Source organism: Channa argus, chromosome 19, assembly GCF_033026475.1.
Source record: "Channa argus isolate prfri chromosome 19, Channa argus male v1.0, whole genome shotgun sequence".
Taxonomy (NCBI): domain Eukaryota; kingdom Metazoa; phylum Chordata; class Actinopteri; order Anabantiformes; family Channidae; genus Channa; species Channa argus.
This window is the reverse complement of record NC_090215.1, coordinates 15820646-15889098: the sequence shown is the minus strand read 5'-3', so window position 1 is coordinate 15889098 and position 68453 is coordinate 15820646. Positions and strand designations below refer to the sequence as shown.

Below are 68453 nucleotides of genomic sequence, written 5' to 3'. Positions count from 1 at the left end.
ATGTGACAGACACCAGTTGATGCGGTCAGTGAGATTGCTAGTCACTGGTGCAACTGTTTTACCCACTGCAGGATCCGTGTGTTTTTGTACCCAAAGGCAATATCACATGATAATCACCTACTGTAAGATTTACATAATTAAGTAAGTTATTGTTAATTTTGTGTCGATTTATTTCATTATAACAAGTCTTATTTGGACCATAAGCTGTGAGCCAGGGGCAGCGGCACATGCACAGTGGTGGATAGGAGGCACATAAAAACAGAATATAGAACTGTAACTTACGGCTTCAAAGAACGGTCTTTGAATAATGGAATACTGCTCAAAACGTTTTGTCTGGGATTTTGGTATCGATAAGAATAAGCGAATAACTGAGCCTGTTAACATGTGGAGCAGGTCCCCACTGGCCCATAGCTATGATGCTGATAACAACTGATAATGGCCATTGAATGGTGTGATTGCTACGGGAATGTATTTATGTGTAGCAAAAATATTTACCTCCATAATCTCAACCAATAGATTATCAATAAAATGATCATTTATTAGTTAAATATTCTGAGCAGGGGCTGATTTCAGCTTCTCAGTGGGAGGATTTGTTGCTCTCCTTTTGTTTGTAGTTGACTAATTGAGCAATTTAGTTTCGGGCTGTTGGTCAGACAAAACAATCAATTAGAAAGGGAGAATTAGGCCTCTGGGAAATTGTGATTAGTACCTTTGACTATTTTAAAACTTAACCAGTAATCAGTTAATCTATTTGCCATCTTTCTCAGTGTGTAAGATCTCACAGATCCCACTGCTGCATAAGTCCAAATAAAAATGGTAATCGCTAAATAAAAAAATAAAAAAAGGATTGTTATTCCTTCTCCATGATCCTGACCACAGCATAAGGGTTATTTTACAATGTAGGGACTTTGAGATACGCAATATTATATTATGACATTGATTTATATTGTTTTAAAGTGAATTTGGGAAAGTGACTATGGTTAAATTAGAACAGCATAGAAATGTTTATTGCTAATTAAGTAAATAAAACTCCAAATAAATGGAATGCTTCATCAAATGGGTGTTACTTCCTTAAAGAAGTCCTGTTCATCAATTTGGGACGTTGCCCACAATACACAAGCACAACACAGGGCTTTTAGAGTAATAGCATAGACACTTTGGCACATCTGTGTTAACTCACAGGTTTAGATGTTTCATATATCATCATATCACCCACACCTAGAAAACATAAGTGCCACATTAATCAGTGGTATTAGGTGAATGCAAGCCCAGTATTATTGATATTGCTCAGCATTACAGTTATTTCCATGAACCAAAAAACCAACACAATGAGATAAAAAGCCAGAGCTGCCCAGGGCTTTTTGTATCAGTCAAATAAAGAAAACCCCCCTGAAGGTTGTCTCAAAGCTGGCAGCTAAATAAAGCTATCTGGCCAGGGGACGGGGTTTGGGCTCCCGATGGGCACATCAACGCATGCGAAACAGTGAATAAAGATTTCCTGTGGATGAGCATTAGAACTGCACTGTACGCTGGTGGTGTGTGATTCAAATTCAGCAGACAGAGGGAAGCTGATCCAAATTCCTTCATCCTGCAGGACACAGATCTGCATTTCCTCTGCACTTTGATGAAACAGCAGCCAAGCTGTCCACCTCCATTATCAGCCCCTCTGATTTTACACTGTGCTCTGACAACTGTGTGTGTGTGCGCTTGTATGTGTGTCTGGTAGGTGCATGTAATAAATATATTTGAGTGTGTTTTCCTGCACATGTTTATACATTACAGCAGAGAGCATGAAGTAAAACCTCCTGACTGGGACAGTGTGCGTATTTTTAGAAGGTATGGGCAGAGTGGTGATAGCCAAACTTCCATTCATCCGTTATCTCAACTGCTTATACTATTCAGGGTGGTAGTGGGCTGAAGCCTATCCCGGCCGTCACTGGGCGGGGGTACACCTTGGACAGGACTGTCTGGTCTGTCTCAGGGCTGCTATGCAAACTGGAAAATGTTTACAGCAAGTCGCTAACATGTTGACACTGAAGGTATCAGGCTCAGGCTCATTGGCTCAGTCAGCTCTGCGTTTCCACGTGATCTGGGTTGGACGGTTCTGGTTGCTACTGCATTTCACCACTGCTCCTTACGCTGCTTCATGTCCCTGCTCTTCGCTTTGGCTCAGCTCCGGCAGGGCCAAAACCAGTTTTCAGCTTTTCCATAGAGGGTGATCCAAGGTTCTTCAGCCAAGTTCACAGTCACCAAATCAATGCACAGTAACGTCTTTGGACCTTCCATCCAAGTTCCCCAGGAAACAAACACCAAACACTATCACACCAGTGACAAACACTGATGTGATAGAAGACGCAAGGTCACGTGTTGGTGTTTAGTATGCCACAAGGTACCTAAAGTGTTTTGATGCAATTTGCGTCGGGAGGGCTCCAAAGGTTACAGTATCTGCCATCATCACTCTATTCTGCTCTCATATTTACATTTTTGCAATTAAGCACCGTTACGACCCTCAATTAAATTATATTAATTGAGTTTGTCAATTTTCGTGCTTTTAGATTGAGTAAATATTTATGTCCAATCACAGCAGATCTTTATTTTATTGCTTCCACTTGGTTGAGAGCATTTTGCTTCAATAATTCTCAATCAAATCTGCGGTTAAACAACAAACCCAGACAAAACCCAAAAGGCACTGGTCTGACAAAACAGTTGTTTGACATACTGCAGGTGTAAGTGGAGTTTCGACCTTTTCAGTTTGCTTTCCTTCATCCATGTACCTTGGCAGTAGATAAAGTGTCAGAGCTCTCTTCTTAACAAACACTAACTTCACAGGGTGACAGCAGTGTTTCAACCTGGAGAAAGACTGAAGTTTAGCCACATGCTGCACTGTGGTGGCAGCAGACAGGGTATATTAAAATGTTTCTTTTGGACGCCGTCATCTGCTAATTCACATATTAATAGACAGACATGGACACCAGTTTTCTTTCTCCTGTTTTCTAGGTCACAGCTCTCCAGCGCTGTGATAGTACGATCGTGGTCGGCGGCTCGAATACTCGGGCGCAGGAGTTTTCTAAATGCAACGCTGCCTTGTCACAGTTATGCAGAACAATGATCCACACGGCTTGAAGGGCAGGACCCCCCCCCCAAAAAAATGGCATATTTTTGTTCCACCTCCATTATGATGTGCATACACAGGATGGTTAACTACGATAAATTGGCCCAAAATTGGCCAATGACTTCAGACGCGCTTGTAATGCGGCTTAAATTGCATGCCCTTTCAGGCAGGGGAACAAACCTCCTCAATGTCAACGCTCTCTCCCACATGTTGAGTGCTTAGTTTGCCATGCAGTACAAGATCTCTAGGCCTGTTTAGTATTCACCCACTTGAGTTTCCTAAAGGTTACCAAACCTAATTAGACATTTATGCAGGATCTTCAAAGGTCCCTCCGTTATTAATGATGTGCTACTTCTGAGGACTGCATCGATGGCTTTTTTTCTGACTCGATGAGCACACTCCTCACAATATGCGCATACACAATGGAGACACGCAGACATCCAAAATGTAAGGAGACACTGGTGGCTGGCTGGTGGTGATTATTAAAATTGCTTGCAAAGAAAATTACACTAAAAGGCACACACACACACACACACACACACACACACACACACACACACACACACACACATTGTGCACATTATTTTACTGTGCTGCGGGTTAACATGGGGTCAAATACTCATAGAAAGACAGTCCCACAGCCAACTTTATAACACACTGTAACAAAACGACCCCTTTCATAATAAAAGCTCATAATTTAGCTCATCACACAGAATAATTTATTCTTCAGAGGAAAACTCTAAAAATGTAAGGAAAGCAAGTAAAATTGCTACAGTTTCCCAGAGTCCAATGTGACATGTCTTAACTTTACCACACTTTACATTACAATTACAACTCCTGTCATAATTCCCTTACTGGACTCTGTTTAATCTCATCCTTGACCATCTTTATCCGGTTCCGCTCACTCTTAAAGCCAGTTTCCCGTCAGCTCCCATACCTGCACTGCCCTTCTCTGTCTCTCCCTCTCAGTTTTGCTCTTTCTCCCTCTCCAGTCCTACTTCCCGTTTCTGGCTTTTATTTTGGTAGTCCCTCTCTCTCTGTTCCTGTTTCCCTAGTTCTCATTCCACAAACAGTCTAGCACGACGTCGATGTGTTATTTCTTGTCTGGTTATCTAGTTCACCTGCCCTACTTGTGTTTAGTCACTACTTCTAGTTTTGTCAATGTGTAGATTTCGACCTCCTTTGGAGTTATGCTTAGTTATTCTGGCCCTGTGTTCTATTACTTGTTTTTTAAACTAATTAAACCCACTTTCTGTCACTCTCTTGCTTGGATCCATCATTATACACATACCGTCCCGACCCCAAAGCAAGGAGGTAGCATAAAACATATATAGGTATAGGATTTGCCATACCTCTAAAGATTTACTACAATCTCTGTCATATTTTACAGGCTGAAGCTACAGCACTGCTACTACTACAGTACTATAGGTAACATCATCATTATCTTTGCTCAAAAATGGCTTAAACAATGAACCTGTCTCTCTGTCAAACAGCACACTGTTGTGAAGGAAAAAGACGGCAGACGGAGTAAATCATCAGTTTCCGCTGATTGATAGATAAATTACTGAGTTCTTTCATTTAATTTTCCCACCAAAACGGCACAATTGTGATTCTGTTTCATATTGTATAAAGAAAGTGAAAGAAATGAAAAAAATACCCCTAGTATAATGATTTTCTTTTTTCTTGTATTTTTTATTTTTTATTTTTAAAGAAAGAGAAGTACAAAAAGTGAGGGCAAACTCAATGTCAGATATTAAATGCTGCCTTCAGAGCAAAAACCAAGACCCTGGTCCATTATTTCACCGTGCACAAAATTTGGAAGTCGGAAAGAAAATGTGTAAAGACTGAAATAAAATCTTCTCTAAAGCCATGTGACACCTTTAGCCACTTTTCAACCCTTTTAACATGATTAAGTAAATTACACTTTCATGTTTACATCCAGTCACAGCAAAACCCTGAGTAAGTGCAGATGACAAGACAGCCTAAATAAAATTCCGCTTCCATTTATTATTTACATTTGGGCTTTAATCACTTATGAATGACAGCTAATTAGTGGTGTGCAGGGGCCATCGCTCTGTGCAGTGTCAGTCTGCTAAATGTACTGTATGTCATGAAGTGTGGACATTGACAAAAAACCTCTCAGCACTTTACAGATTTGGGTGTCTTTTTGCTGAGGAGACTTCACTAATCATCTGGGAAAGTGCGTGCACTGTGTGCACACATGCGCACATGTGTGTATGTGTGGACGCGGGCGTGCATGTGTTTGATAATAATAAGGCAAGTGAACATGAAGAGGAGCTAAACTGTGTAAGTCATTTCTCATTTCCTTGCTTCAGTGCCTGTCAGAAGAAAGCCCTGCATTTTGAATGATGGCTCAGAACAACAAACCCCGTGGCTCTGCGAGAGAGAAATGGAGAAAGAAAGACGGAAATGCAAAAAAGCAGCAACAAAGAATGGAAGTATGCAAACATGCTTTTTTAAAATGACCAAACCAATAAACAAACAAAGCAAAATCCCAATATTAATGCGTCCATAATAATTCCGAACATGCCCTGAAAGTGAAACATAATAGAGAAAAAAAAAATTACCTTTACAGCTGGCACTCATACAGTTTTGGAAGGACCTTTCAAGGGGCTGATTTAATGTGAGAGTATCAATCCTTGAGCAGCACACGGCCTTGACAGCGAGTGAAAGTAATCTCTTCTTTATTAATGGGACTTTTCACTTTGGACCTGAGGCCTTTGGTATTCCATAATAGTAGTTTCATACTACAGGACAAAGGAAAGAACAATATGAAATCAGATCAAGTGGATGTGTTATGAATGATAAGTGGGAAGTATTTCCTTCCAAATTCAGCAGCGCCCTTCGAGAAGAAAAAAAAATAAAATAAGGAGCTGTGAGCAGCTAAACTCTACAAGCTTATAGGACACCGTGTTTTAAGGCAGTGATAAAGTCTCACGACATGTGTGCTGGGGAAAAACAAAGGAAACCTATTATTTAGTTACGTCAAAATAAAAATCACCAGTTAACTAAAATGCGTTTTTGTGTCAGCAGGACTATTTCATTCTGGCTAAAAATGTGTTCAGGGGGCCACGTTCTCGGAAACTCATAGTTCAGCAGTAGATCCAGTGGCAAACTATAAGAAAGCATGAAAACATGGTTAGATTTAGAGAGCGATAACTCAGCACGTACTTTGTTTAGGCTGTTGAAAGCTGCAGTTTGCTTACATGTAGAGTTTTACACACACGAGTGTGAAATGACCAAACAACCAAAGAGAAGAAGCTCACCAGAAATTTTTAAAAAACAGAAACATGTTGCATTAATATTGGTGCAGCTTTCCAACGGTTTAAACACCTTCGGAGTTAAAAGGCATGAAGACAGACATGCTGTGTGTTTTTTTGCCACAGACAGCTAACTTGCTAATTCTGTGCTCAAATACATGCGAGAGCTCACAACTCGATCGATCAAAACTAACCTTCGTCACTGAGTGTTGGTCTCACCTTCCTTCTTTATACACTGCAGGATAAGGTTATGGTTGTCTGCTGGATCAGCTCTTACCCCAGCAGCTACAACATGCATATAGTCTGTGAGGTGTAATAACTAACGGTGGCCTGGAAAGAGGCTCTCGCTGCGGTCTGTTGCAGAATGTGGACAAAATAAAGGCAGGTTTAATGGTTATCGCTGACAGTGTGGGTGTCACGATCTGAAAGTCGATGATGAGTCAAAACCAACACCACCAAGCACAGAATATGTGCTTTTCTCCTAACTGAGCCCCGCTCATCTCAAACCAGCAAAAGAGCAATAAAAAAAAAAAAAAAAAAACATGTTTTGCATTTAAATGAACAAACCTGTTCTGCTGTGGCACAAAATAGTGAGCAATAATCGTCCCCGTGTATTGTAAACATTTGAAATATGTTTTCATGTCTTTAATTAATCAAAGTCAGCGGCATATTTGAGGAAATCAGGCACATTAATAGCATCGGCACGTTTCATCCGAGTGCAAGGTTATTTATTGAAAAACATGAATTCCAACAAATAAAGAACAACCAAGACACCGCAGACATGAAGTAAATGGCGTCGATGACTTAAAGAAGACTCTTTTGCTAAACGCTGACCTCTCCACCATTCATAACGCCACTGTGCTGCCGCTTGTGTTCCTTGCCGTTCAGTTTTCATGAGCTGTCACGAATTGCAAACTGATTTGTCAAAGGCAATGGCAGGGCATGATTTTATGTTCATTAGAGTCATAATGATGATTGGTGATTAGCAACAGGCTCACTAACTCTACAATCACAGGCCAGCCTGCTCTGCTTCCCTCTAGTTTTAGGAAGGAATCTGTAATGTTGCTACCGCTTCGAAATGCCTGCATCATCGCTAGTATTACGGTGCAAAGATGCAAATAAGTGTATGAGGCATCGAGGAATAAGGGCCTTGATGTCAGGTTGTCTTGTGTTATTTTACAGGACAAATGTGGACGCCGCCCCTTAACCCAAACCAGAGGTCAACTTGAGCCACTAAACGTCTTGAAAACAATCCACTCGCCTTCTATCGCGGCCACCAGCTCACACGGCAAAAAGCTGCCAATTAGACTCTGACTTCAAATTGTGACAATGCCTAAAGTCTCATTGCAATAAGGGGAAGCTCTTTAATGGAGCAGAATAGCGAAAGCTCACACCAAATAACTTTTGCAGGAAATGTATTCAGTAAATCCGAAAAGTTTGCATAATCTTTTAACACATTTGCTGTCAGATTTGAGTCCAGCACACATGCTGGGGTGATAGCAGCCTGATTATGTGTGAGTTCACACTGGGAAGCCATTTCTCCTTGTGTTAGCTGGTTTAAATATCATAAAGTGGTGAGTTCATTTTCATATTGACAAGACTAGGATCCCCGTTTAATCGATAAAGGATTTCAGTGTATAAGCACATTTCCACTCCTCAGCCCCCTGATATGCCAGCAGAGATACATCACAATACATCATATGAGGCTTTATGACATAAATGGGTAAAATAACATCAATGTGGTAACATATTTATAGAGGCTTTAACTGCTGTTGTGTATGACATTTAATATAAATCTCAACCTTTTTCAATTAAGTACTGTGCATTAGCTTGCATATCACATACTCGCAAGAGGCTGAAATTGTAATAAACTGTACATAACAAGAGGATGAATATCTTGTGCATGTCACATGTGGATCTGATCCAACAAAGAAACGTTTACAAATAATATGTACTATACACAAATACTATTCAAATTCTGAATTCTACGTAGAACTTCGAACTCCTCCGATGAGTTTGTTCAGCATCTTGCTCCTGAAGCGAGGTGCACAGAAACCCGTTCTCCCCAGCACAGTACCCAGAGCGAAGGCCTTTTAAACGTAACCTTTGTTCAGTTCACATAACAATTACATAAAGAAGGCCTCTAAAGCGTTTTCCCCCCTGCTTAGTCCCACTATATGGCACTTTTCAGCTTCATTCAACCTCTAGTCTGAGTCCCGTGGGAAGAACATGTGGCAGTTATTAACATGACATCGCGAGTGTCCTTGTCATAACTAATGCCGGTGTCAGTCATATTCATAAGAAACCTCATATACCTGTACGGCTCTAACATTATCAAGGTTTCCGATTGTGAGTGCGGGAGTGTTTCTGACAGTCTGTTATTTCTCTACTTTGCAATCCAGTGTCTGACTTTTGGGGTTTATGATCAAAATAGACAAATGGAGTTTTATATATATATATATATATATATATATATATATATATATATATATATATATATATATATATATATATATATATTATAATTCAGTTATCATTAAAATTTGTCAAGCAACTGCAGCTTGTCTTCAGCTCTGCATGAGAAGACTTGAAGGCTTCTTTGCAGGGGTTTGTATAATAATACACTGTGTTTTTTGGTTCGTGGTTTGCAAAATGAGACTGAAACCCAAAAGCAGCTCTGCTCAGATTAGCACTATTGTTATCATACAGTATAAAACAGTAGGTTACAGTAAAACAGCACTATTCCCTTTTTAGCTAAGCATGTGTATATAAACTCTACAAATGGCAATGTTCAAACTTTTTCTCCACCGACTATTATTAGTGAGCATGTTGTTTGGATATTTGTTGTCATCATCACTTTCCTTTGGTCACTTGTCCAGTTGTAGTGATTCTAACACCTCACAGTCAGCATGTAATATACAGTAGATTCAGAATGTGTACACCTCACGTAATGTCCATTAAAGCCTTATGTTGAATGACAACTATTGTCACGTTGACACTTTTGTGTCAAAATCACATCCCAATCTTAAACTTCACTCCATAATTATGTTCACATTACCAAATTATACATGAAGGATTTTTATCTCTCTTCAGTCCAACCTTAAGGCATGTTACTAAAGCCTCTCAAAATCCTTTCATGCATCTATTCAATCAACTCGCTGTCTGCCAAATGAGAGCCCCTCTCAAAGACCCTCTAGTGAGCATTGTGGCACTTTGTGATGAGTTTGCCACTGGGTGTGAAAAGAAGAGCTGAATGTGTAACCTGTGCGGGAGAGCAGAGGACAGAGAGAGTTGACGGAGTGAAATCCTTCACATTGCTATAATGGGTATAATTACACAAAGAAAAAGGCTGTTAGGTTAAATTACCCGTGATATTCACCATGGTTAATGACAGAAATTCAGAAGGTTAAACGACACCAGGAGCTGAATGACTTTTGACATTAAGGTACTATTGAAAAGGGAATTATAAGAGAGCCTTTATAGGCAAATCCAATACCCTACGTGTTGGATTGTGGAGATTGGCTTGAAAAGATTTGAAAAGGCCCTTTTTTGTGAGCACCTGTGTCTTTAGAAGCCATTGTGAGACAATGATTTAGTCTAACAAGCACTGGCCGGATAGATTGTTTCCCACAGTGGAAGCTATTTGAAGCGCAGTTGCAGTGATGTCTGAAAATTGTCCTGCTGAGTGGCGCACGTACTCATAGAAGTAACTCTGACAGCAAGGTAAAGCTGAATAGATTCAAGCAATTAGTTGTTTTCCTGGTATTGTCTCATACTTGGAAGAATCCCAAGTGCAGTATGTTCCAAACGGGTTCGCGCTGTATAAGATTCTTCAGCTTGTACCTCAGTGGAGAACTATATCCTCTCTGGTCTAAACACTGACCTTCACATAAAGCAAACAGCCCAATTAGTGGATGAGAAGGTGAAGGGGGCTGGACTTGATCACCATGCAATTACCTCAAGTCACCCTGCGAGCAGCCGCCCACACAGCTAACAGCAAGCATGTAGTGTTTGCCAATAATAGTGTAAATGACTGTGAAAAAAAAAAAAAACGAGAGCCAGACGCTGAATATTATTCCCTTTTTTTTTTTTTTTTTCACGGCGCTCCAGCTGTTCTGCTTCTCCAGACTTTCATTTCCTTTTTCAAACTTTTTCTCCTCTGTCAACTTTGCCTTGCTGGAGTTTTGCTGTCTTCGCTGCTGATTGAGTAATGGGTGACTCTCCGGTGACTCTACAGTCATGTCTTACAGCATAGTACATGGTAAATACTTGATATTTTACAGATATTCTTGTGTACAGTATATGAAGTTTCTTTTTTATACAAATAGGGCTTTTCAGAAAACGTCCTCATTAACAAAAAATGGCACTATACAAATACATATGAAAGTATATATTAAGGTCAATTATTTCATAATGTTAAATACAAATACACATATTGTCCGAACTCATGAGCCAAACTGCAAAATATGAAACATGACTATGTATTTAAACATGATACCTACTATACCTACCTACAGCATAAATCAAATTTTTCACATTCCCTTAAATTAGATGCACACTGGTTGAGTCTATGCTGTTCATCATGTGAGTGACAGTTACGCAAAACATTTATTGGGAGTTTACTTTAACTTTCTGGTTTACACTGACCTGTTTACCCATGCGCTGACTAATTCAGAGCATGGCTGAAATAAGGTATGAATGTAGTAGCTTACTGTAAATGACTGTAAATGAAAAGAAAATATTTTCCATATATTAATCTGTTCAGTGGCTTTGTTACATTATTGTATATGGATGATGATACACATCGAACAAGCACTTGCATGTTCATTCATGCAACAAATCATATATTATACAAGTGCCAAATGTTAGTATGTGAAAACATAATTTTATAGTAAATGGTGGAGAACAAAATAAAGCTACAAGTAGTGTCATTACACAACAAATGATTTCTATTGCTGCTTTTCATCGACATCATAATAGCAACTGGATAATGTTGGGTTGTTGTACTTTCAGTTTGTTAGGTTGATCCTAAGCGGCAGAAAAGACTTTACATTTAAATGCAATAATTTTAAAGTTAAAAAAAACCACTCGTCTGATCTGGGATGCGATGTGGGCCGTAGGTCTGTCCGGAGATTAGGTGCTGTTTATCCAGTAGACTGTATATCACACAGTTTAAACTCACGCTATATTTAAAGAGCACAGTCATTATTTGCAGGACCACAAAAGGTCACTTGTCGATAAATTGATGTTGTTTAAAGCATTTGTGCATATGTGCAGTGTTTTTATGCAGACAACTTGATGACAACTTGATGACAAATCACCACCTTTTGATTGCACAACAGTAACACAAAAATCCCTTATATAAATATGGATAATAGACAAAAGTAGCTGTACATGGCCTCAAAATCCTCTTATGTCGTCATAGTGTTTATGTTGGAAGAGTCAAAAATTACAGGAAATAAAAATCAAGCAGGTTTGACGATATTTTCAAAGTAACGTTTGATATTTTAGGAAATGCATTTATTTGTTTTCTCAATCTGTAGTGACCCTGTTCTTCTGATGCCAGACTGAAGGCAGAGCCATGCTAGCTCATCATACATGTCAGACGTTTCCTCAGAGCAAATCCCCTGACAAAGGAACTTTCAATGCCATATTTCTGTCATATTGACATTAATTGTCGATTAAAATTAAGTGAATAACCATTGTACATCAAAGGAGTCCCTCAGAAAACAGTGTCCTCCTCTGCAGCACCGTACCATGGGGTAAGTCTTACTAAGTGAGGTCTGGGATTAGAGGCAGGTTGCTCGGGTACAGTCTCGAGAGTAGAAGACTCCAGTGAGCTCAGAGACCCCGTAGACGACCCCGACCCCTCATATGCGTAGGTCCTGAGGCAGTCAAATGGGGGGACGTAGGGATCCTGATCAGCCTCTGCGAGCCTGTCCAGAATAAACTGCCTGAAGACCTCATCCTCCGGCCCGATGAGGTGTGACTCTCGGAGGGACATCCGTATGCTGGCCCTGACGTCCTCCTTCCTCAGCCTCCTCTCTCTCCTCCTGGGGTGGGGGCGTAGAGGGACAACAGGCTGGCAGACGTCCAGGTCTGCTCCTCCACCCCCTGCGTCTCTGTATAACTGCAACTTCTGCGACACAGTGTCAGGCAGCTCCAGCTCCGTCGCCACCTCCAGCCCTTCCTGCTGTTTCCGCCTGTGTCTCCTCACCATCACCATTAGAATAGACAGCACTGCAGACACAACGCAGTAGGAGATCATTACAGATAAACACCAGGGCATGAGCTTAGTGCGAAAAAGGCATACTGGGGTGCCTGATGGAGCATGCATGTCGAATGTACAAGAGTACTCAAAGTAATAGCAGCCAGATTTGCCTTCTTTAACTTGTTGTGGATGCAAGAATTAAAAATGAAGACTGTATTTTGAATTATATATATATACACATCAGTTTACACACATAAGAATTCTTTCATTTGCTCCATGTGGCTCAGAATGCAAAAAGAGTGTTTGTTTGTTATGCCGTGTTTCCATCCGACACAATGTTAGCATAGCAGGTATTGCCATTAATCTTTCATGTGATGGGCACAGGGAGGACACAAAGCAGCTGAGGTCATAATAAAACTCTTCACTATGCAAACCCATCAATGTCCCAGGATGGCATTGCTACTGATGTATTGCAACCAATATGCTCATTACCTGACATCATTGCTCTGCAAGCTCTCAGCATTTTAAACGTACGTGTTAAAGGCACGCTGGTGAGTTTCAAACGGGCAACTCAAACAAAAGTGCAAATTTGTTAATCCAAAGTCCTGCTTGTTACCACACTTACCCTATTTGCCAAAAACGTTGCGAGGCGGAACTGCTCTAGCTCAAAAGATCTGCTGAAAAAGAATAACTGTTTTACAACAAAATACCAGTGAAACTGTCATTTGTTCAGCTTTGGAATTACCCATAGTCATATTGGGAGTCTGATACACTTGAGTGTGAGCCGCTGCTCACCTTGTTTTCAGAATGACGTTCAGAATATTTCGAATTTGCCAGTGTTTATATCCTCTTAAAAAAAAATCTCACTCTACATCATTAGTGGAACTACTTGTAACCCACAGCAAAAAAACAACAACAAACAAACAAAAAAACAATCTTCTGCAATAGCCGTTTTTATTGACAATCTAAAAATCTGAAAATGCCAGAGTTCAGAAACGGCACCCCTGGATGATTTTCTGTAAACACTCTGTAATTCTTATTCCAAGTGCAATTTTCTCTTCTTAACGAGAAGTACATCAGCAGCCTTTTCTATTGTTGGTCACACTTGAACTGTTCTCAACCTTATGGAGAATTGAGATCTGGTTATACAGAATTTCTGAAACGCACATTGTTTGGCATTGAGGGTACATTGTTAGCGTTGTATTACAAGATTTCTGTATCTTTTAACACCCTGTCAGGCTTTTATGTACATCTGCCACACTGGTAAAATGTAGTAAAAGGTTATCAGAAAACTGAATGGACAGAAAAAAGTATATAATATATCATAGTAGTAAATATACCATTAAAGTAATAAATCAGATAACTAAAAAACCAGCATAAACTCTTGGAACAGTAAGGCAGTTTTAAGGCAATGAATTGTAATTGTAAGGTAATTGTATTTATATATATATATATATATATATATATATATATATATATATATATATATATATATATATATATATATATATATATATATATACATATACATACATATACATACATGCCACACCACACCAGATAGCACAGAGCCCCGAGACACCAAATGCATTTCTTCATGTACTGCAAATCATTATTATAGCATATCCCGCTTGTTGATTCTGGACTAAGATAGGATGTGAATACAAGAGAAGACTCCGCCCGTTTACCTGTGAGTGTGACCAGGCAGACCAGGAGCCCTAACAGTGTTTGCAGACTGACCCCCATAGACAGAGCAAGCGCCTCCACCCCTCCTGTGGGACAGTGGCCGGCGGGCTGGCAGCTGCACACGCTGATGGTCAAAGTGCTGGTGCTGGTGAGAGCTGGGGAGCCGCTGTCTGTCACCACCACAGGCAGGAGGTACTTGGTTCGATCCTTGCGAGTGAAAGTACTCCTGCGCGCCACGATGCTGGCTGTGTTATCTAAGGAAGAGGAACATGTTTCATGCCGCCTGTGTGAATTTAAACACGAGCTAAATAACAACGGACGTGACACAAAACAAACAAGCAATCAGTCAAAGCCTGCACTTCGTCTAATGTAACGTGGTCAGTGTGCACGTGTCACACTTCATCACAGCATTCAACGATAACTTCTTTGGAGGGGGGGGGGGGGGGGTCCAATCTGCCTTGTGGCATAACGCGTTTAATTAACAGTGCTCCCCTTTGATTCGCTGAGTGGACTGCTGTGATTGCCTGGATAAACCACCCAAACGGTGCAGCAGCATACTGTACATTTCCCTCTGACTTATCTGACACGATTATCTCACTTATCTGAAACATCCCTCTGCTTCACGCATAAACAGCCGTGTTTGATTGATTTTCATTCATTCCACACTATTAAGAAAGGGGTTGACTGCCCACTGACCACAAAGGTAAATACTCTTTCAATTTTACTTACGTCAGTAGTCTGCCAGACATAAAAACTACAGCCTAGTGCTCCACAACACCTTTAGAGTACATACTGTATATTCCATTCATTCTGTATGACTGCTCTTCCAGGTCGTGGCAAAGCTACAGCCCACATCCACTAAATGCGACTCTAAATACTGTTTCATCTACTTTCATATTAGTCATTTTCAGGTATGAATTTGTTTGAAAGTATATTGATACACTCTGTATTTAGTTCATGCTGAATATCTCGCCGTGGTACCGTGTCACCTTTCCTTTACGAGGGAAAGCTAAAGGGAAGAAAACTAGTTTCCTCTCTGCTTTTTAATTATATTTGGACTGTAAATAAGGGTAAAACAACTGTCTGTTTATTGCAGCACAGTAAATCTGTGACTCATCAATGTGGCGGTAAATTTGGTGTTATTTGACAGCTGTTCTATCCTTCATTTTCCATGGACTATTTCCAAGCTTTGCTGTTATCGTTGGTAGTATATTTTCCCCGCTGCTTTGCTGTTATAATGCAGAACTAGGCTCTGCAGCATTTGAGCCATAAGATATGTGAGCGACTGAATATTGTGGGGTGCACTGTCCCGTTAAAGCAGTAGTTTGAAAAATACCTTTATTTACTTTCCTGCCAAGAGCTAGATGAGAAGATCAACTGCACTATTATGGCTGGATGCCAAAAATGAACCTAAAGTTTAGCTTAGCATAAAGACTGGATCCAAGGGGAAACAATCTGGCTTTGTTACAAGGTATAAAAACAGCCTTTATCACCTTCTAAAATGCGTGAATGTTGTAGGAATAAAACAATTTTGATGTAACTTGATAAATTGTGAGCTGCTAGGAGACACATTTGGAAACCTTAACCTTATCCCTAAGCTACCTGTTCCCCCCTCGTTTACTGTCCTTATACTAAGCTAAGCTTAGCTGCAGTCCGTAGATTCATATTTTCATTCTACCAACTCTTTCCGTAAGCACAATGAAACTTAGAGCAGTTACCATCACCTCCAGGCCCCAGGAGCTATGCTCAACCCACTGCTCAACCCACTTAGAATTGATTGAACACACCTGATCCAGGTAACCAGCAAACAAGCAGGACAGGGGCTCTCAATGCCTGGAGTTGGCTTGGAGTATGTAGAGCAAGCTAATTCTGCTTTCACCTGACATAATTTACAGGTATGAATGGGATCAGAGAGCTACGTTGCATCAGGAAAGGATTCGCAGGCACTTGACATTTTCCACATTTTGCTATGTAACAGCCTTATTCCAAAATGGATCAAATTATAATTTTTTATCAAAATTCTACAACAATGCCCCATAATGACAACGAGAAAGAAGTTTGCTTGACAGCTTTGCACACTTTAAAAACAAAAAAATTCACATGTACATACGTATTCACTGGGATGAATACTTAGTATTGGCCAGGTGGTGAGTGGGGCCTGGTTTCCTCCAGACTTGAACCTTGGCATTCAGGCCAAAGAATTCAGTCTTTGTTTCATCAGACAAGAGAACTTTGTCTGTCGTGGTCTGAGGGTCCTTCAGGCCGGCTGTCACTTGCCTTTTACTGAGGAATGGTTTCCGTCCGGCCACCCTATCATACAGGCCTGATTGGTGGAGTGCTGCAGAGGTGGTTGTTCTTCTGGAAGGTTCTCCAGAGCTCTTTGGAGCTCTTTCAGAGTGACCATCGGGCGTTCTCTCTGGATCGCTCAGTCTGGCTGGCCGGGCCACTATAGGTACAGTCCTGGTGGTTCATGGCTTGGTTTGTGCTCAGACATGCACTTTACCAAATCATGTCCAGTCAACTGAATTTCCCCTCAGGTGGACTCCAGTCAACTTGGGAAACACATCAAGGATGATCAGTTGAAACAGGATGCGCCAGCTCAAGTGTTGTGGCAAAAGCTGTGAATATTTATGTACATGTGATTTTTTTTTTCATTTTTTTTTTTAAATTCATTTACAAAGAACTTCTTTCATGTTGTGGGTAGTTTGTAGATGTAATGAACATAATGAATTTGATACACTTGGGAATAAGGCTGTAACATCAAAAACCAAAATGTGCTGTGAACACTTGCACTGTATGTGAGTTACTGTCTAATCGAATGTAACCTTGATTATCTCTGATAGTGAAGTTTGGATTGATGTGCTTGTCAGGGACCATAGAGAAGTAGAAGTGGTGTCCCTCCACCGGGTCGTCTGGATCAACGGCGCTGAGCAGCTGGATGAGCTGAGAGAAACGAAGACACGTTAGTGAGGAAACTTCAGCATTCAATTTATTCCCAAGTATGCAATCTCTGGCCACTTTATTAGGTGCACTTTGCTAGTACTCTGTTGGACCCCCGTTTGTGTTCCGAACCTCCTTAATTCTTCAAGGTGCGACAGCATTCCTTAGAGATTTTCATTCATACTGATGCTGCCAACATCCCACAGTTGCAGGAGATTTCTGCATAATGAATCCATGCTTTTATGTTGTATGCACTAAATTCTGACTGTATCATCCGAATTTCGCTCATTGCGCATTATGAAGAGCAGTTTCTAAAATACTCTGATGCTCGGCTTGAACTATAACATGTTGCTTACAAGCCTAAATGCGCTGAGTTGCTGCCATGCGATTGGCTGAAGAGATACTTGTGTAAATGAGCAGTTGAACACGTGTACCTAATAAAGTGGCACGTGGGTGCATGTGTACATATGCAGTGTTCACTTTTACTTTCTCAGACATACGGCATTCTGACCATCACTCAGCAGCTGACAATGTTGTAAATAGCATAGTTGCACAATAATCAAATCACTTTAATGCTTAAGAATATGTATGGAATAAAAGAATGTTTGAGGACTTTACTGAAAATGTAGTGGGAATCACAAACATCAGTGAATCATAATATACATACTTCTCCCGCCTGTATCCCCTCACAGATGTATGGCTGGTAATCTCTTGCGAGCCTTGGCATGTTGTCGTTTATGTCCAGCACTTTGATGAACACCACCGCAGAGGAGGATAAATGGTTCTGTGCTGCAGTGGTGAACAAAGACATTTGCTGAATTCCACTGGGTGCATGTATCATAAAGGCTTCGTAAAAGCTTTGTCGAAATAGTACTTAAAACTGACACATGTATCATCTCCTTTGATCACAACTGTTGCAAACACATACAAAAGGGCAGTGACATTTTATGGCTTTCTCTAAAACCGGACAGCAGAATGAGCAGCGGAGAATGATATTTACTGCTTACATCACTCTACATGAGTTGTTGTCAACTGTTTTTGTCAGATGTGCCCCAGTATGGCAAACCGTGTTAACACGCAAACGGATTTAAATAAAAATATCTGCAGAGCCTTTGCGAATAGTCAGAACTGTAACTTATCTGCGATTACATTTTGATTTGTGATGCTAAACTTGACAACTGAGAGCATCAATGCTCGCTGGTTCCCAGGGTGCTGGAAATGGACGATATAGCAAAGTGATTCCAACTTTTTACATATCTGAAATTGTACTTTTGTCAGAGTCAAAATTGAAAATAGTACATTAAAGAATTGAAATTAAAGACTCCTTTTGAGCAAATGTTTAGTAGATACACTAAAATGAAATTTGACTAGTTAAATCTGAAATGAAATGATCTCAAAATGCATTTTTTTAACCATAACTATCTTAGTATTTGAGTACTTCTAACCTTTTAATAGTAATGGTAAATACAGTAATAGGACGCACTTTGGTTATAACTATTTCTAAACTTTAAGGCAAACCCCCCCCCCCCAAAAAAAACAACAATGACTTTTCATCTATTGATCTTAGTTTAGTATTACAAAGCCGTATTAATTAATTTAATCTCACTCATTACTTATGTTCAGGGGTAGCCTGGGACCGGTAGCCCACCCACTGAGCTACCAGGATGGGTTTTTTTAACAAACACACAAACACAGACTTTACTTTGAGCCAACACTTCCATCTATGGTTGATAACTGTTGGCTTAAAAGACTGATATCTTTAAGTATTAATTGAGTATTTAATTTTTTTAAATGTGTATTCAATACTTTTAGCATGCAGTTTTTTTAACAGTTTAATTTTAGTGTACCGTACTTACAATAGTGTACAGGCTCTTAGGTTCCCCTTTGCATCTAATTACTGCCTAAAGAATAAAGACCGATGAATTGGACATATCAGCAAGATGCTGGTGTATAAAATTGTCCTTACTTGTTTCTTTGCCTTCAATAGTCACATTGTGCCAGTTTGTAGTCTCCCGGTCCAAAGCTTTAGCAACAGTTATAGTTCCATTGTTTGGGTCTATTTTGAAAGCCTTTGTGGTGTCGCTCCTTTTGTCAATTGAATATCTGGAAGAGAAATCGTGGAGACACACATTTAGCAGGCAAGGTTGTTTTCTGGGCAAACAAAACACTGCAATGCCACTGGGAGATTAATTAGGCAAACTGCTCAATTTTTTAATCTGCTGACAGATATCCAACAAAGAGAATGCACACACAAGCTAGTGTGACAGCGACAGAAACTGTGAAAACAAAGCATCTCCAACAGACACTCTGCAGACCGTTTGGCTGATTTTTTTTTTTTGCGGTAAGTGTAATTATTTTCAATGCGATGGCAGGCTTTCCCTATTTTTTATAAGTGATGAAATAAAATCTAAATAAAACAAAGAGAAGGGAAACACCAGAAAACCAAAGAAACTCTATGTATTTTTTGAAAATGAATATTAGTCTTTACACAGTGTTACAGGTGGTGCAGCTCCAGTGACATGGGACACATGTCTATGTCTCTATGTCTCGCTTCATGATAGTGTGTGACAAGCGAGATCCTCGAATTTGAAAGTGCAAAAATAAACAATAAAACTACTGTTCAAGACAATTCATGCTTGATCTAGAAAGTGTTTTTTCAACACTTAGCGTTTGCTAACGTGGTGTAACATTACGGTGAATTAGCACCACAAACACTGTGATGCATTAAATAACTTCTGTAAGTCTTTTTTGCTGATAATGACGGAGGAAATAAGCCAATTTGTCCAAAGCAAACTTAATCATATTTACTAGAACTGTAGAAATCCATAAAATGTCAGCCTGAATTTATTAATCAATGAGACTCTGTCACCAAAGGGACAGTAATAGACGCTAGACTGAGGATGATATGCAGCACCTGCCACTCTTAAGCTCTGCTGAGATGGACTACAGGCACCAGTGCTGCTGTCTCCTCTGCAACGTGCCCCACTTGCAAATTACTGCAAATCTCAATTCCATATGCTACCTGGTATGGTGCTTTATTACATTCCCTCGTCCTAGCCACGTTGCTTTGTGATAATACCACGGCGATAGATAGAAAAGCCTGTGAGGTATAAGAAAAATCATCATGATTTATTCAGCAGGGCTCATTTCCTACTAAAGTAATATGAGATAAATATGACCATGTACAGGGTATCCAGAGATCAAGGGTAAAATGGATGCACCGGAGCAGTAACACTATTTGAAATGGAATGATTTTTCACCCTGTGGAGAAAGCTGTCTAGGGATGTTCCTCCCCCCACCAACCTGGGTATCTACCTCGTCATTACCATGCTGGCAGTTGGGTGGCAGATGCCATTCTTCCTGGTTTAGACGATTCACGTTACCTGATGGGATTATTGACTGTGTCGGTGTCTCTGGCACTAACGCTGCCAACTACAGTTCCCACCGCTGCATTCTCGGGAACTTTCCACTCGTAGACGGGCGAGAGAAAGACGGGAGGCTCGTCCACATCCTCCACAAAAATCTTGAGTGATGTCCTGTCGGCGAACTCCTCCAGAGGCAGAAACCGAGTGTCCACGTGATCATTAACAGCTTCTGCAGCCATGACAAATCGCCTCTTAGTCTCGTAGTCCAAAGTCTGCAAAGGAATGACACACTTTTTATAATTCATACTATATGCTGTTGCTGTTATAAGCAGAAAACACCTTGTTCATCATCATTAGGAAAAACTTAAAGAGTAATCGCTTTTCAAATATGCTTTGCCAACTTGTGCTCAAGACAGATGAATATTCCACTGAGAGCTGGACACGATGGTAAGTTGTTTAGTCAATGTCAATACGTTACCAGCTGTGAGGATGCACTTAAATAATGCTGTGTTTTTGATTAACGTTATGATGTTAGTAATAAGAAAACAGCATGCAAACCATTACAGTGTTCCCAAAATGATTCAGACAGTCAATAATGTGTGTGTGTGTGTGTGTTTTTTCTTTATTTTTTTTATTTCATTATCCCTGCATCTAAATTGAAATATCTTGTGCTATGAAGGAAAAGCCTGTCGTGAAAACATGGTATAGAGCAAAAGCCTAAGACAATCAAGAGACTGTCTACACAAATACTCTCTGTAATTGAGTACTTTCATCTAAGAAACAATCATTAAACATAATTTGCCACAGGTTCACCCACTTAGAGCTCAACCGCAGGCCTTCTGACACACACATGGTCCAGTCCAGTCAATTAATAACTTTTCAAAGCTTTCTAGGTGACAAACAACCCCCAGCATCCCACCATTTGCATTCTCCTGCTGAAAGGGAGAAGCACTTGTTGTGAACTTGTACTCACTTAAAGTTTTATTTAGCACCGAGCGGAGGAACGTCAGCCTGTCAAGCTACAGTCACAGCATTTTGTGAGCCCCAAGTTTGTGCAGTGTGCCAGTAAAACAAAGCGCATTGCTCATAGCAGCCAGTTGAAATTTTGAGAATTATTTTGATTTGCTTAACTTTCTAGCCTGTGTAGCATATGGTTTAAGGTTACACACAAACACAACCTTCTATAAAACTGTAACTTGTCAATATTATAATTTGTTTTTTACAGATTATACAACATGTTAACTAGGAAGGCAGATTTTTTTAACGCTGAGCAACCGTTTTGGCCTTTGTGCTAAACTGAGCTGTTTTTTGTAACCGTTGCCTAGGATTTTATTTAAGGCACAACATCGAGACTTGTATTAATCTTTTCGTCGAGCCATCAGCTAGAGAGCGAAGCATTTACCAAAATGTCAAACTACGGCTAGAAGTTTGTCGAATAACACAACAACACCTTTGGGAAGAGAACAAGTTAAACTTCAGCTGAACATTCTCAATGATACCTGCACTTGGCACCTGCAGAATTCTACATGTTTGCCAAAAGGTGGACAAACATGGCTGCACATTGACCCTGTATTTGCCCCCACACCCTGCCCTCAGCCATGTTTCTACAGTGGAATAAGATTCTGTTCAAAGTTTCCAGGTGTCGAACTCTCCACCACAAACTGCGTGTTTTCCTTTCTGTCAACTGAAAATTGGCATTATTGTATCATGTATGTATCGTGATTATAGACCAAAGTTTCTACATCTTTTTCTTTGAAACAAAGCTGACTGAATGATTTAACCATAATTAATTTCTGTGCTGACATGCACATTATGCACATATGGACTAAGATTCGGTGCGCCTGCGGTATGAAAATGAGTCCATATTGAGGCTTCTGCCAAGTGTGTGACTATGTGTTATCACTGAGACAAGCTGGCCTGGTAAAGATTATTCATTTAAAGAAATCATTTAATTTTTTTGTTGTAGTTGTTGCCTGTGTATAATCAATCAATTAATAAAAGAATGGACAAGCATATGTAACCTTGTTTAGCAGAACAACTCCCTCCTGTGTCACTGGGTCTGTCTTGATGATAAACGTGGAGCTTCCCTCTAGATCATCTTCCAGGCTGTAGGTCATTCTAGCATTGATGCCAATATCTCCATCGTTCGCCATAATCCTGCCCACTGTGGTGCCCACAGCTGCATTTTCCGGGATGACGAAGTTGTACATGTCTGAAGAGACAAGGATGGCTTTTAAAAAAACATTCATGTTGACACCATTAGCCTGCACATTGAAACACTGAAATAGGATTTTAAAGGAATACAAAATCTGGAAGATACCAAATTGGTAGTTTTAAAATGATGAATTCACAGTTCTCAGAAAAACAACAAATAAAAAAAGTTTCTCCACTGAAACATTGCCAACAGAACCTGACAGTAAGTTGTTAATAGCTAGTCTAGAGATTCTGCTAGTGTGTAAAGCGATAAGAAGGGGGAACATTGTGGTGGAGGGTCAATTTGTGCGTGTCACAGATAAGTTGTGGCAGCTCCACATAATCCCAGCCTAAGTCTAATAAGAAGATGAGAAAATATGATTGTGTCTTTGAGCAACTCCATTTGGATGGCTGCCACAGCTCAACAGGCATCCAGCTGCTCTTGAAAACAATCCCCGCTGATAATAATTTGCAATAATGTGACAAAACAGAGGGCACAGTTCAAAGTGAAGTGTCGCCATACAATATTTATAAAGCCCTTTTCACTGAACATAGAATTCGTACAGTAGCACCTGCGATGAATGTGACATTAATAGTTAAAAGTATCATTCTGTGTCTCATTTCTGCAGAACTGATTTCTTGCGGGGCCATTCATTTAGTGAGGTTTATCGCTGAGAGGGAGGGTTTGTTTCCAAAGGTCATGACAAATGTCCTTTCACGTGTGAATGATTAAATCCATCCAGTGGGCAGTGCATCTGCACGTGCACACGCCGATGAACAGAACTTATCCCTCTCTCTCTCTCATTCGTCGACTGGCTCCTGTTCATTTCGGCTGCCAGCCGAGTACCAAGACGTGTACAGCCAAGTGCAGCGCTGGCAGCACAAACCACCCCCACAAACCGGAGAAGTGTGATCAAATAAATGCTTCAACGTCTACAACACTCTGTACTCATTGATTCCCTGTGTGTGTGCGTGTGTTTGGCCTGGTGTTCATCATTTAAAAGACTCACGGTGCTGAAATGTGGGGCCGTTGTCGTTGACATCAGTCAGGCTGACGGTGACTGTTGTGGAAGACGAGTAACCGCCGCTAAGACCCAGCATGTCCTTCACCTGCACCACCACCAGGTGCTCCTCCCTGGCCTCGCGGTCCATGTTCGGCCAAGATGTCACTATGATTCCTGTAGATGAATGGAACAGACAGAGCCCAGGGGAGAGTTTGGTTCATTAAAGACAGCATCGGGTGGTGGGTCGCTGTAGGAAATTATGCCTGCTCATACGCACCACAGACAAGTGGTGTCCCCCAGGGTTCTGTTCTGGGTCCCATTTTATTTGCTTTGTACATGCTTCCCCTTGGGCACAAGATACATTTATACATGTGTTTTAATTGCCACAATTTTGAAAAACTATCAATTTTACGACTGTATAAATGCAATAAAAATAGCTTGTTGATATTATCTACAACTTAAAAAAGATAAAACTAAGGTTTTGTCAGTCATAAACCTTGGTGCCATTCTGACCATGCACTGACTCTGGACCATCATGTACAATGTTTGACCTGTTCCTGCTTTTTACATTTACGGAACTTTGCTAAACTCAGACTTGTTGTGTCTCGTGGTAAAATGGAGATGATTATCCATACTTTTATCTCTTCCAATATACATTATTGCAAATCCTTCTTTATTTATCTTAGCAAAACCTTACTGGATCATTTACAAGTGGTCAAGAATGCTGGACATGATCCTCATGATCCTCATCTCTTTACACCGGTTTCCCATTAAATTTAGGATCCTATTCCAGCGTTTTGTGATTTAGAGCTATACATGGTAAGACACCTAAGGATGTTAGAGATCTATTGAAACTGTAACTCACCACAGCAGGTTTTTCTAACAAGCTGCGGTTATTCACTTTTCCTAACTCCACATTCAAAACTCTGTGGACCTTTTCAAAAAGCAGCTAAAGACCCATCTGTTTAGATTTGTCTTTGGGTAGTGACTGTGCCTTTGTGTTTATATGTATGTTCCTAATTTAGAGACATTAAGCTTATGTGTATTGTGAAGCAGAAAAATAAACTTTCCATATTCCTTTACTTACTTAAATACTTCCTTCGAGTGTATTCATGAATTGTTCTTATGCAGAATTTCACCAAATGTAAGTAAACAAAGTCGGCCTAAAGTAGTCCTGGAGAGCACTGTGCTTTTTATGCCGTAGAACTGCACAACAACAATCTTCAATTCTGCGAATTTAATCCCTCCAAAAATAACTATTAAAAGGCCTTTTAGATGACACGTTTTGTCTGTGTGGCCAAAATAGAGTTTGTGGGCAACTGTAAACAGATGAACAATTTGAATTAGGAGAATTAGACTGGCAAATGTCGATGCTATTTTTGCCTTGGAAGTCATCATTTTAAGCACTGAGTAATCATAAGCTTTTCATCAGCCGTCCACCAAGAGCAATTTCTAGACAGCTACTGTAACTATCATTGTATGACTTACATCACGCAGCATCTTGTAGAGCTTTATAAGGCACCTGGCAATGTAACAATGCCAAAAAAAACATCATTTATTTTCCAAGGATAGAGCTGGTGTTTTTTTCTTTGTATTTCATAAAAACCATCTATTTGCCTTTGTCTTTCAATGCTTTCATCCGATTCTTTCGTACTGAGAAATGACAAACGGGACACGAAACGTAATGTTTCCTTTAGAATACAAGGCTCGGTTTACAACATTGCAGTTTTCAGCAAACAATTAATCAACAGGATTGAATCAGCTGCAATTTATTTTTCTGGTATTTTTAAAACATCAGGAGTTTTGACAACTACATAAACTACAGTATAGGTTTTAAGTAATTTCCTAAAAACAAAAAGTCACTTAAAATGTTATTGATTGGTCATTAATTTAACTCTGAAAACATACCGAGCTTGTTACTTGTCGAGTATGTTGACGATCGCTCCTTCATATTCTTTAACACCTTTATTTCATCGCAATTAATGAGTAAAGTGTGAAAGTGTTTGGGTAAAAAATAGAGATTCAAATTTTCATTCAATAAAAAAGAGAGAACATTACTGAATATTTCTAGACTTATTGTCACTGTTAACTGAAGCAATGGGCAAGATAAAAACTTATAGTGGTCTGCACTCAACTGCTGCCTACTAAGAATTGGCTCCTTAAAAGTCATATTTGCCCTCTCCCAGATTGTGTTTATTTGCATTTAAATGTGTTTTTTTTTTTTTGTTTTTTAGCTTTTCAATGTCGATAATGCCCTCCCCAGACTCTTTACAGTTCAGGTCAGCAATGTGTGTGGGAAGTGTTGGAACTGACCTCTGAATCACACAAAAAAAATCGTAGTCCTTCCCAGTGGCTTAAAAAGTAGCTAGAATTTGTCAACAGTAGTTTTAAGAGATAAAGTTGTCAGGGGAATTCTTCTCAGAATTTTTGAGAAGAAGTGTCTGACATGTCAAACGGGACTAGGACCCGAGGGACAAATGCAAAACAACGCAAAAGTTTCTTGGCTTAACATCTTGAAATTGGAAACATTTGAGCCCGTCTGTCTCCTTTAAGCACACTTGTTATAAATGTAAGCTTTGTTTCTTCACAGTCAAATCTCTGGTGCATGCTTTTTGAGAGATCTGTACAGAGTTCAACCAAAAAGCCCCCGCGGCTGCAGCACTACCTGTCTTTGGCTCCACAGAGAAGTAGGGCTCCCCCTGCAGGATGGAGTAGATGAGCTTGGCACTGTTTCCAAACGTGGGATCATCAGCATCTGTGGCTGTCACTTGGGCCACTGTGGTCCCTGTAGGGGGGGGGGGGGGGGGGGGGGGGGGGAGCGGATCACACAGTGAGAGTTAGCTCAGGCAGCAGTTCCAGTCGACAGGGAAATAAAGTGATTATGCCCCAGTCCTGCAGGCTCTGTCTGTCTGGCTCAATGGGGGGGAGGGGGGGGATGGAAGAGGGAGGAGGGGCTGAGGTCGAGGTAGGGTAAGAGGAGGTTGCGTCGGAGGAGCGATGTTGACAAAGTGGTAATGGTTGGGGAGGTGGGAGAGGGAAGCAGGACTGGCCTTTTCCCCAACTCACTGAGACTGTGCACGTGTGTGTGACAGCCTCTCTAGCCCTATAGCAACAGCTCTCCATTCACCTGCTCCTCGTTTTCTGTCCCCGTGCTTTTGATTCATCTCCTCCTCTATTTTACACACCTAGTATCCTCTTCCCTGCAGACCACGTCTTTCTCCTCACTTTGCTCTACAGCATCTTTTTCTCCAATCTTCCTCTTTTCTATCTCGTCTTTTTTTATTCCCTAGAAAAAAACAACAGCAAGGGATTTAACGCAGCATTTCTTTCTCTTTTCTCTCCATCGGCATCCATTCCAACCTTTCCCTCTCACTTTCTTAGTCAATTACATTATGATTTATCACTATAGGAATATTGTGCTACAAAAGCAGATTGCATATAAATTGAAATGGAAATGTTTGTGTTAGGAAAAGGCCACTATTTGTAATTGCATTATTTTCCATAAAGGAATCCAAGCTCTATGATAGCGACCTTAATACTTTTTACTTCCTGAATGGGGACAGATGATAGACACTCATATATAACCTTTTGTTTGTCATTTTCAGTCAGGATTTAAGTTAAGAAAATTCATTTTAAATGTGCATTTGCAGAAACAATAAAAAACTTTAACGCAAACAAGCAAAAAAAAACAATCATGCTTTTACTGCGTGTCTAAAGCTTTAGAAAAAAAGGGTAATTTCCTGTTAGACACACCGATCATGAAAAAATAGCTACAGAACTAGCTTTTGAATAATATCATTGTTTCGGCAGCATAAAAGGTCCAGTACACCTCCATAAAAAGTAAAAGACAGGAAGACAGTCAGCTGTGTATTCCACTAAATTCCCACAGTGACAATAAGAAAATGCTCATATTGATCAGGTCCAACATTTATCATGTTCTCTCTCTTAGTTTACTGTGTTAGCGTGCAAACATTTGCTAATTAGCACTTTGCCCCCAGCTTGCTCTGACGTACCAATTGGAGACATCTCTGGGATGCTTGACACATACGGCTCATTCTGGAACTGGGGGACATTGTCATTGATATCCTGCACTTTGATGATAAACTCAGACTGGGGCTCCTCTGGTTCGTTGGTCTTCCTGTTGATAGCCTGGGCTTGAAGGACGTAAAAGGCCTTTTCCTCACGGTCAAGCTTCTTCAGCGTCCGGATCTCACCCGATAGTTCATCTATCTCAAACACGTCTCCAGCTCCTTCTCCTGACAATACATATTTGATAGAAAACTCCCCTCGATCAGAGTCTGATTTGAGCTGCAAAATAAAAAAAAAGGGGAAGCTTGAATTTCTTTAAATGTTTTTCTGTGGTAACTGGAGAAAAACATGCATTTTGCACACACACACATTAAAGCAAAGTACCATATCAAGGACATGGAGGACATTCAATCTGTGCCGGTACCTGGCCAATAACACGAGGAGTGGAATCTTCCTCTGGGACAAACAGCTGTTTCCAGATCCAGCCTCTCTTCAGGCGACGGTGGAGATGAGCGGACCCCTGGGCCAATTGTTGGGCTTCCAGAGCCGGAGTACCTCTCATATCACTCAGCGCCCCGCCAGTAATAATACAAAACAACGACACCGTGGCCAAAACACTGGGAGTGCTCATTTTTACTGTCCATCCATGCATTTCCTCTGCACTTCCCGTGGATAATGGGCAGATAGAGGTGTCACTGGTCAGGTGCTAGCAATTCTTCATTCGGCAGTAAAGTAATTCATGATCCAGGCAGTGCTGTGTCCCACCTTGTTATGATGTGGTTTGCGTGTAGGTTCATGGTCTCTGAAACAAAAGTTAACAATCTAATTAATGGCTGCAGTTCAATTAGCTTGCCCAGAAGTCTGTATTATTCTAGTTAAACCCGAAAGCTGAGAGTGAAATTAGTTATAGGTACGAGTGATTTACGACAGATTTGTACTAGTTTCCGACAATTCCTATATGTATATTTATGAAAAAACATTTTGTTTTAAATATAAGAAAGAGGATTTAAACTTGGGGAGTAAGCCTGCAACTCAAAAAAGATGACTAACCTTCTTTATGAGTGATTATTCCAATTAGCTAAAAGTGCTGGATAAATAGTGAAAAGGTGGCTAAAAGTGGAAAGAAGTCATAACAACGAAGGAGTAATATATACTGTACTGTATAAAATTCTTACCATAAAATACACATTTGACATACGGTTTAGAATCTATGGGCTCATCAGTGAAGGGGCTCAGCTCCTCTTACAGGGATGTGAGAGTTTATAGATGTATGCATGTATGTATGCAGTGTTCAGCCACAAGTTTAACACCACCTCGGGGCGTTAATCTTGTGGTGGACAGAGGTCAGCGTGACCAATTTGCAGCCGTGATTCTGTGTGTGTGCGTGCTGATCCCGGTCCACTATTGAAACCGCCAGGTGTTATTAAAGTCGTGGTGTCTATGATGTGTAACAGAAAGCCAGAGAAGGATTTCATCTTTCCGAAATATAAATAAATAAAAACAAGCCCTTTGTTCGAGCTTTCCCTTTTTTTTGGTCTCGCATCCTGTGGTCCTGCAGAGGCTGCTGAAAACAGCCCTCTGTTTTGAATTCAGACAAGGCCCTGTATTGTGTTTTGCTGGGGGGGGGGGCAGGCTTGAACATCATTCCTTAAGCATGACACTGCACTCTGCAGCTGACTAATGAAGACTTCTAATTAGATCAATGTCTTCCCAGACATGGAAAACAGAGACACACATGCCTCTGACAAACTATGAGCTGAATCGATGCACCAATTATAATGTGAACCAAGATCAGGGTGAAGAGTGTAAGGACAATGAAAGTCAAACAAGACCGCAAATTGGCTAGGACCACACAAATACAGTTCAACAAATTCCTCACTTTACATGATACACAGGGATCAAATGTGGTGTCATTTTGAATGTTGTTTTACATCTCACAGTCAAAAAGATTAAACCAGCAATTTTACATGTGAACAGATAATAGATTTACAGCATTTTTTTCTTGAGAGTGTAGGTGTGTTTGCCTCTAAACTGTCGACGTTCTTTCACTTTGCTAAACTTTCGTCGTCTTCAGGTCTTTATTTAACGAATAGCAACACAAATTATTTGTCTAGGCATGAAACCTAACTTTATACTGCTCTCCAGTTGAGCAGCAAACCATATGCTCAGTGGGATCGGTTGTTATTAAGGGTCAGAAGTCACAGCAGCCGTAAGTCTAAAGGATTTTAATAGTTTTTTTGACACTGTAATATCCGCACATAACATATACAGTCCCACAATGTGGGCGCTTTAATCCAAAGTGCAGCGAAACACAAGTGCTTGCTTTTTAGCAAGGGTGGTCTCAGTGGAAATGTAAAATATATATTGCAGGAAGTTGTTTCAGCAGTTAGAGTAGTTGCAGTATTAATGCTTTAACAGCTCATAATGTTCATGTTTAATCTTGTAAAAGTAAATTAGCTGTCAAGACCCATTTGTAATGAGCTGGTAAAATCAATTACTGATACAGGCTTTCATTTCTGAAATTCAATTTCAATACAGAACGTGAATGAGAGTATGTGTTTGTGCTTATGTATGTCAATACGGGGCCTAGTCATATCTCCGAGCATTGTGGAGTGACATTCCAATTAGTGGCCAGTGAATCGTGAGCTATTATGGTCTTTCATAGAGCGGCCAAGCGCGCATCCAAACTGAACGCCTTGAGCCAAAACAAGACAACAGCCCTCAATGATGTTACTCTGAGCAACTGCTCAGCTGCCAACATGCCAAGGAGTCGTGCTTAAAAAAAAAAAAAAATCGTCCCGGGGGCACGATGCTTAACTGATGTGGCTGGAATAGTGCACAGGTCAACAGATGTTTAGGTGCCAATTTAACAAGATGGGCCTTTCGAGGAATAAGTGATGCAACTCTGGGAAACTAATGGGTATGCCGAAAAATTCCCAGCTCCAGGCCTGTGAATAGGAGAGGTGTTGGGGAGAAAGTAAAACACATGTCCGTGTGTGACAGCTGTCGTGAGAGTGCTTGATAATAATGGTGACCCTGCCAAGGTCTGGTTTTGAAAGGATCCAGTATTGCAGGAGAGCCACTCCCCATAAGCATTTAATAATGCGAATCAATCAGTCGTCACTTAGAAGTGCGGACCTTATTAGACAAATGAAGAAAAGCTAAAAATATAAAGAACCACTACTGAACTCCATGGTCAGTCTTCTCTTATCAAAAGAAATTCTCATTTCTACATGACATGCAGTACATGCAGAGTGCCCTGTGGTTGACAGCCATTCATTACCTCTAATAGGCCTTCCTCCCATTTCCAGCAGACCTCCTGTAGCCTGTATGTACAGTACGCTACTCTACCACATGACAGAATGACAATGAGCTGCGGTCTCACAATGTTAAGCATTAGATGCTCCAAGACCATCACATTATTTTCTTATATGGTGATGTGTTCGGGCTAATAAAATGTCGCTCTGTTGTAGTAATGGATCCAGGATGCCATTAAAATGTGTCTAATGTGCCAACGCAAATGTTGGACGGCAACAATAAAGAAAGAGCAGCTTCGGCTTGACATTGCGGCTGACGTGTCAATATCAACACGCACTGCTGGCGTTGGCTTCACAGTAATGCTAATTTATACGGCCATTAGTCGGGTTATTTGTCATGCTTAAATCTTCTGACGTGTAAATGCGAAAAGAAATGGGAAATATATTCAAACGTGTGAAGCCCAAAAATGTGACAGTGGATCCAAATATAGACTGGGATCTCTCATTTAACTACACCTCCTTACAAATCCTGAAAAAAAAAAAAAAAGAATCTATCTGTTAAGCCTTGCTTCTTAAAAATCACCCTTCCACAATGAAATGTCCTTAATTGGTCATTTGGGAGCCTATCGTGGGACCTGTTGTTTACTGTTCAGCTCTGTGAAACAATTACACTGTCATGTAGTTTATGTTTTCTAATTCAGGACCTCAAATGAATCCAGAGACTGAGCTAGAACAACAGGGGAATGTCAAGCCATCATGTACTTGTTAGTAAGTAATTTGTCTGATTTTATTATGTACACGAGTGGAAATCATTACTGTTCGGCAAAGAGTCAGGAGTTTCCACTGACATTTATCAGCAGGAGCACAACATCCTCTTATTTGTCTCCTTTCTTTCTTAATTCGAAACAATTAACTGATTCTGCCAAAGTTATCATTAAAGGATAGAACAGAAAAGTTGAACTATGAGATAATTAGTCATGAAGACTTAATTATGGTGATAAAAAGTTTGTTAGAAAGTTTTATACCAAGTTTCAAGTAAGTTCTGACATTTGCATTCTCAATACTGACTGCATTCAAAAGGCAAAACTGCTCTTCGGTCCTGTTTACCCCCATAGTCTCTACGTTCATGTTGTAATGCAATGTGGTGTTAACAGTTTTAAGACATTTTACCAAGGTTTTTGATTCCCCATATGCCAATGATATGCTGCAGTGGCTGCCTTTGAATAACTGGACCAAAAATAAGTGATAAACAAGCTATTTGACTGGAAACTTCTTTGAAAGTCTTCGGCCAAAGAAAGGTCATGGAAACCGTGGAATCTATCATTACAAGACGATTTGAATAATATCTGACTTGAGTTTTTTTTTCCCACTCAGTTTTCTAAAGGTGGAATGCGGTGAAAGCTCGTGTTTTGTTGCAGTGTACTATGGGCCAGTACACAGGTCAGTTACTCAATAGGAGAAGGAAAAAGAAAGTGTTTATTCCAATGAAGAAACTTTCAGATTTACAATGAGGAGACCTCAAATGGTCAATTCTGAAATTAATGAAAAAAGTTTTTCCACAAACAGACTACTTTGTTCCATAAATTAAATCCACGTTAAATTATTTCTTTAACTGTTTAAAAAGCTGTTCCCAGTCAGAAGGTGCAACTGTGCTGAGCCCTCGTAAAAAGTGCAAAAATTATCATTTCATCTTATTCTGAATTTTAGCCTGATGCTTATCCTATCCTGTCCAAAACCTAAAACTGCATCCAGTTCACATATTAAACATTGTGTGTTATAGGATGTATCCATTACCACACCCACCTGTTTGTGTGATGCTGCTGTCCCCAGAGTCACTTGCTACCAGCCGCCATCACAAGAGATCATCTGAAAAGAAACATAATCTGCTTAACTAAATACCCTGGTACTGGAAAGCAATTCAGTCACAACAATAGCAGAAGCTAAAGTGCGCGGTTCTCACAATGTGTAATCCCCTCGGCTGACGACCACCCCTGTTCTTCTTCTTCTTCTTCGTCTTCTCCCCTTTTCTAGCCTTCTCAAACTTCCTGGGGAAGAACAAACACAGGCTGTATTGTCTGAGGCTCACATTTGAACAGTGCAGAACACTCAGGGCCTTCATCGCCATGCAAATAGTCACAGCCCAGACTTACAAATGCATTTCTATCTATTTGCCCTCCCTGTTCTTTTCTCCCTGTTGCCGTTAACAATCCAGTGCCTATTAGAATCGGACTGGAAAATGGAGGCGATGGTAATTCATCCACTGTAAGACCACTATGCCTGCTCATGACAGGACAGCAACAGTCTGTTTTTTGACATTCAAGCCGAGAGAGCGTGTTGTTTCTGCGTGCCTCGTCCTTACATGGTCACATTCAAGAACTGACCTCTCATGACACCAAGTTGCAAAATCGGTGGTGATATTGTTAGTTGTACACATTCTCCCAGTTGTTTATTTGTTCCAGTGATCAGGGCTATATTGGTTAGAAAAAGTGGGTGAACTCTGGGCTTTACTACTTCCGCTTGTGGAGGCTGTGATGGAAACATGGCTCAGTCAATTTAGTCTTTATTTTAGATCAGTGTTTTGAAATGAAGTCAATAAAAAAATGACTCATTGGATTCATTTGGGTTAATCCAAATCCATCATATACAGGTGAAAAAAAAGTACAGTGCTTTTTTCACACTCTTGTACCACATCCCTGGGTCTCAAACACGACTGTCTGCAGTTACTATAACATACATAAAATAATATTTTTTAGCACATTTATTACCCCAAAGGCTTTTATTTACTCTTGGTGTAAAATGAAACTACACTGAATGTCATCTTTCATCTGTAAGCACATCATATAAACCCACATTGACTTTAGCTTGTAGGTTGTGATATGATGGTAGAAAGTGTGTGTTTGGATGTCACCCGGGAAAAAAAAAAGGTCATCTAGTACCCAGAGCTCGATTGTATCTGTGTGTGCTTTTTTCAATTTCTCTCTCACCATTGTAAGGGTTCATTTGTTTGAATCTGTGTCAAACACGTGGGTGGTGGGTTGACGGCTTGATGGGTGATCCACGCTGCATTGGCCCGTGTCAAAAAGGACACTTGCCTCTACAGGGCGTTTATATTGTACTACAAGTGTATTATAGTTATGTGATATCTGGTGGCTATTGTGTAATAAGACAATCAAATAGTATTTAATAAGAATTATAATAATCATACATAAAATTTGTGTAGTGCTTTTCTGAATGCAAAGGTGCTTTACATTAGTTACACACACGATACGTACACAATGTACACCGAAAAACAGATAAGGAAAACCAGGAAGGGGTAACTGGGGATGGCAGGCTTTGGTAAACAGGTGAGTTTTGAGTTGTTTTTTGATGTTTTGCAGAGAGTCTGCGGATTAAATAAGGGGAGGGACAGAGTTCCAGAGGGCAGGGCAGCTATGGCGAAGGCTCCAGCACCCAAGGTACGGGACTTGAATTTGAAGGTGAGAGTGAGGAGATTGGAGTGAGAGGATCGAAGGTGGCGGGAGGTGGCAGGGTTGTGGTAGGAGGTCAGCCAGGTATGGCGGGGCCTTGGTTATTGACATTTACAGGCATAAAATTTGCACAGTGGATGTCGGGATGGATGATTGGGTTAACAAAACAGAGGACTTTTGAGCCCAGTGGGAATCTTTCTTGTAATGAAATGTTAAGGAAGCAGTGATTTTGAACATAACCAGTTTTACTTAATGTAACACCGCTATCCTTTCAAAGTTGTAATTTAGGATTTTTGACTGTTTTGGAAGCGAAATTGTGTTGTGCCAGCCATCATTTTGGTGCCAAACTGCAAACAAGTGCATGTTTAACACCTACCACCATATGGGCACTCTTTGCACAAATGCATCTGAAGGTCAGAGAAGTTAGGGACAAACGATGTACTGTATGTGTCGGAACAAGTCTCTGTGCTTAGCCTGTTAATATTTTTGACAAGCAACTGAGCTTATTTTTTCTCTCTCTTCACTTTCCACTCCCCCCAACCGGTCAAGGCAGATGGCCGCCCACCCTGAGCCTGGTTCTGCTGGAAGTTTCTTCAGTTAAAGGGAGTTTTTCCTCTCCACTGTTGCCTAGGGCCTGCTCAAAGGGGATTTGTTGAGTTGCCTCTACATACTTGTATAGTCTGGACTTTATTATGTAAAGTGCCTTGAGATGACTTTGTTGTTAATTGGCGCTATATAAATAAAGTTGAATTGAATTGAATTCAATTGCTACTAGGTTGTTAACTTAATTCACATATTTTCTTATTTACCTAAATATTTTGAATTATTATAATAAACTGAAATTACAAAGAAATAATAATAATAAGTATGTGTCCAGTGTGAAATGGTAAAAATGTGTAATGTGCAAAAAACCTGGTGAGCTCCCGGGACAAGATGTTTCTGCAAAGAATGGGATAAAAAAAAAGCTAAAAGATCCCAGTGTTTTTGCACAAGTGTAAAGTTTGCTTAATGGATCACAGAGGGGCTGAAAAAACACCATTCGGAAATCTGTGAGGTTGATACGATGTATCCGCCACTGCGGTCCTGTTGGTAATTGTGGTCACTCCAATTACCACAAGTTGAAAGTTTAGTCATTTCTGAGTCTTTTTTTAGTTTAATGAACAAATAACCTTTTTGGAAAAAAATACCCAAAGAGCATTCATTGCATTCATCTCGTAAAATGCTAACCTCCAAGGACTAATTACAAGCCTAAACAATGCTAATAGATTCAATTAAAGAAGGCTCCAAGAGGGCCAAACTAGTTGTTGGGTTTAAATGTCTCCAAAGTGGCCGCAGCAGCCTTCCCTCGGAGCTTTGTGACAGGGTGGACTTTTGTTATTATGGAAGTTGAGATTAGTTCTCTCTGTGAACTCCACGACTCCCATTCTGATTTCATATCAAACAGAGAAATGTCAGGACCTGCACTGTGACATTTAAAACCCCCATTGTAGACCTTGTCTAATTGAGCCTCCCTCATTATAATGATGGAGTGTGGACCACTGCAAAAGAACACCAGAGATGAAAGCTATGGTTTAGTGCCGGCAAGAATTATTTACATTCCCGCTCTCTTCGTCCCTCGGAACACAGCGGTGAACCCGTCTATCTCTCAGTCTCTGGTGACATTTCATTGCCGTCGAATAATGGCCACCGACTAATGGTCAGCATATTTGCAACAAGATAAAGGTGAGTTTGGTCAAATCAGCATTCCCCGGGATGTCATCTTGTATAAATAATGTAAGCTATAATGGTGATATACAGCTTACTTAAAGCCCGTATTATTCACTATCAGCGAAGACATCATTCTCCTTTCAGGAGGCACCAAAGGAAGATTAAACTGATTCTTCTTCTTCACATTTTACCCACTATTCTGCCCTCGTGACGAATGCTTTAAATATCTAATTGAAACGCAAGTTATTTTCGAATCAAACATAACTCTACTAATCTCAATATAAAGTTCACAGGTTCACAAGAGATGAAGTACTGAGCTGTTCAGGCTTCGTCATGTTAGAGGCACATCTGCCCTTCACGGCTTACATCCATATTGTTGCTACATCTCTCTGTAATTGGAAGAAGAACAAAGCGTCATTGGCATTCTGCTCAGTCCACTGTGGTGAATTTGATGAGGATGTCACATTAAAAATGCATGCTCCTCATGCGTTCTTTGGCCTTTGTCTACAGCCATGGGAAACAGCTGACACTTATGACAAATAAGGATGGAGCCGACGCTGTCTGAGGCGGATCTCTCTATTCGACAGGAAACATCAGCGTCTTTTGCCGGTGTGTGCTTCATCCACACGAGACCGTGCATTTGTCAGCTGCCTGGGCTGATGGAAGGGTTAAGAAATTAGGTCACGGATGGAAAGTTGCACAGACATGCAAACAGTTATTCTGTGGAAACAAAATCCAAGCGGGACCAGTATTCTTCAGCCTTATATAAATGAAAATGGTGCACAGGAAATGCTCAACTAAAGTGTTACACCACCGCTTCAATTTTTTTTTTTGTAGTAATTGTACTAAATATGTGTAGGTATCTTTGAAGCAACAGCTCAGACAGCTGACTATGGTGGCTGGCGGCCAGGTGTTGAGCAGCTGCTGGCCAATCACTCGTGAGACATCTCAGGTCTCCCAGGTCCTCCATGAATCTGCCACAAATGAGCATTTACTTCGCACTCCTGGGAAGGGAAATCTCCTGGAACTAGACATCAGACAGCAATTCTTTTTTTTTCTTTTCTTTTTTTTTTTTACAAACAAACAAGTGGTTTTAACATAAATAAAAGTCCCATTTATTTTCCCCATAAGCAATGTTACATGGTTGGAGCACATTTACAACTTACATAAACACTTCTGTTTAACTTGTACAGTATGTCCAGAGGACGAACTTCATCAAAGTCCATTATCTGTGGTTATCAACATCATAGCTATGGGCTAGTGGGTCCCTGCCTTCTTTGACTACCTTCCTGTTAATAATTAATAATAATAGTAAGTGGTAGGCAGCCTGCAAAACCAAACATAAAGTGACTGATAACTCACCATTAAATGGCACGAGAGCACTCAAACCACCGTGTCAAAAACTTAAAATGTCTTCTAGGTGCAAGCTTGGAGTTACCTGCATCCATCATGATGCTTTTTGGCTTAGAATTCTGTTGCATTTTTTTCTAAAGAGCAGTACAATGACATACGATCCATCACAGATTCCGGGTCAATTTTTAAAGGATGTGGCTCAATGTTTGTTCTCATGATTCATGTGCAATAATAAACTGCACGGTATCCAAATGTAAAGAAAAACAATGGGCAGAGAAAGAACGCCACAAGGTAAAATTGAACCGTTAACTTTGATTGACTGCTTAGTCTATCAACTTACTGCATTATTACGGAGTTTTGTCTGTATGGTTTTAAGCTGACTAACAGTACAGCCACCTACCGACACCACTGTGCTAAAAAAATCTTATAATAGTTTTTCTACCTAATGTCAGTAGAGTTTCATCTTCTGAGAGTCAGAATAGACTGCATTTCTCAAAGGAGTCTCTCGAGGAACAAGCAGACTCCTCTCTGTTCTCGGGGGAAATATAGTTTTGAGTTGAACGTGCGGTATCCATCATGCTGATGAAATGCATAATTAATTCTCATCATTCCTGTAATCCTTCCCAGGACTTGACCGCGAAGACGAAAATTATAAGTGCAGCCCATGTCAGCAGCCTGGGTGATATCTATTGTAGTTTTCTCACTTAGTGGCAAAGAATGCAGATGATAAATCGGCAAGGTTACAAAGTATTTACACAAATAAGTAGAAAACAATCGATCCAGTGCACCACACTGTCATACCCTCAGGGATGTGGTTCCCCTGAAAGAATGCACAATCCCCGTGGCCTGGGTTCATTTGAGACGCAGATTGTGTCTGATTGATCAATGAGAACCACTGCTGAGCCATCAATCTAACAGGAGTGGAATAGGAAAAAGGCAACATTAACATGTATAAGCTGCCGTGTCCTGACAATGTCCTCTACCTTGAGTTGGTGGGAAAGCAGGCACCTCTGGGGACATGAACAAAAGTGGTAGTCTAGGTGTAAGACCTGTGACAGGAACGTGTTATATAAGGACAACAGGGACGATGTCAACATCTCAGCTCTTTTGTGATCTCATCTCTATCACAGCAGAGGCTCCCTATCTCTGTGTCTCACCAATATATATCTATCAGGAAGCTGCCGGGACTCGCGCGCACCGTTTTTACAGGGGTTGGAGAGTTGATAATCTCTGAATTGCATAAAACTTCCACATCACCTCCCAATGCCCTCCAGGTAATCATCAACGTAAGCTGCTAATGAAACCATAAAAACCGTTGGCACCTTTTTGGCTCTTGCATACTGCAGTGTTTAAGACAAACAGATGATTAATGAGTGATTTGTGCTTGTATAGCTGGTAGACAGCTGTGCCATACTGCAGCAATCACTGGGCGGCTCTTGTAAGCACGCTTGTGAGATCTTTACCCAGAAAACGACAAATATATTTTGCTAGAGGATATGAAAAAGAGGTACAAATAGAAGTGTCTCAGCCCTGTTTTTCTGGAGGTTTCTACCTGTTTGATGGTGTTGTCACTCCTGCCACCAGTTAACCTCGTGCTGCTTGGCCCCCAATTTCTTGTCCTTTTAACTTTTCAGTACATACGCCACCTGCTTCGATCGTTATGACCCCATTTAATGGCTGTCATCAGCATCGTGTCTTTAGTCCACGGGCTAGTTGGCTCAGTAGGTCATTATCATGTGATATTATGTGCTGCAGTCTCATTGGGTTTTGGGCACAAACAATACACGACTTTGATTACATTTATGCAAAAGACAAGCTGGTTAGGGTTTGGCAAAGAGTCTGGGACAGGCCGAAATACAGAAACATCAGCAAATCCAAATGCAACGTGTGTACTACGGCTGCCAGATGTCACCAATTTCCCACAAAGCTGGATCATAACATCTATGTCAGTAGGTAGCACATAGCCTGCCAAAAACGTAACTATGTGGTGGTAATGATGGACAACCTGCCATTCATTGCCATGAAAATGCTCAAATTAGCTATTATACCTAACCCACCAGGCATGTTTTTGCATGTTGGTGGGTTCTAGCTGCCTCTATCATTTTTCTCCTCCTCACCGCTTGTAAATTGATTTTTCCTTTGGTTGACCTCTTCAGTGGGTTTTCATTTTCCATTTTTTCCCTCACTACACAAACAACAACTAATGAAGCACAGAACACTAGCCAGAACTTGAAAACCGGGTACAAGAGTTAGGACGGTTGCAAACCAGAAACTACTTATTACAGCCCCTTGCATGCTCACCTGAGGATGTTAGAAGTTAAAGTGCAAACCAAGGGTATCTTGACACATACTGACAACTAGTGAAAAACAGTATGTCGCGCTTGATTTTCACACCTAATTTTGGAGGTTGTGCAGGTGCCGCTCCAGCTGCTTCTCCAACCACCCAGCTATGCATTACATGCTGAACAGATAGCATGTCACGAGAAACTGTAGATTCATTAGAAATATAATCAGAAACTGTAAGCAGCTAATAGCTAGACATGTTGTGACAGCGAGGGCTTCATCACTCTGGCTGGTTGTACGATAAATAATAGATACGTTTACAAATGACTGCAGATTCTCACAATATTTCTTAAGCTGCGAAATATGTGAAGGGTGAACAAATGTCAGTTCTGTGCATATGCAGTATATGCTTAAATATTGGCATTTAGATTGGAACAGAATCAGTCTTCAGCCAGTCGCGGTAATACTCAGCTTGTGGCATTATTCATTCAGTCCTGCAGTCTTGCATTGGCGTAGTAGCTAATCTGTGCCCCCGAGGCACTTCGGTAGTAATGCACCTGTTAAAAAAAAAAAATCCCCACCCATGTCATTCTGAATTGTATAAAGATAAGCTAATATTTTATAATAGTTTGGGAGATTTATTGGACACTTGTGTGTTTCGTTCTGGCTGGAAGGCTCCACTGTCACTAAGCTGTTTCCATCCCAGGATTTTGAGGAGCTAGCGAAGCTGAAAAACTGCTGTTAAAATAATAGTTTTATGTTCTAAAAATACCAGAGCTCAACTCAATACTCGTTCACAATTTATTTCGCAAATCACTAATGACAGGGTGCTGGAAACACACATACCCGGCACAAGAGAGTCTTTCAAAAGCCATTTAGTGGCCTTGTGTCACAGGGCTGCATTTTGTCATTAAGATTTTTAATCTATTTCAGGCATGCGTCTATTTTGGGTGTGCCTCTTTTCAGCTCGATCATACCCTGATTTTGTGATATCTAAAAAAAAATGAAGCTTGAAGCGATGTTTGCTATATTGTTAAATGGACATGACATGAAAGCTGCAAATGCTCACCTGCAAATTGCTGTCATTAGTACAATTGTATCTGGTTGACTGTCTCAAGCCATACTAATCAGTTTCCATCACAACGTGCTCTCCCTCAAGCCATTGTTGCTTTTACATACAGTATTTAAGGATGTTATACTTTGTGATGGCAGGGTGTCAGTTTTTAATGTTATTCTGTCTCCGCTGAGAAGAGAGAGATTATTCGGAATTGTTAAATCCGAAGCGACTTAACTTAATATATGCTGAATACCTAGTATGATTTGATTGACTGTGAGTTTATGATGCTAAGTCAATGGTTAACTCAAGTAGTGAAAAGTAATTAAAAATTAACTTAAATTAATTTCTGTGTGCAGTAGAGAGATAATTGAACAACTGGTCTCAATCAGACCAACTAATCTTCCAAAACTCATTTGGTTTGTAAACATGATCCTAATCCAAGCGATAGCTTCCTGCATGCCTTTTCTCCCAAACTAGCATTTTCAGGTCTTGTATTTTACAAGTTGCTTATGTACCTATGTCATTATCTCACGATAACCTTTGTACCAGCCGAATGTGCATTAAATATTATGTTGATTAAAAAAAATTGTTCACACTAAATCCGCAGAGAGCAGATGTTGTGTAACAATGCAAAGCAGTTTCTCCATGGTATTATTTTATCCTTGATTGGTACCGTTAAAAGGTAACATGTGTTTCCTGCAGCCCTATACATTTAGAGCCATACGTATTTAATAACCAATAGGCATAAAAAATCTTGGAACAAAAATGAGAAAAAATATAAGCTGACTCATATTTGCAGACCATTTTAAAAGATTACAACCTCACACATTATTCTGACACATTAGTGCTGCCGACTCTTAAACTGAATGTCAGTCTGGACAATTGATATGATAAATGCATTTGAAACTTCCAATCTCCCTCCTGCTGATAAGAACAGAGGGAGGCTGCAAAGGGAAGACGGAGGGGAGGTTTCTTTTCTTGATCGCCTGGTGTCAGAAACAGCAGGATCCCCATTAGACTGACAGATTCAATACGATGGCCGCAGAAATACGGTTTCAGGTTTTAGAGGAAGATAAGAGAAAGCTGGGGAAACTCTGCAATTTCTGTGATTCTGTAAAGGCCGCATGAAAATATGTATGCAGCTTAAAAAGTGCTAATGAGATACTGTAGGTGGTTTCTTAGAGCAACTGTCCTGAGGTGACGAGGAATAACATTCCTTTTACTTAAAAGGGCGTTTCACTAATGTAGGTCAAAAATATATTTACAGATAACGGGAGGTAAAACTCAGCCAGTAAAAACTGGATGAGAGAAGAAGAGGTTGCACCAGTATTTGGTTTTCCCATCGTGTCAAATGGCGGCACCGCCAGAGCGTCAAATAGTAACGCCAAAGGGTACTGGTGGCGTCAATGCGATACGCAGAAGGACCTCAAAAAGCTGCCTCATTCTCTCTCACTGTCTTCACGTTCCCTCTTGTTTTACATTACTGCACCGGTTAACCCCGGCCTTAGTTGAATTCCAATCATTTAATCGGTTAAGTTAAGTAAATTCCACCCCTGTGCTGACCTGTTTCAAGTCAGTGCTGGATTCAGTTTTATTTTGTTTGTTATCAGAGTTCCAGGTAAAGGTGCTCGTGGGCCGGTTAAGTCCCACCACGATAAGGCAATCCTCTAACAACATACTGTAACACATGAGAAGCCGCTGGTGGTTGGACGTACATAACCCCTCTGCCTCTGTCACTGCGTCCATCAGCGTATTGATCCAAAGACCTTATCAAGCAGTGTATCTGAAGCTAACAGGGTGGTGGGGGATTGACTTTGCAAATCTCTACCCCTTTCAAACTTTCCTTCAGATCTTTGCATGGCCTCTTTGGTCCGTGTTTCATAATCAGCTGAGCCGAGCTGACTTACTGCGTCTCAGTTTCACTGAGCAACTTATGACTGAAGCGGAGCCAGTCTCTGTGGGGCTGCCAAGTGCCACCGCAAATTTAGTTTACCTAATTCCGTCAGTCTCAGATGAATTCGGCCGGAGAAAGAGTGCGTCTTTTGTAAAGTTTCAAACCGTTTAAAACATTAAAGTTGCCTCATCAGCATATTCATACGTCGCACAGCTTTTGCCTTGTACATTTGTGTAATGTTTTATTGATGCGCCTTGTGTAACTATTGCATCATAGATTACAAAGAATAAAAGTGCAGGAACATCAGTATCATCAGAATAAATTGAATAATTGCAATAGTTGCTCTGTCTTTGCTTATTTCATAATGATAAGAGACAGCGGCACACATCACGTCTCACCTCCTCAAAGCAATCCAAAGACGACATTAGGAGATAATAAACACACTTCCTTATGAATGTAGGTCTGCATCCTTCAAGTCAAAGACTCATCGGATGCAATGAACAAGATTTATGTACCGACTGCAGTCCGGCCATCAAAGAGCGTTAAAAAGTGAGCTTTCAGTAAGTGCACAAACCCCTCGGTTCTCACTGATCACAAAACTGAGTTTATGATCAACAAGATAAATTTGTAATAAATTCACAGACTTGCTTTCTTCTGATTAGTAAGGAACGTCGTCATAGTAACAGCTTTATGCACACTGACATTACTTTGCTATGGAACTGAGAACATAGTGGTCCACTGCATGGGCCAGAACCTTCCGGGTCATATGCAGTACTTCAGTGCCTCCCAAATCAAAGCCATCTCATTCAGATTTCCGCAGATAACTTCTTAAAAGTGTTTACTCATGCATATTTTAACAAGATACGTGCTCATTTACTGACTACTTTACACATTAGACTCGCAGTACTAATCTTCCTTCCCGACTCTCTGTTTTTCTGGACCAGCGTGGACTCAGGACAAGTCTACCAAATGCTGTCAGCGCCGATTTGGGTGAACCCAGAAATGATGTGTGAGACTCTGGCAGCCCATTTCCCAACGGACATACATTTACATTAACAACTTAGACCTATACAGGGGGAAATGTATTAGTAAATGTATCACTCGAATACGCCATGTTTCTACATGATTTCAGTGCGTGAAGAGGCAGCTCTGAATCCGTATGGACAGCGTTTATTAAGGTATTTTGTCAATTTTCCTAATCATCTCATTTTAAAATTGACACAGCCATGTGTATAATTTTATTGTTGCGTTTATAACCCCGTCCAGGGGAAGGTATTGGTCGAGGGAAAAAAAAAATCAATCTGCTGTTAACTGATGAGGATATGAAATGCTGACAGGGAAAAAAACATGGCTGACTGGGCAGGTGGTTCCAGTATATGGCTGTGGATTACAAAACAAGTGTGTGACGATGTGTGATTATGTTTTTTTTTTAAATGAGGCAGCAAGGACGAATGGTTTGGTAATCAGATAAAAAATGTTTGGTGGCTCAGTTGGCTTTGGAGCCAGCTGGCTTTGTGTTGGACTAGTTGTTAACATGGGGTAAAATAAGTGGCTTGGCTGGTTTGGTGAATTATCAAGATGTGGTGGATTCTGTCTGTTAACATGAACTTCAGATGAATTATGGCTCCAGTTAGCTTTTTGTTTTTTTTTTGGTTGTTCAGACAGCATGGTGCCTAGCATGGCGTGTCCATCGCTGGCGAAGTTGTGGCCTACAGTAGTTTCCTGCTTGCTAACACGATCCACAGCAGAAGATTGTCGAGTTATTAACGAAGAAATCAAGATGGACTACGTGAATGTAGAATTGTGTCGTGTATGTGCAATGCTGTAACACACTGTTGAGTTCTTTGTGTTGCTGGCCTTGTTCAGGGAAACGGTGTGTTGTTATTACATTTACATTAACATTTAGTCATTTAGCAGACAAGTGAGGTACAAGGCAGCAAGAATCTAAGTCAAGGAAAAAACATCAGAGCAACGTATTATCAGAAAACTGTTCAAAGTTCACGAGATGCAAGTGAGAGAAAGAGCAGATTTAAGTGCATACGAAGGTGCACTAGAGTTCTGTAAGACAAGGTTTTGCATCACAGTGGTTTCTATGTAACTGCTATTGGTAGCGTTAGACAGACGAGACAGGGATGGTGGCTGGATAAATGTGGACAGCTGCTGAAAATCCCTAACAACCCAGTTGAACCACTGTAGATTAACCTGAGCAGACATAATGCTGATATTAGGCCTGGACATGGTGCCGACTGTCAGCTCTTTCCCTGGGTGGGTGTATGTTACACTGAATAGATTTGAAAATTAAAAAGGCACCAACCATAATACTAATTTAGTAGATGAGCATCCTGATGTTAACAGCTTCCGAACCATCCAAAATAATAATGTACCACCGTACGGCCATCTGTTGAACCCACATTTTAGTAAACTATCTTTACATCAAAACTGTTCAAACTGTTTCTTTTTTAATACATAAGAACAACAACGTTGATCATAGCGTTAGCTCGGTGATCTTCTTGTCACAGACAGGGCCAACAAAAGTGAGAATTTTCCTCTGAAATCAAAGTATGTTGGCGGTTGACTGAATTGACTGGAAGATTTCTCTTTTGTTTTGCTCCTCAGTGTTTCGCTCCAGGAAAAGAGTCATTTTCGTTCTGCTTTCCGTCTGTGCAGTTCAATGCTCTGTGCTGGAGACGCCTTTGCCAGGGACGTTTATTTGAAGCTGTGCATCGTTACAGTATGCATACTACTACATTACAGAGAGTACTAAACGCGTTATTTGTCAGAATTAACAAATATTCCATTAGCACAGGATCAAGTATAATAAAGCATGAAAAGGATCAAATGAATTTTAAAGTATTGTGATATGTCACCAAGACATTTGGCCGGTGTCATTATGCTGGTAATGTTGAACTTGACCTGTGATCAAATATCAGTCCCAGAACACTGCAGTCTATTTCAGTATGATTCATCTGAGTTTTCAAACTCAGCTATGCATCTGATTAAGAAATAGATGACATAATATGTAATACAGAGGAATTTAATGCAAGTGTATCTACAAAATAAAAGTATAATGAGGGAGAATGAGAGGAATGCAATGTTTTATTCCATGCACTTATTCCCAGAGTGATTATTAGAAGTTGTTTACAGTGTGTACATTCTGTATTGTTGGAGTTAAGGGATGAGTGTAATACTGTAAGATATAATATAACAGTTTAATGCACTTAACACTGTGAAAGACCTGGCTTTTATTTTTCTTTGTTTTTTGCAACACTGACTTTCACTTTCAGCAGATGGATTAAAGTCTTGATATAGGTATTTTTCTTACTTTTGTGTATCGTAATAAAATTAATTATATTGTGAGGAGTATTGCAGTATCTTTTCAGCAAACATATTTTGTGAGGTTGCTTGTATGAAAAGTCTCTCACACATCATTTTTAATGCATGAGAAACATTTACAGGTGTATAGTTGCTGAAAAACCACTCTAAATCATAAATCAGCACTGCAAATGCTCTGGGGTAGAGTCGCACGTATTAATCCACGAGCGCAATTCAAGGTCAAGGTCAGTGGTCTCCCAGCTCACAGGTTGGAAGGTTTCAGCACAAATGGATCAAACCTGTCTAGAAGAGAGTTCAGAGCGTGAGCAATACATGGTTTTTTACCTTCTTTTATCCATGATATGAAATGTGAGCTTGGAGTCCAGCTTCACCCAATTTAAATACTGTACAGAAACGGGCCTCATTTAGTCTCAGGACAACATGAGACTGTCATCAGACCAGGGCAAGTTGTATATTTACAGCCAGTAATATTATCTACATGTGTTGCAAATGGAATTAAATGTGCATTACCCTCCACATTGGAAAATTGATGTGAATTAATAATTAAACTAGCTAAAAGAAAACTTAAACCTGCAATATGTAGTTTGTTTTGACCACTTGGTGGCAGCAGAAACACATCATTGACATAGCAATTAAAAATTAGGTCATTTTGTAAATTTATTATTTATAATTAGCCAGACACACTGCTTCACACGTTTTAAAGTTCCAAAACATAAAGTGGAGAATTTTTTATCATTATTTTTTTTAACATGTGGCCTAAATGTGGCCTCAGAAGCTCAGATTCACCACATTTTTGTACAGCATTTCAGCTGCTTACTAATTAACTATGTTCACTAAATCCTGTTCCGTCTACTCTATCTGCTATTTAACGCTTGAAAGGTAACTGTGCATTTTTTCCAGCAAACACCTACAGTCAAAAATACTAAAAGCATAAAGCGTATTTCTTATGTAAGTATGTTTTCTGGAACTCTCAATTATATCAGGATCCCTTGGACTCAACTTGTAGGGCATCCAGTCCAGTTCCAGTCCAGCCTGTGTGTCAGCATCCCCCTTTGACCCACCACCAACCTTGTCTCTTGTCAGAGGTTATTGGGGCCAATAAAAGCAACATGAACTACAATTTCCGCCAATCTTTCAAATGTGAAATCTACTCAATGTGAAAAACAATCTTCTTAATTAAAACAATTCAATGTTTTAGTTCTATATAAACAAAAAGTTGCATTTTTTGTCAACATGATTTAAACACATTATGGCTGACTGATTTCATCAGATATGAAAAAAGGGAATGGAGAGTGAGCTAGCATTCGGGGATACTTATGTATGACTATTTGTGTGAAATTATGTACTTTTCCCTTTTGCATTTATTCTCTTTGATAGAAACTATATGGTTGAACCAGGTCATTAGGTTCATTAACTCTTTGCTGGACAGCTAACTTTTGGTAAAAGTCTTTAAAAAATGCATGAAATTATAGGATTCATACACTGCAGCTGCTCAGAACAGTGAGTTTAATCAATGCAGAGGAACTGACTGATCAAAGGACATAGGTATTAGGCTCAGCATGTGCACAGGTTTATACAGCTGCAATTCTTGAATTGTAATGTCTCTGAAAAAATAAGTTGCACAAAGACCAACCTATTATGTTTTAGAGAAACAAACAAGGTCAGACAAGGTTTATCATTTCGTACACGATTGTAACCAAGACCAGGTTGAAGTGAGAGTCCAAGATGTCAAAGGACCAGGTTGGACAGGTTTGGTTCTGTTTGGAAAATCTCCTCCACGAGCTAATCTGTGGATTGCTGAGCAGTGCTGAGAAGGCAGAAGAATTCATAATATCGTGCTTAGTATTAGCATACAGCATGGTGCCACCACATTGCCCCAATCGTGTCAGTGTGTTTGTAGATTATTGGACATTTGCATAAAAATAAGTGTGGCTGCAAATGCAAATCCTGCTATTTCCCCCCCTCACATGGGGGATCATCCTGAAGCCATGACAAATCTTGAGCTTTGTTCGTTGACCCTGTGGGGTCAATTACGTTTGCTGCGAGAAGACACAGAATGCCTCGGGTTCACGAGACCGAACTGTTGGCAAGTTGATCGATGATGGGGATGCTTATCAGCCACGGTGTGTTACAGACACCTAATTGCAATTGATCCCTCTTGCTGTACCATTAATTGTAAATCCTCTCTCAATCACAAACTCCACACTACACATGTACTCTACTCTAAAGCTAAAACTTCATTCCTCGGTGGGTTTACATCGGTTTTCAATATGAGTCGACTGTGGCACCACATTTAAGAAACACACTGTCTTACTCAGAGTCCTGAGTTTCACTTCGCTATTCATGACTCCTGGATGGTTTAAAGGTCAAGGCTGATCACTGATCAGTCGCATTAAGATGTCAACACACTGACTGGTGTTGACAAAATCAACTACTAATCAAATAACAATTATGTTTTTTGCTTTTTTTCATAAAAACATCATGATCTCTAGCCAGTGTTGACAGTAGACCAAATGTACTTATTACTTGGGTTTTGGATTTGTTGCTCTGTTTACTAATGACAGTCCCATCAGCCTCAGCTGGACTTTGTGTTAAACAGTAATTAGCAACTGTTGGCAGGCTGCAGTGGTGGTAGAAGCCTCAGATTCAGACCCAATATCACAATGTTAAAAAAAAAAAAAAAAGCTCTGTTATAAGTAGACACTCTGCCCTGCAAGTCGTGGTTTAATAAAAGTACAAAGCACTTGATTAAATGTAAGTGAATTTTCACTGCTGACACACAGTATATGAAACTAAGATGATCAACATATCTATACAGACTGTATTAGTCTGATGCATGAAGAGATGCAGTGGGTACAATACGAGAAAGCACAGCGAATAATTGATTAATCATATGATGGAGTTTCTTCCTTTTAAAGATGAATTATGCAGCCCATCTTATCTTTCAACAAACTGTCTTTTTCTCATTTCTCTACCTCCTGTGCCGTATTCTAGACACCTTCGTCTCATAAATGCATCCCGAGAGCTGTATTAGAATAAAAATTCTAGTAGGCAAGGTGGCAGGCTAACGTATATGAGGCAGTGTCTTCCCTCTGGCAACAGAGTGTATATAACTAAACAGCAGATTCTCCGCAGCAAAGAGAGGCTTGCCCAAAGGATAAGCTCCTCCAGGAAGCCTTGAAAAAAAATTGGTTATTAAAAAAAAGCTAGACCGCAGATAAAGATGTCAGCAGTAGTAATGCTTTTCATTTTGACTCTGATCTTATTTGTTCAGAGGGGAGGGTGAACCGTGCAGTCACACCAAGTTGACATTAGGGTTTCTCCCACTGCTGGGGGAGTGATCTGTGGGCAGGTACGTGGCAATGGCGTCGCTCTGCCCTGACGAGGACAAACTAATATAGTGGATCTGCACAGGTGGGGCTTTCTTCCTAACACACTGACTGCTGCATACATACACACAGACAGGACTGAACACTTACAATTGGTGCTGATGTATACAGGTGGTGGTGGTGGTGGTGGCTACAGCGCCTGTAGCTCAGATCCTGTCTTACACATCCTACTGGGAAACAGAAAGGATGGTACATACTGTACAGACAGAACATTTGTCCATCCTTCTGTCAGTGAGCTCACTCTGTGCTCAATGTATCCTTCTCAGTTAGTGTCAAGTATGTTTCTGTTCTCACAAGTGAGCTACTGTGGAGGACTTGGAAAAAATAAATACAATCTTACAATAAATACACTGGGATCTAGTAAAATATTAAAAGTGTGTTAGATAAACATACAACATAAAAGAAAACATAATGGAAAACACCTGAAGACACAATTACTTGGCAGAAACCAATTAAAGAGATCAAAATAATTTACATAATTGTTGCTGAAGTTCTTTGGGAGTGAGCACGAGCACGGCAAAGAGGAGAGCTTGCCAAGAGAACTTTTATTGCTAATTGCAGTTCAGATTAAACAAAGCTCGCAGCTAATAACAGTGGCCAGTATTTTTATTATATAACTAAGAAGCTCAAGCTTTGGCCACCAGGCCACGTCTGGTCAAACTGGACCCGCGCATGGATGATGTAGGTGTCACAACCGAGTGTTCGAGGTCATGCAAAATATTCATTAGTTTCCAGCTTATTGGGCCTTGCTAAAAATCCATGCGCAGCCCTTATTTTGTGGACGTCATAATGTTTCCTTTTTTTCACAGGAGTTGAATCAGCTCTTTTCATTTCATTCAGGATGTGGTTTGCGAGGCTGATGCTTTTGAAATCAAAGGAGTTTCCAATATTTGCTGTCTGTCTGGAGCTCCAGTAGAAAGTCCCTCAGAGTGAAGTCATAGCCCCGTTCGCAATACCTGCCCAAAAAATATGGAACTGTGTGTATTTTGTGCATAGTGTGATCATGTGTTTTTTTTTTTCCCCCACTTATTTAGTTTTATCCCAGGTTTCTTTGTTATCAGATGTACCTTAAACATTTTCAGCACAACATTTAACTTTGTGTTATATTGAGCACTATGGCTAAACTGTAGTTTTCGCTTTCAAGTTTCTCACACTATGCTGTGTGTGCAAAACTGTGCATTCTTATGGCTAGTTTTTATAACTTTAGATATAATCCGAGTAAGTAAAGCGAACACAACACCTGCAGATTGTGATAGTTTACACAGACAAATGCGATGTAGTTGTACTGTAAGTATAGTTGCAGCAGTAATGAGTGTTTATGAATCCTGAAGGGGCCTGGTTATCAAACCATGACCAAAAGGGATTTTGTATTTTTGTATATTTGTATTTTTGAAATGTATTTTCATTGGTTTAACAAGTAAATTCGATTTTTATGAAGGGCAATGGAGCTGAGAAATTTTAAATGGCAGTCAACGTTTGTTGGCCCAACCTAAACCCAACTACACTAAATAACTAATTGTTAGGACAAAATGCAATAAAGTCAGTTTGCATACTTTGCTTGACCACCGTGGCCTCGTTAGCATTTTCAGTTTACCATCCATTTAATAAGAATCGAATGCATTTCCTTGAGAAGCCAAATATTTTATTGCTTATATCTGTGGAGTGCCACAGGGAAGTTGGCATTTTCTGTGTTTGGGATGATAGTGTTCGATGTTTCCAACAACCTCTGAGGTCTCATTTAACCCCTTGTTAGCAAGTAACCTTAACCACCTTCTTTTCATGGGATAGACCAACATAAAATGTTACATAATTGTTAAGTGAAAGGAAAATGATAAAGGATTTTCAAACATTTTTACAAATGAATATTTGAAAACTGTGGCGTGCATTTGCACACTGATATTTATTTGTAAAGCATTTTTAAAACCATTTATCATTTTCCATATTGGAGAATAAAATGTGAAAGTCTCTTGATTAATTGTGTTAACTACTGTCTTACTCCAGGCATTTAAGCAAAAACCAAAGACTTCAGGTTGAGGTAAAAGTCCAAAAATGCTAACTTATTTTCAGGTTTTAGACTCTATTATACCTGGCTCACTTGACCTCTTCTTCTTCTTCTGTGCTTGATGCAATCTTTCCCTTCTTGGGCCGTTACTGGCACCGACTGTCCATTGTGAAATACCATGAAGCCACTTGCAGGGAAGTTTACCATGTTGCCCACGTGTGTCCTCGTGGGCGTACAAAATAAAAGCCACGCTTAAAATATTAATACATGCCACTACTGCTTTTTACTGTACCAAGCAGATGTTTGTAAGAATATTAATATTTTATGCATTTTCTTTGAGGCTGTTTGACTCTAGCCCTATTTTGTAAAACCCGATTAGATAATTAACAGACGTGTTGTGGAAAAGGATGAAACCGAGCTGTGAATGGTGTTAGTATATTTTATTTTCTTGTTTTTGTAGTTGCCGTGTCTGTGTGGTCTCAGGGTTTATTAAACTTTCTATACAACCCGTGATACACAACTACATTATTCCGCCTTCAATAAGTTGCCTCAGCTCATTTATATTGTGACTGCATGTGGTAAATTAATTAAATGGACACAGGGCACCAAAACAAACTGTGATTAAACCAGGACCACTAGTAGGGGGCTGCACTTAAAAATAGGCCAAACTTTACCTCTGCTGCAGGAATAGGAACTCTGATTGGACAACTGACAGCGAACCACCTACATGCTGCGCTCGTTAATTGTCGGTCAATGACATGCAGACTGGCTTGAGTTCCGTATGAAATGAACTCTTTCACTGGCAGGCGCTCATCCTTCCCACTCGGATATTTCGGCAATACACCAAACCACAACAAGATACACGGCTGTAAAATCAACCGGACGGGTAAACACAATTCACAGTAGAACAAGTCAATCCCATTAAATATTTATAGTCTCTTTTTTACTTACTTTAGCAAAATTTCTTTTGGGCACAATAAACAAAGGCCTTTATTCTCGGAGAAAAAACATAAAACATTTATAATTAGACCTAAATTCAGTTTAAAGGCCATTCTTCTTAAAGTGGCTTTATTGTGACTTTATTGCCTGCTCTTATTTCCCCCACAATAGGTGTCAGCTGTGGAGATAATAAAAACTACTGCTCCCGTTCTTAATCTGGCTGTGATATTTTAAAGACGGGTTTAAATTTGGTTAAACGTATACCGCTGTTAAAGAAAACCGTTTAGCCTTACGCCTTCCTGCCTGTCGCATGACATGAGATTGAAAGTTGTGCACATTCCTCAACTGAGATGTTGCACTTTGTGGGTGTTTTTACATGCTGGCTGTTGTTGTATGTTTAGACTCACACACTGAAATTTAACTACTTTCAGGCCAATAAACTATAAAATAGTAAAAAATTTGAGTTTGGTGTCAATACTGATGCTTAGTAGGTGCAGTACCTTAATTAGAGGAGGGTAAGTGGTTTGACCATTTTATTTGATTAAACATATTTCACAGAAATATGTTGAGAATAGCTAAACAAGAATCTAACACTGACTTTGTTAATATTTGAGACTAATGTTTTATCCAGTAATATCCATTTCGGTTGGGTTGTGCTGCTGTTCAATATCCATGCGTGTACTTGCACACAAACTAAATCTTTTAATGTTCGGCCCCCGTCCCTAATATATCTTCTAAGTATAAATTATCTCTGTCAAATGATACATGGCCTTAAAAGAAGTCTTTTAGAGGAAACTTGGTCTAACTGGGGCAGAGAAAAACTCTGGTCATTTAACACTGCCAGGTTTAACTAAACTAATAAGATTACTTCTGTCTCTGGAGCAGCTCTGCCTCTGAGAAATGTTTATATAACTAAAACTCCAATTTACTTAATGCAAATAAAGCACTGCACATTGTCTCTTCAGGCCTCCCCTCAGCTCTGTCCACCCAGCTAAACTTGATTTCTCTCCCTGCTCGCCTGCCACTGGAGCATGCAAATCAATACAAGTTAAAGATGTTATAGAGAAAGTTAAGAACAAAAGTGTAACTCATGATCTGAGATCTTTCGCATGTTAATATTTACTTTATTTTTACATATGCAACAAATTGAATATTAAGTCATCGTAATCGTAGCACGGAGAAGGAAACAATCAATTCTGGGCCTGTGTGTAACTCCAACATTATGTCTGATTCAAGTGTCTCTGCAAAACCAAAGCATCTGTCGTGATGTGTAAAAACCCTGGGCCTGAAGAATCGTGCCAGTCATTCACCTTCTGGAACTTCGTAGTAAGTAGTTGGGTAAGTAGTTGACTAACTGAATTCTCTCCCATTATACACACGTAGCTATTGGATACAGCTAATTGGACGGGAATAAAATTGCACTGGTTAAATGGTAATTTGCAATTATTTTAACTAGTTTACAGCGTTAATACTAAGACAGCAAAATATGATATGTCACTGTGGTTGTTGTTGATAATACCTTTTTATGAAACAAGTAAGACTTATTTAATTGGATGGACCTGAACTCAATGTATAGTTATGTTCCCGCAGGTCTGTTGAGAGACTTGGCAAATGCATTACAACCTTTTTTTTTTCCTGCCTGTTCAAATCCCCAGTTGTCAGACAAAATGGATGTTATTCACACAGAGATCCTAGTACCAAAGATGTAGCTGTCATTTAGTAATAAACTATTAGTTGTGCATGGTATTGGCCTGGTGCACAGCTCACAGCCTATTATGAACGTATGACAGACTGCATCTCGCTCCTTTTTGTGTGAAAATTTAGGACATCACAAGCAGTTTGCAATGTTTTCCATGGATACAGCTCTATTTATTTAAGTTGTCAGAGACAATAGAGCTTAATTAAAATGAACACTGTTATCAACCTCATTAAGGCCGCGAATTTAGGCAAGTCAACTCAGGCATCTCATTTAATTAACTAGTCCTCACAAAGCCGCTTAGCACGGCCGAAAAGTGCGCTCTTTTCATTTATTTTTTCCTTTTTCAGCCTCAATGCGAGTTTAAAAAAAAAAAAAAAGCAAACACTCGCACACAAACAAATGCTGCTGGCATTTCTGAAAATGTATTGTTGAATAAATGAATTTAGGAAGCGAGAGCCGAGATATTGGTTCCACTCCTCAAAAGACACATCAGCTCAGCTTGTTAACCTTAACTCGGCCTGTCAATAAAGCCTAAAAACACCTTCAACTCTGATGCACACGACCTTTCGAAAACCTGTAGGTGTGCGAGACATTTCATTCAGAATCTATTCACTGTATTAGTTTTGCTCTGTACCCACATCATACACCACCATGGCTAATTCCCCTCACACATTATGCACACTAAACCGCCCCTATTGATTAAAGGGTGTTTTAAAACCTGGTTGCTCTCGGTTCTTCCCCCGGTAATAAATCAATGTCCTCACCTCAGCAGGACACCGATGTGCCAATGGTATCACAACCCAGTCAATGGGGCCCCCACTCATTAACCAACATTCACCTCATTCCACCTGCCACTGGCTCGTAGGCGTAAAGAAAACTGAGGATTGAAACAAAGATGCAAGACTCTGTACATTGCACTCGAGCCTTTTTAATTACACATCCCCAAATAATAACTCTCAGATCTCAGAGCCCGATGAGCTTTGTTCTCAGTTTTCAGTTTTCTGTGTCTAACCTTGAGTCACTGTAATTATACATTGCGTTCCTATGAAGCAGCCCAGCGGCGTAGTCTGGCTGTTGAAATGTAGGTCGTGAGCGTTTTGTGTTCTTTTCTTTAATCTAAAATATATTTAAGGGATACAGGGGCCAGACAGGACACAGCTCTACATCACCCAGTGGGATGCCTGTCTGCTGTAGCCACAGGGTCCAGTTGGGTGATTTATACCACAATACCAATGGCTGTGATGGTAATATACTACAGGTAATTGAAAAGAAAATTGAATTAGGTCAACAGAAGCAGTGACAGTCGCTGGTTGTCATACAGGGGATAAGCAACTACAACATCATCCTGCCATGCTGTAAATGTCTTGGTGCCAAATCTACTATCAGACGACCAGATAATTGTTGCCATATCTCATTTAGACTTAACACACCACAAATCTGTGTGATACACGTGCTGTAGCACTGATAAGGATTTTTTTTTTTTGCAAGATGTCTGCTTGTATAATGGGAGATAAGACCTTATCTCTGAAGTGCTGTGTGGCAAGATCCTCGGCGGAAGCACATAGAACTGCCATAATGTACTGGCACCATGACAGAGGCCAGACGGGTGGCCAGGGGTGGCATGCATGGTTAGCATTCTTCACTGTAATCTAACTGGGAGTGCTTGACCCCTACCAGAATGGGAGAGTGATAGCTACTGTAGCTGGCTTTTTAGTATCACGGGGTAAAGGCTGAGGGACACCGAACCAGACTGTCTGCAACATTTCTTGTTGGAGAGCCAATACAATGAGAGCAAAAAGCTAGAAAACGTCCACAAGACACAAAACAAACTAGAAAGGCACAATACAAAAAAGGTTTCCAAGATGAAGAGGAAGTACGCACAATACCACAAGTAGTAAAGATATTGTGAAAAGACATAAAAATGAATGCCAAGACACACAATTATTTTTGGATTATTATCTTTTTTTTCTCCAAATTGTTCAAACGTGTGCCCCTATTTTTCTTTTGTTTTTTTCTTTTTTTTACATTTTCTATACATTTCACCAAGCACACGCATGCTGGTGTGGTGCTAAATGAGCTCCTCTTTCATGTCAAAGACATAATTATTAATCTAACACGTCGCATGAATAAAAATGCCACCCAGAATGTTAGCAGGGTAAACGGTGGAACAGGCTATTATTCACTTTAACCGTCCCTAATGACACACAATGCAATTAACAAATACCAAAATTAATTTGGAGTTGCCGTGACACTTTTGTGGCTTTGAAGTCACTTGTTTACTTGAATTATCAGCCTTTATTGATGGATAGCCACAGGAGCTGTTTAAGTGCAATGAACGTGGCCGTGAGCAGCGTATAAATGGGGGGTGGGGGGGGGACTGTCCAGACCATGTTGCATTTGAAGAAAACGAGACTGTTGGCATGGCTGCAAGTTCTTTCACCTACAGTGTTGTGACAGCTGCAACACAATATTTTCCATACTTCTTGTGAGGTTGCTCCTTCGTGTTTTTTATAGAGCTTGAATTACTGGACCTGTTCTACAGCTTTGTGAACCACAGTGCAGTATAAATAAAAGTTTATATTCTTGTACTCAGTATGCTCTGAACAATCACAACCTACTAGATGATGCAGTCGTATTACTTTAACATAACCTTGGAACTGTATAACCGAGCAGTAATGTCGTTTGCGAGACTTTTTGGTGATGTGCTTCAGTGAGCATTTCGCAATGTAAAATAAAAGCAAAATGTGGTTTTATTGTTGAACACACCTGCTACTCAGTTATTGTACATTACAACAACAGTCTTGAGAGAATATTGACAAAGCTCAGAACGAGAGGAGCAGCAGCAGCAGCCACGGCAGAATGGTGCATTATTACAGCGCTTTTTAGCTCCGTCAAATAAAAGTCCACAGCTGCCAGTGCAGAAAAGAGAGAAGGGAAATGAAAATATAATATGCATTGCTTTCATTCACACAATTATTGCCTCACATGCGGAAGATGGTAATATGAAATGTTCCTATAACAGCTGGGTCGCTCTCTTTTTACTGCGTGTTGAATATATTCATGATCTGGCCACAAGATGCTAATCTCTCCCTCTGTGATTCCTTATATCCTCTGTGTCTTGGGTTGAGCAGCGGTGCGACTGATCAGCATGGACAGTTTCGTCTGAGGGGAAACAGGAGAGTAGACAGGACTGACACTGCTGTGGCCTCCTGCTGAGAAAAGAGAGGAGGTGAGGCAGGAGGAGCGGGCAGCTAGTAGATAAATAGACTAATCTAATTTGTTACCTCAGCCAAATGTATTCCAAATCCTCCTCCTGTGCTTCTGTCTCAGTCCACGGTGGTGGATGCTAAAATGTTTGGGCAGGAGGAGACGTAACTGGGAGCTCGCCCAGAGGAAGTTAGACACTATCCCACAGTCCTCTTTGACAGATTGAATAATTCTCTGTTCTGCTTTTAAGACTTCTTCCACCTCTGAGTGCTGCAATGAAATGCATATACCGTAATTATGCAAATCAGCTTCCACTGAATGGCCAGTGAAATGACTAATGATGTATTGATAGAAATATATTGCCAAAGGAAATTTGAAATTGAGAAACGTTGTCTCATCGGAGCAGGGACCAAGAGTACAGATCAATTTAAAACAGCAAATGAATGTGCTCCCCGAGCCCATTTCTAGAAAGATCTCTGATCATAGGCCATTAGAGCTTGGTCAGGCAGGGGCTGGGCCGCCTGTGGAATACAGAGAGCCCTCCTTGACTTTTACATCAAAAAGATGCCTTAGAGAAAGTCCTTTGAGCCGTTGGCACCGTGGATCACTGAGGCTGCACCACATGAAGAGCGCAGTCAGGTGCTCAGTTTCATCTTTCCCTCTTGTCTTTATTAATGCCAACAGGATTGTGATGCAGACGGTTGAGGCGAATATCACTGACGCTAATCACACGTGCCCGTTTTTAAAGGGAGTGCGTGGTGGGTTAAAATATTAGACGCAAATTTGAGAAGCTAATGCTGCGTCGAAAGGATCTTTCAGCGCAAATGTTCTGACATTAGAAGACAGCGAAGTGGTTTGAACTCTTTTTACAGGCAAATGCACTGCTCTGGTGTTTACGAATAAAGTTTTTTTTTTTTTTTTTGCAGGCTAGTAAGTGTGAATGAAAGTGTGTCATCATTCATTACTGTTGGTGTGACTATTTGAAGTTGAATGTGTCAAAAGAAACTATGGGTGTTGCTAATTCTCCAGTCTGGTGTCATTAAACCACTGCAGACACTGCTGTACTTCAGTAAAATCCTCATGCACAGTTGAGCTGAGAGAAAGTGCTGCTCCAAGACTAACATGCAGACATAGTTGCTTTTCACCAATCTACATTTGTGTCGTTTACATACTTCCTTGGGCTGTTTTTGTACAGCCGGAGGACTTAAAAGGGCAGCCACGAGGGGCAGACAGGGGTCTTGTCATCCCCGACAAACAATGGCCTCTCTTCCTCAAGAACGTGCGCACAAACACAAAACTTGCTGAGTGGAAAAATAAGATGAAGGATTTTGGGGCCCGGTCGCAGGAGGCGAAGCGCAGACAACACGGACATGGAGTCTACAGAGGAATATGGATGTAAAATAACTTAAAGTAGACTTGTGGTAAAGATTTTGTTTTCTGGTGATCACTCTCGATTGCAAAGCCCTTGATTGTGAATTCGTTAAAATCGCCAACACATACAGTGTCAGTGTGTACGCACGACTGTGAAGGGACTGTTGGAAATATGATTAATGTAATTAAATATAGTATCGAGGCATCCCACTGGGTGATTATAGGGCTGTGTCCTTTTTGGTCCCCATGCCTCTTCAATATCTTTTAGATTAATGAAAAGAAATAAATTTGAATGACCCCTTTGTGATGTTCGGATATGTGAGACCTGCGAGCAGTGGATGTGTAACCAAAACATGAACATAACGCAAAGGTTAATTAAGAAAATGACCAACACTAATTGGATTCACTGTTTAAAATGTGGATGGCTCGCGAATAGCTGGCAGTAGATCAAAGCCAAACTTTGTACCACTGCAGTTGTGAACCAGTCTAAACATGCTTCTCAAGTACCAAGTCGAAATATGAGTTGGTTTCTTTTTTTCTACACTGAGTATTCAAGACCCCAAACAAACAAGATGAATACATTTTTCTGTATCTGATAAAATGAACAGTTTTTCTTTTTCAAACATCTATCCAGCAACGTGTGGAGTAGAGTAGGAAGCTTAAGGATGCCCGTAGTACCACCAAATGGTTTTCATCAGTCAAACATCTCCTGTTCACTGACAATGAAAACTCCTGATGCAAATGAGATCTTTTTGATCTGACTGAAAAACTGATGGGTGGGTCCTTAGAGCTACTGTACACTCGTGTGATGAGAAGAGAACCTCAAACACTACCTGGGTCAACCTGAATAGTTCTTATTTGCAGTGTTTCTGGTTTCAACAACATGCATAAATATAAAATGGACTGTGCTTATATACCATTGCCTTTAGTGTGTTGTTATTGATCAAAGCTGACAGCTACACATGTTGGATAAAGTGAAACATCATGATGATGTATTTTAGTTGCATTATTTATCATGGCTGGCCTGTTACAGGGACGACCCCTGAGGTAATACGTCTCTTGATACATTATATCAGACAAATCTCTGGCTCACTATGGAGAGTTCTTGCCTTAGAGTTTTATAAAGCATTAATTTGCTGTTATGTAACATTTGTTTTAGGTCGAGGTGTGTGTGTGTGCGTGCGTGTGTGTTTAAGTTTGGTATTAAGACATCAATGCAGAATAATACCTACTGCTAATTTCATGTTTTATTTATGATCAGATTGCAGTAGTCTGGGAAGGACTTGGAGTGTACAGTGCGAGGGAGTTTGTAAAATTCACTTTTGCGGAGCTAACTTGATGTATTTATTAACAAGTTCTGTAGACGAACAGCTGAGGGCCATTATTGCTTTTGAATAACCTTGATTATGGACAAAGAATTGAGCTTTTGGTGGTTTAAAAACCACCAGATGGGTGTTCAGCAAAAGTCACATTAGATTTTAGATCAGGCAAATCTCTAAACACCCTCTTTGTGACCAAAATTATAGGGTTTAAAGGGTTATTTCACAGCCATTTAGGCAGTTTTCCAACCTATAGTTTGCTCCGGTCTGACTTTGGATCAGTTTGGAATTTGGTCTTGTCCACTCATTGAGTATCTGGATCTGGGATGGGAACAAAGATACAGAAAGAAAATCCTAATCTTTATTGTTGAATATTCCTGTGGGTGAAAAATGCCTTCATAACGCGGAACAGTTGCACGAGTAGTGTTTGCTCATAATGGTACAAATTATTTGGGAAGTAAACCAAGAAAGAATCTGTCCGCAGAATGCAGAATACTCCCGGATACACTGATGATACAACAGAGCTTCAACTTTTAAAGAGGACGTGCTGTCAACTAGCTCTTTAGCAAAAGATCGCGATCATGTTTTCGCCACAGACTAAACGAGATGTCACTAAAGCCCTGATCTAAAGTCAGTGAAGATCGCAAAAGACAGATTAGGGGAAGAAACAACAATTGAATCAAAATAGATGCATGAAAAAATTCTGATCTGGTCAAGTTCAAAAAACTCTTGATACCACATGTCCAATAATAAAGAACATACAGTCCTTTACAAAGAGATTTAAATGAGTAGAGTGCCCCTTTAAATGCCTTTAATTATAAATTAGAAGCAGTTGCATGAGTTATTTTACCTTTTATAGGCTGCATTTGGATTAGAATGAGCTTTTTTTTCTTTTAACTATCTAACACTCATTTCAGTGTTTTAATGCATCAGCATGTTTTCATCACCATCTATTTAACTTGTTTCTTTTGGATCTGTTTAATTGGTTTTACGTAATGTATTTTTCCACATTTATCATTTCTATTTCTTGTGGTGCATTAGTCACTAATTGTGAGCTTGAAGTTCTAAAACACTACGAATATAAGAAGTCAACATTAAAGTTGAATGATTAATCTAGAATAAATCACGAGTTCTGACACAAACACATTAATTAGTTGTTGATGTTAAAGCCTAACTCAGTTATTTTTATTTGGGAGTATTTATTACGTTGAAAACTGTCACATCTTATCTGTTCACATTTTAACTGTGTAAAATGGAAAAGACCTTGTGTTCCAAGGGAGTCGTTGCTGTTAAATTACTTTTTTTTTTCCTTATTTAATAGCAGACGAGCAATGACAGGAAATTAAGGAACAAAGAGAACCAAAAAAAATAAAAATAAAATGACATGCAACAGAAAAATCCATTGGAGATTTCAAAACCTTTCTCTTACATATGCATGAAGCTTGAGGGTATTTTTTTATATTAGACTGGTGGAAAAGACAAACTGATAATCTGAAATCAAAATTTTAATCTGTACAATTTGTGTGAATGTTCCCTCTTCAAGTCTCATATCAAAGCACCCGATAAGATGTAGGAACTTGTTGCAATCAGCATGAATGCAGTTAAGGACAAGGAAGAAAATGAGTGGCATTACTTACGCCTTACACCAGGTAGATCATTATTGTATTAAATCAATTAGAACGTGCAAGATTGAATTAGGATGGAATTATTAACACGCTACTTTCCCAAAATGCTTGTAAACAACTTAATTGGTTCATTCACGTAATCAGAGGGAGGACAATAACGAGATTATTGCATGCAAACAGAACTATAGCGCTAATGACACACTCAGTCCCAGTTGTCTGGTCTAGCTCTGATTAGCTGCTGCACAACCCACGTGGGCATGGAGTGCGGCGTTTCACTCAAGTGACTGAAAGATTTCGACGGTTTCGAGTGTTTAGCGTGTGTCTGAGAGTGAGTGAGAAGCAGAAGACGGAGTGATTTTTAGAGCTTGAAGAATTTTGAAGTGTGTTAAACAGCTCCGAGTTGGGCAAACTGAGAGACTGCTGCCAAAGTGCCTATTGTGCACAGAGTTCCCATGGGACATAAATGCCGTTTGGGTGTCAAGCTCATTTTGTTCACATTTGATTATACAGTACACAATCAGCACGACATCAGAGGCTTGAGATTTTTTTGGTCTGTGTCAAAATGAAGTCAGCCTTTCGTCTTGATTGAAGGGTTATTCTACTTTTTGTGTTCATGATAAACAATACTGTGCACTACTACAACCTGTTTGCACACACTTCTAAATGATCTTGATAAGATTTTCTCCCAAAAAGAGCAGCGGTATCAGTGCCCAAAAAGTCCCATATGAAGAGAGCATGTCAGGCGATCATTGTATTAAAGATTAACAAAGTCCTTGTAGGGAGGAGGTCGCTGTGAATGGATGGAACATCAGAGATCAGCACAGGAGATCACCGCCTGTTTCCCAACTGAAACTCAAGGAGAAAAATGTGAAAACTGTGACCTGACAAAGCGTGTTTGCTAACTTGAAACCAGCGGAACACCTTGGGAGTGTTTTACAAAAGCCCTTCAGCAAAGAGCAACTGAAAAAGAGTGTGAAAAGTGCCTGAACATTTCTCCACAGACTTGTGCAGCACTACTATTCTCCATGCCCAGGAGGATTAAATCTGTCCTCAGCAATGTGTGTATGCTGTATATATGTAAGAGAAGAAAACTCTCACTAATGAAGGTTGTGCTGATTTCAGAATGTCTCCATGCAAATTTCACAGATGCAGTGTACAATCGAAACAAGCAGGGCAAAAATCATCGTGGTGGTGAACACAGGATGAGCTGCATCGCCGTCAGTATTCTTTCCATTGTTCCATTTCACAATACTTCACAATTTTCCAGTTTTCCCAAAAATTTGTGAACCTGTGTTTGTGTGATGATCGGTCGCGGTTGGCTCGACAACAGAAAAGCGTGTTTTTAGTTTTCATTGCACTCGTACTAGTCAGCACTGAGCTACAGCCACTTCAGTTGAATCTGAGTAACAAATGCGGCATTTTGCTATTTTCATATCAATTGAAAAATTATGTCTTAATTATGATAATTTGGTTTTGCCTTGCAATTTCCTCCCTCTCTGCAGAGAATTGTAATTATTCCATTACAAACAGCACCTGTTATTCAATATGTTGCTGAAGACACCTCTGAGGTAGAACATTACAATCGCGGTGATAACAACACAACGCATCAATGCCTGTGACTTGTACATCTTCAAAGGGGCGATTAAGCTTTTCTGATTGATTCCCTCCCCCCCTATGAATTATAATAGCAGCGGTGGGTAAACTCCACTTCAGAGTGGAGACCAAAGCGGAAAATTGTCTTTTTTTTTTATTTTTATTTTTTTACATTACGTAAAATTGTGTATATTACGCACTAATATGTGTTCGAGCCTACATAGTGGTTCTCATTCTGTCACTGAAGCAAAGCACCAGTTGGACATTTTAGGAAATCCACTTACTATCTCTTGGTTTGACACCATTCTCCCATCTTGTCTCCTATGTACAAAGCTACAGACAAGAGCCACTCAGCTCAGCATAAAGACAGGAAAAGAAGCTGTGTCCAAAGGTAAAATCAATTTATTAGTATTTGTAAAAAAAATTACTAAATTTCACCTAATTTTTCATTTATTTAACCTATAATTATAAATGGGAGTTTTCGCCCTTTTCTGTTTCTTGGCCAAATTATCCCTTATTGTTCACACAAATATTACAGTAAGTTGTACTTTATCACATAATTGATCTTTTTTTCCTCTAAGAAATAACATGCTAATTCATTAATTAACTTTTGGTGCCAAACTGCATGCAATTCACACTCCCACTCCCTGCTTCATCCCTGCTGGCTAAAATGAACCACTGGAAAAACAGTAATATTGACGGGACTGAATGATGGGACCCACCGAGTGCACTCAACTGCATTCCCTTCCCTGTGTTTTTGAGGGAATATCATTGCAAATACACTACAATTTATTAACACAATAAGGGAATATTGACAATTTCCAAATATGTTCGGACTGAACGCATCAATACAATTTTGCCACACAACATATTAAACTTGAAACCACACTTTACAGTCTTTCTGTAACCTTAAAGCATTTAGACCCAACCACACACGGGACCCTTGGGTTGGTTCTGCGGTGTCCTGTGCGTTGTATGGCCACCAGCCACCTCCTTGTAGCTGTAAATGTAGCTCTTTGTTCATTCAAAGCATGCATTGCATCCAAACAGGGAGGAAAAAAATACACAGAATCAACTAATGAACGTAAGACCCCATGTTATGCGTTTTCCCAGACATGTTGTCTGTGGAAGGAAACTAGCAGGCTTCTCAACATACACTGTGCTTAAACCCTTTAGAGTTTTTTTTTTTTTTTTGGGTGTGTGTACTTTGAAGACAAGAGTCCTGTCATATGGGACATCGTTTCCCTTCATAATAATTAAAGTTAGGGTAAAGGCTGAATTCAGTCCTTGCAGACACTTAAATTAGACAAAAAAACTCTCTCTGGAAAGCTGAGTCTTTAAAGAATGAAATGTAAAAAGATAATACATCTTCAGTCACTGACAATCTGACTTAATGGTTGACTTGTGTGACCCAGGTTACAAGGTGAAATTTAGCAACCACACATGCTAAAAGGAACCCGGAAATGCTGCAAACTCGGTTATGTACTTTAAGTCCCAAGTATTGTGTATGTCTACCACAAGAGGGGCTAGGGCTTGGCGTGCTCCCCACAGTTCCTTCCTGGACTCTACAAAGAATATTGAAAAGAAATGGTTAGTACTGCAAGTGCAGCATGCAGAGTAGAAACAATAGAATTAAACAATTTAAATAAATAAATTCAAGTAATAAAATAAACATTAATTTAAGACATTGCTCAGCTGGACAGTTGGTTCCAAACTTTAGCATAGACAGAACAGCAGACTGGCATTGAGTCCTCCACAAAAGCTTTCCAGCCTAGGACTTGGGACAGGACTGGCTCATTACAGCAACGCACCTGAAGACCAAAGCGTTAAAGCAACCGTTTATCAAATGCAGCCAGAGAACAGCCACGACAATCTGCAGTGTACCCACACCGAACAATCTTGCCAGGCTCAAACAAAGAGATTGCAAGTTAGACACACCTGCCTTAGCAATGGGCGCTGCTTTCTGTACTAGCCTACACACTTGCATAAATATCTTGAGTTATGTGAACTAATTTGGAAATGCATGTTTAGGTAAATTGCACTTGAAATGTACATTTCCCAGTTGAATAAAAAAAAAAAGCGATGCCTGTTCTGAAGGCAGACCAGTGACACAGACAGGGTGGAGATCTACAGGATCTAAAACATAAGACCATTAATGCTGAACAAAGCACTTCGAAGTAAGTGAACTTTGAGAGAGCCGCCTACATAAACTCAAAACCCTTATCATCCAAACTATTTACAGGGGAATATAACAGCTTATATAAGAAAACTATCAAGGGCATTGTTCATATCCAAGTTGAGGTCATTCCTATTAAAAATGTTTAATAAAATTGGTCAAGCAGATTTATGAAAACGAATAACGGCTATTAAACAGCATAAGAAATGATGATGTTATCCTAATAACCACCTTTCAGCTGCTCCAGTTATAATTAGTAGAAGACTTTGTGCACTAAAAACAGTTTCAACAATGCCTGTCTAAACTTTTCAGATTGATTGAGTTTTATATTCAGGCAACGCTGTGAATTCTCAGCCACAAATGCATCCTGATCCTTAGGAAATCATACCGGATTACTTTCAAAGTCACATTTCTTTTTTCTTTTTTTACTTTTTTTTTTTTTTTACATTTTTACAAGTCACATCATTTACAATTCATTTTCCATGGATCTACTCAGTGCAAAGTAGACTGACATTGCACATTATGGCACAGGACAAATTTCTCTTTCTTCTTTCTGCTGTAAGAAGACGGAAAAAGATGTTCACTCAGGATTTGAAGCTAAATATAATACGAAGACGAATGTGGAATATTTGACATATTCAGACATGGTTTCTCACCAAAATGATGTCAGTGCATTGTCACTCATTATATTGTATGTTCATATATACGGCACTTTATGCCGTATTGCAGGCATAGCTAAGACACAAGCAGCATGCTGTTGGTCACAGTTCCTCCAGAATACTTTATATTAAGGCCTTTCCTGTAATCCCATAGGACGACGTGTGCCTTTTTAGCCAGCCTTTTCAAACAGCTGCTGCCTTATTGTCCTGACATTTCCAGGGAATTAGTTATGATTGAGACGTGTTTATTGAGACTTATTGTCTGATCTTGTATTATTAAACTCCCTCCCTGTCCACCATGATTGTCGCCTAGATATTCCACTTTAGTAAAGTGGTTTGCCTTTGACTCGGATTTGAAGTGAGATATTAATAGTAAACAATCAAGGCTGTGTGAGAAGATGTCTCATACCAAAAATGTAAATCTGTGTAGGAAACAAAATCATTAAAAATCTATAAGCTATAGAAAGCGGACAACATAATGAGTTCAGTCTTAGATATTCAGTACTTTAAACAGACAATTTCTTTTGAATTAAAAAACTAAAAAACTCAAACTCAAAAGAGGTGTAATGGGTAGCTGGTGGACGATGCAGTGTCTTATTAGCAAGGTCCATCATGTGTAGGGAGAAACTGTCAAACTGTGTTCTCATTTGCAGTCAATTTAGTGAAAACCAGAAGTGAATGACCGAGAAAGGTCAGGAGTAATTTTTGACTAATGTTTTTTATTTTTGACTCGCTGTTTCTGATTAATTACGTTCAAGATGAACATACGGACGCTCACTGTGGCCTGTGCGTGGGTGTGCAAGGCAGTGATACCCTCAGCTTAGCAAGTTTGGACACAAGGAGGGAGAATAGGAGAGAGGGTCATAATATGTAAATAACTCTTTTCCTATTGAGTTATGACATATTGAGTTGTTGAAAACTGCAAAATACAGCCGGTAGCTTTGGATTTGTCTGCAGTGATAGGTCAAATATTTTGCCAGGGTTGAACAGGCTGATAGAAGGTTACATTCTCAGAAAGATGAGCTTCTGCATGCTGCTCAAAACCCTCTACAGCATGTTCAGTTTCTGTTATTTAAGGTTTAATTGGTGCAGGAATCATCCGACACCATACGTAGCAACATCATACACAACCTCCAGGAGTTATAATTCCAGTGGACACCGTGGCAGGAAAATGCTGATCCACATCAACAGGTAAACCAGTCAAATGGTACGTCTGGGCATTAGGAAACTGACAAATCTGCTGAGAAAATGGTCTGTATCTGTTGTTATCAGCACCATTAAAATGGCCAGTAGGTACCTTGTCCAGATGCTAGTAGTTTAAGTAGATCATTATTATGTGTCACAATGTTTAGTTTTAGCGCAAAAGGTTTGGGAAAGATGGTTTGACGATGAACTTTAACTAAAGTAAAAAGACACAAAATCCGGTGCTTAATCACCCGTCCACGCACTCTGACACCCTCCAAGACTTTAAATGTCACCAAATGCAACTTTAAAGCTTGTAATATTTTCTAAAGCCACTAGATGTCTCTAATTACCCACACGTTTAGCTCATAAGTATTCCATTAGGGGGGAGGTGACCTTCCAAAAAACAAACTGTGGACTGGTAATGACTGATAGCTCGACATTTAGCGGAGCATGATAATGCTTCAATCAGCTGGATAAATATTGGTCGTGCCAACGTTTGCTTGGTTACAGTAAACATAAGATTCATTATTTTACTAGTCAGTATTTCTTCAGGTATTTGGTGGTGGAATAATAATAAATCATTAGGGATCACCAAAGACAGAGGATGACTAATTTATAATCACAACTCACTCTGAAGGGAACACAAAGGTGTGTACTAAATGTCTTGGCAACAAATCAAACAATTCACTCAAAGCCTCAAAGAAATTGTGCTTCTTGAATTTTCTCTATGATGTTGCAGCACAGACAAAAAAAAAAACAAAAAAACGGGGAACTCTTCTGGTGCTGAAAATGATTTTCTCCTCTAGGGTTTAGCTTTGAGTGAGGATGGATTGGAGCTCTCCAGCTAAGAACCTGAGTGGCCTTGCAATATTAAGTGGTGCTAAAAAGAAAAGAAAAAAAAATTGCTAATGCAGCTTGGATCAAAGCCATTTAATATCTTGCACATAATTAAAAGCATTTTAAAATCTATTCTGTAAATGTTAGGCTACAAGTGCCAAAAGGAGCTGAAGTGATATGAAGTCTCTGGTATCTAAAATCATCCAAGCATCACATCTTTGGTCTTCGTGTAATTACAGCAAATGTATGCCAGTTAAACTTTGAGCAGAAGGCAGCGAAC

The 68453-nt window shown here is 39.9% G+C and overlaps 1 protein-coding gene across 6 annotated transcripts; it reads right to left on the bottom strand.

Moving 5' to 3' along the window:
* Positions 1-10770: 10770 nt before the first annotated feature.
* On the bottom strand, positions 10771-33179 carry cdh19 (cadherin 19, type 2). 6 transcript variants are annotated; one of them, XM_067486624.1, is made up of 14 exons: positions 33039-33179; positions 32882-32944; positions 28246-28623; positions 27806-28100; positions 26458-26577; positions 23799-23966; positions 22617-22807; positions 20614-20867; positions 19197-19333; positions 17898-18019; positions 17116-17233; positions 14293-14544; positions 13230-13281; positions 12493-12633 (listed from the first exon to the last, which is right to left on the bottom strand). In XM_067486624.1, the coding sequence occupies exons 3-13, from the start codon at positions 28471-28473 to the stop codon at positions 13265-13267; spliced, it is 1902 nt and encodes a 633-aa protein (XP_067342725.1). In that variant the 5' UTR covers positions 28474-28623; positions 32882-32944; positions 33039-33179; the 3' UTR covers positions 12493-12633; positions 13230-13264. The 6 variants fall into 6 exon arrangements, with proteins under 6 accessions (XP_067342721.1, XP_067342722.1, XP_067342724.1 ...); XM_067486625.1 differs by having other exon boundaries at positions 13230-13278; XM_067486620.1 differs by lacking the exon at positions 13230-13281 and having other exon boundaries at positions 10771-12633.
* Positions 33180-68453: the final 35274 nt, after the last annotated feature.

Excerpts from the sequence above, each read along its gene's own strand:
- cdh19 (XM_067486620.1), bottom strand. The coding sequence starts at position 28,473 with ATGCATGGATGGACAGTAAAAATGAGCACTCCCAGTGTTTTGGCCACG. Across the intron at positions 26,578-27,805 it reads CCCAGAGATGTCTCCAATTG|GGACCACAGTGGCCCAAGTG; the intron begins GTACGTCAGAGC and ends CCCCCCCTACAG. Across the intron at positions 12,634-14,292 it reads CTGCCTGGTCACACTCACAG|TGCTGTCTATTCTAATGGTG; the intron begins GTAAACGGGCGG and ends TTGTGTCTGCAG.